The sequence below is a fragment of the Dasypus novemcinctus genome, chromosome 4 (assembly GCF_030445035.2).
Source record: "Dasypus novemcinctus isolate mDasNov1 chromosome 4, mDasNov1.1.hap2, whole genome shotgun sequence".
NCBI classification, from domain to species: domain Eukaryota; kingdom Metazoa; phylum Chordata; class Mammalia; order Cingulata; family Dasypodidae; genus Dasypus; species Dasypus novemcinctus.
Genome location: NC_080676.1, coordinates 108,710,132 through 108,782,220, shown reverse-complemented (window position 1 = coordinate 108,782,220; position 72,089 = coordinate 108,710,132). Strand labels below are relative to the sequence as shown.

The window sequence follows — 72,089 nt, the reverse complement described above, 5'->3', positions numbered from 1 at the left end:
GCTACAGTTTCTTCCATTACTAGTCACAGTAGTTCTATAGTAGAATACCAGTAAGTCCATTCTAATCCATGTTTTATTCCTTCATCCTGTGGACCCTGGGATGGTGATGTCCACTCTACCACTATATCGAGAAGGGGCTTAGGTCCCATATGGTTGATGGATGTGATTCTCCTGTTTGCAGTTGTAGGCACTGTCAGTTCCTTGGCGTAGTGGTTGACCATCTTCACCTCACTGGGGAGTATCTGGCACATGAGCAGGTGACTAGGGAGTGTGTGAGTGCTCATCTTGTCATAGTGTGTTATATCATTGGGTGGAGACCCATACAATGAGTGAGAAGTTGTACCCTCATCTTGGGGAATTCTGATATTCTCAAGCATAGGGAATTGTGTCTCTTGAGAGAACCGGTGGCTCCCTATGGGGGGAGGATAGTCTAGTGTGTCAGGTCCATTTTTTGATCATCTAATAATCTAGTTCCTCCAGTGATCTAGACCCTGTGATTTACATGTGTCTATAGGCATCACCTTATTAGAAATGAAGACCCTTGGTCCTTATCTCAGACCTACTCAATCCAATCTTAAATTTAACAGGACTGCCAGGAGATTCATAGGCATTCAAGCTTGGGAAGCACTAATGTAGACCACCTTCTGCTGATGTCCTTTGCCTTCATTTTTCTTTTTGCTCTTCTTCCTTACCTTTGCCTAATTGATTTCTACGCATTCTTCAGATTTCAGCTCAAAGTGGGAAGCTTAGTAATTTGAGCTGCAGTTTGCAATGAGGAGAAAAACTTGAGGTTGATTCATAATGTGAACCTAGTACTTTAGTCTCATTTAAATCATATTTTTTACAACTCATACAAGACCATTGTAATCAACGTACTCAGGGAAACAAAGTTTATATATAAATTGAACTTTGCATAAACATGTCAGAAGTTTCATCTGTGGTGGAAAATGGTCATATAAAGTGTAATTTTAACTGTTATAACTAGACGTGTCTGCAAAGAACTGAGTTTTATGATTTCAGATTCTGTAATGCCCTGTGGAATAACCTGGAATTCTCATAAGTGTCCAGTCCACAAAGCCCAGTTGAACAGCTTTGTCCTAAAGGGAATCCTTGGATGCCCTTATGGGAATTTTTCTTGTATACTTTGAGGAGTAGTTTCCCTTGTTTTCAAAAAAAGTTTATATAGGTAACATTTTTCTTAGTTTGGGAAAAGATACCTTCAAATGAATCAGTGTGTGAAGAAGCATTACTTATGCTATTGTTATTCTTGTGCACATATTGTTTCTACTTTGAAAGCTTAACAACTTTAAGGAGTCTCCACAATTTGCTACAATACATGGGTAAGAGAGAAATGACCTCTTTAATATTCATCATTTCCTACATAAAAAGTTAAAAATCCTGCTTAATTTATAATTAATTTAGGTTGGATTATAAAATGTCAAAAAAAAAAAAACCTGGTGAAGCATGAAAAAAGAATTAGTGAATTAACTGTATTTTATTTGAGAAATTCTAAATTCACGATAAGAAAAATAACTGTAGGATTGAATTCTCCCCCTTATCAATATATTATTATCTTTTTTAACATAACTATACTGACTTTTTAAGATAGGTTTTTGTGAGCTAGAACATTAAATAATTTAAAACCATATTTAAAGGTTCTGTTCATTGTGGTTATTATGTAAGTAAGTTATTCAAATGATTCTGATAAAAATAGTCATTCTGTTTAATCTCTTATTAAAATTCCTCTTCTCTTATTAAAATTCTTTTAAGGTAATTCACTTAACTATTAACTTCTTTAATCCTTCAGCCATATCTGAAAATACTTTTAGATATATCTAGAAAGACAGAAAGATAAATTATGAAATATGCACAAAATATCTACTTCCATTGCCCTTGCTGGTATATATGTACCCACAACACAAATTGAACCTGACAGTTTTCAATTAACTTGATTTGGAGTTACTCAGAAGGGCATTTCAAGTAAAAATCCACATAAGAACAAGAATTATTGGTTTGGGTTATTTATACAGCCTGTATTCAAGATCTAGTCTTTGGCTCAATTTTATTCTGCTAAGCAAACTGATGGAGAAGAATGTGTTCTCTAGAAAAACCAGTAGGATTATTAAAGAAAATCAGTTATAATCATTCTGATAGCAAAGATAAAGCAGGCAACAGAGTGAACATGGAAAAAATTCAGGTTGTCCTAGTGTATTTATGAACACCTCAAAGTTTGTAAAATTAAATTGAAAATCAAAGTCTTTTCTTCATACACAAATTCTATTGGAAAATAAACTCTGAATTTTGACCAAAATATAAAGCTTCCATGACTGACAGAACTTTTAATGAACTTCAGGGTTATGATGCACATTTACCTCCAAATTGCTAATTCCCTCGACCCCCTTTTTTTCATCTTTAGCCTTTCTCTGATAATTCCTTTCTTCCTCTATTTTGATTTACTTTCCTACACTTATCCTTCCATGTCTGTTATTGTTCCCCAAATTTCCTCTTCACTCTTCTTGTTCTGTTTTGTTTTTTCCACTCACCTTACTTTCAACTTCTCCTTTCCTCCTCTTCTCAAATATTCCAGAGGAAAATAATTCTACATTTGTCTAAAAACAGTAGACACATTTCCTGGAGCACCGTGGAGTACTCTGTCATTCTCCTCACGTGAGCACCACTTGTGTCCCATTCACTTATTATTCTCTGGCTGCCATTCTATCACAAACTTGAAAATGAAACCGCTTTCACTGAAGCCACTAACAGTCTCATAATTCCCATACTCAATGATCTCTGCTCACTCCTTAGCCTTCCAGAGTATTTAGTTTTGGCCTTTGGCACTGACTTCACTTTGTCTTTCTTTAGTATCTTTCCTATCTTCATTTCCACAAAATACTTCCAGTTTTCCTCTTGCTCTATTGGATGCTCTACATAGTACATTTTCCAGTTCCCTCTTGGCTGTATTTTGTATCAGCAAAAGGCCTTGATTTCAAGTGACAGAAACTAGCTTTGTTGATTTAAACAGTAGATGAGTTATTGAATGGAAATTGAGTCTAGCATAGAATTGGAGGGATCAGCTAGAATATTTTCTAGAAGGAGAAGAAAGGCAGCCAGTCAACAGTCAAAATCATACCACAACACTAGTTTAGTGAGGGCTGCAGTCACAGCTGCTGACCTTCAGATGGCACAGCTCATACTGCCAATGCCATTGTCATGGATGCAGAATGCATTTGCTGGAATACTACCTTGTATGTCTATGCTACCCAAATTCTCCTCTATTCTTTTGTTTCCCTCTCCTCACATCCCAAATCCTGGTGAATTGGTTTTAGTTGCCCAGGTTAGGTCTAGTCCCTTTACTTTAGGTGCAGGTGGAATGGGAAAGTAAGGGTCCGGTTCTTTTGGCTTCTAGAATGTATTGTAGCCTCTGAACACATCAGACTCATGTGATGGGAAAGGGGATTAGAAGTTGGACATAACAATAAATAACATAGACTCATTACTCTTTTTAATATCACTGCCTCAAGATTCTTTCCTCATCCTTATATTTTCTTTTGCCACTCTTGAATGGATTCATAACCATCCCTTCATCTATCCCAGTGATTCTCATGTCATTGTTTCTATTTAGCTCCAGTGAACTCAATTTATTAGCTCATCTCACTGGAATATTCAGAGGATGTTTCTCTCCATAAATTTACCAGTTTATCAGTGTTGTCAATTTCAATTTTTGATTACAAAGTACTTAATAATTAAATAATTCCTCTTTCATTTCTTATCGTCTTCACATATCACTGAGTCCTAGTGACTATATTCTGAATCTTTTTAATGTATCTTTTTGTTTTCCTCATCACTCCCAATGTCATAATAAATGGATTAGATACTTCATGTGCATTTCAGGCACATGGGAAGCATTTTAAAAATGTTCATTCCTGGACCTCATTCTTTATCTACTGAATCAATTTCTACAATAATATTTCACAATCACTATTTTGGACAAAAAGCTCTCCAGGTGATTCTGATATGTAATCTAGTTTGGGAATCATTGGACCATTGTTAAGAGCTTCCTGACTAGATTCCAGTTCCCCTTCCTTATAGCCTATTTTCTACACTACCAAATAATTATTTTAAAAATATCTCACAATGGCATTTCCTGTCTTAAAAATATTCAGTACATGCCTAAAACTTAAGGGATCAAGTTCAAGATCACTCACATAGCATTCAATTAATTTTCTAATTCAAACCCTTCAAACCTTTCCCTTTGACCTTATGTCCACTCAACAGGACATTCATTAGTGTTCCTATATATTTAACACACATTTAAAATATTTTTCCTTTTCTTCTAAACATGATAATTCTTATGCATTTTGGAACTGAAATAATTGCATTCATTATTATTTCTTCAGTTCTTGAAAATAGTTCTTACCTACCACAGCAGTATCAAATAAAATCGAAATGTCTTTCTGATAAGGGTGTGGTTTTCTTACAAATCTCTTCCCCGATTTTCTCCTTACATATCCTTAGTGAATGTTCTTTTTACATTTGCTCCATCTCATTTCAGATGACATCCAGTGAGGACATGGAAAAGGAAAATACAACATTACTGACAGAGTTTACTCTCACAGGACTTACAGATCGACCAAAGTGGAAAATCCCCCTGTTCTTGATGTTCTTCGTAGTATATCTCATCACCATGATGGGGAACCTAGGGCTGATTTCTCTCATCTGGAATAACTCTCAATTTCACACACCCATGTACTTATTCCTTGGGAGTTTAGCTTTTGTGGATGCTTGGCTATCATCCACAGTGACCCCAAAGATGCTGGTCATTTTCCTAGCCAAGAGAAAAATGATATCACTTTCTGAATGCATGATACAATTTTTTTCCGTTGGATTCAGTGGAACCACAGAATGTTTTCTCCTGACTATAATGGCATATGATCGCTACCTAGCTATATGCAACCCTTTACTTTATCCAGCGATTATGACCAATAAACTATGCACTCAGCTGTCAGTCTGTTCATTTATAGGTGGCTTTCTTCATGCCTTAATTCATGAAGGTTTTTTATTCAGATTAACATTCTGTAACTCCAACACAATACATCATTTCTACTGTGACATCATACCATTGCTTAAGATTTCTTGTACTGATGCATCTATAAATTTTCTGATGCTTTTTATTTTCTCTGGTTCAATTCAGGTATTCACCATTTTGACTGTTCTTTTCTCTTATACATCTGTTCTCTTTACAGTCTTAAAAAGTAAGTCTGTAAAAGGCATAAGGAAAGCCTTCTCTACCTGTGGATCCCATCTCTTTTCTGTCTCTTTATACTACGGTCCTCTTCTCTTCATGTATGTGCACCCTCAATCACCTCAAGCAAATGATCAAGATATGATGGATTCTCTGTTTTATACTGTCATTATTCCCTTTTTAAATCCAATTATCTACAGTCTGAGAAATAAAAAAGTCTTAGATTCTGTGGCTAAAATGTTAAAAGGGAAGTGTTAAAGTGAAATTCTCATACTAGTATGTTTCTTTAAAGAAAAAGCAGTTATAAATTTGTACAGTTAGATGTGGCCATGATTTTGTTGGTATATAAAGCTTTCTGTAATTATAATTGTCCTTATATTATTAATAGTGTGTTATTGCTATTATTCCTATTTTAACTAGAGAACACTTCATAACATATTCTATGGGTTACCATTACTCTGATAACAAAGCCAGATAGACACATCACAATCATGAAAACTACAGACTAATTTTCTTTATGAATACAGATGCAAAAATCCTCAAGAAAATACTAGAAAATTGAATCCAACACCAAGTTATTTTTATTATACACCATACTCCAGTGTTTTAATGACTTGAGCTGTTAGTGCTAATAAGCCCCGTATATGAAGTATATTATACAAATCATACAATAATTTTAATCTTGCTATCATGCCATTTACAACATCACTTAAAGCAGAAAACAAATGTAAACTTTTTTTTTTTTTTTAGGAGGTACCAGGGATTGAATCTAGGACCTCATATGTGGGAAGTTGGCACTCAACCACTGAGCCACATCATCTCCCCTGAGTTTTTTCGTTTGTTTGCTTGTTGTTTTTTTGTTTTTAGGGGGCACCAGGAACGAAACTTAGGATCTTCCATGTGGGAATCAGGTGCTCAACTGCTTGAGTCACATTTGCTCCCAAACATAAACATTTTAAATGCTTATATGTTGTTCAATGTCGTCTTGTAAGTATATTACTTGCTGACATACTGTAGTTTCTCTGAAATGGACTTGAGTAGGATGTCTTTGATTTTTAAAACACTGTATATCCTGGAGACTCCATTGTATTGAATTCTCTAGTAGTGGACACAAGTGTTTCCAGCAATTCTGCTAGTCATGAAAAGGTTTTTCATTCTTTTTCATTGGGAAATGTTGAATTTCACCTTTTGCATGGATTCACTTCATATACCATGTGGAGAAATAAGAAGAAATGAGAACCCATTCAAAATAAAAATTCTGAATAAGACTGAAGGCACTGTTAAATTCTAAGAGGCTGTTCTCTTCTCAATGTACATGTATGAGAAATGAGAAATGGTTGAGTCTCACTGTAAATATACCTTCTAAGGCCTTTTTCAGTTGTTTTTTTTTATTTTTTTAATTCATCTTTTAAAAATACCACATTCAAAAAATATGAGGTCCCCATGTACCCCCCACCCCCCTCACCCCACTACTCCCCCCATAGCAACATTCTCCTCCATCATCATGACACATTCATTGCATTTGGTGAATGCATCTCTGAGCATCACTGCACGTCATGGTCAATGGTCCACATCATAGCCCACACTCTCCCATGTTCCATCCAGTGGGCCATGGGAGAACTTACAATGTCTGGTAATTGTCCCTGCAGCACCACCCAGGACAACTCCAAGTCCTGAAAACACCTCCACATGTCATCTCTTCCTCCCATTCCCCACACCCAGCAGCCACCATGGCCACTTTGTCCACACCAATGCCACATTTTCTTCAATTAATAACCACAATAGTTCATGAATAGAATATCAGTTGTATTTGCATGTTATTGATATGTCTGAAAATCATGCATAATTCAAATAATCACATATTAGACAAAAGAATTAGAATTAAGTTGAGGCATGGGATAGATCAAAAACGAGAAATGGCAGAAGAGCAATTTTCCCATAATAAAAGAAAAGTTAGCAAGATATATAAATCAATAACATTTAAATATTGTTGGAATGTGTTGTAGAAATCAAAGTGTTTGTTTCAAATTACCAAAATTCAAATAATATTAAGATAATATGATGCTCCAGTGTCTTGGGGATGAAGATATGAAAATGAGCAAGAACTTGGATGTTTTGTGCCAGAAAAGTCCTTGAGAGTTAGCATTTCTCCCACCCTTACTCTTTAAGGATAATGAGTGATTCATCTTCAGGTTTACCCCCCTTTTTTTCCCACTCTGAACACAAAAATCACACACAAATTCCTACATATACCTCTGAAGTCCCAACGCAAAAAACTACTCATCTCTGTTTTGCAAAACTCACATCTATCCTATACTGTCTTTCTCACTTTCCACACACTACTGTCTGAATATTCTTCCTAAGGACTACTCTAAAACATTTCTCTCTTCAGTAGCTTTTAATGGATTTTGTTGTTAACAAATTATATGTATACACAGCATAAATAAATGATAGGTATTTATATATAGAGAGATAGAGCTGTATATTTACACTTGACTATGTTTATGTTTTCATGTTGTCCTTCCATGCAATCTCACCTTTTATGCCTTCTAGAAATTCACCAAAATCTCTAGTCAATTGATGTGATCTCATTTTCACCTATGTTACATACTTACTCCTTTTTGTACATCATTTGTGTCATTTCAGTGTGAATTGGAAGAGAGTTAAAAGATATACCTGCAAATTCCATAGTTCAGACAAGATATTCTGCTGATTCCATTTAAAAAACTATAAATACATATGAATTTTAGTGGGTATTTAAATGTCAAAGAGATGAAATATATCTAAGTTCACCCAGTTGTCTGAAACACTGACATTAATGGAGGTGCTATCACTGGATTAGGAGGTAAAATGAAAGATGCGGGAATTGATTGGCTAAGATAAAGTGACTTGGCCTGGTAAGCTGATATTTGTAAACAGTGTGGGAGCTCCTCTCAAAGCATGCTAAGGGCTCCAACCCATCATCTATTGCCACTTAAAAATTGTGTGATATTTCAATAAAGTTTAACAAGACAGTAGGATAAATGGAGGAAGGGGCAAAAGCTGAGAAAGCTCTGGTAGGAGAATGTGAAATATTGAAAGTTGCAAGGGATTATGCACTGCAGGGATCTTGCACAGAGGCTTATGTTCCTCAGTTCCCTTGGGGGAAAAGGGTAGGGAAATCTCAGTGATGTGAGGGAGCAAGAGCTCCAACATGGTGGAGATGATGCAGAAGAACCTCATGCACTGTGGCCTTGAGCTGCAGTAAATCAATTTGTCTCCTTCTTGTCAACAAAAGTCTAAATCCTCATAGTTATTATAGGAAATACTGGAGAGGTACTTTCCAGCTGCCGCTTTTCATAGGTGGTCACTTCCTTTTCCATGCTATCCATACCAGCTACAGAGGGGTCAAATATTCAGTTGTAGGACAACTGAATAATGTTGATCCTTAATCTTGTTACTGGAGCCCTTTATAAGGAGAAGAAATTCAGACATAGAGGGAGAAAGTCACAGGAAGGAGTTTGAAGCAGAATGTCAATAGAATCCAGAAAAGATGGGGGATGACATGGCAATGTGACAGGAAAACCAAGCCACACAAAGTTATTAAAGCTGGTTTTCAGCCTTTAGGACAAATTTCAGTAGCGTGAGCCTGGGACAAGTTTCCTACTTCAGTCTTTCTGAGTTCTTCTTAACAGATTTACATTGAAATACAGGCACTCCAATATACTCCCTCTGGAAAAGAGCCTGGCACCACAAGGAGAGCACAGATGGGCTCTACTATGGACGGGAGAAGGGTGAGTAAGGGAAGCGTAAGATCACCAGAAGCTCCTCCTATGAGTTTTGGAGCTGATTTTTCCTAATTCAACACTCAACTAGTTGCTGCACCCCTTTATTTTCTGTAGCTTAGATGCAGGTAACTTTTTAGATTTCCTCATCTGCTTTCATCTGGGAGAGGTTAAAACGATGGCACCCTCAGAGCAGCCCCCAGCCATTTGAAGTATCTGACTCAAAGCAGTGATTAGCAATCAGACTACACACCTCTGACTCTGGAGGATTTCTTCTTTATGTCACACTCTGGTATCAACAAGCTGCACCATGAATGCCAGCTATATTTCCCACTGCTGCATGCCACAAGGCTGGGGGATGGGGGTTGTAGCCACTGCAGGGAGGATGAAATTCACTTGTACCACAATTCACCATCCTCTTTCATCTGCTCTTCCTCAGATGCTGCATAGTGTCCCACTAGACTGTGGAGTATCAAAATCATGGATTCAAATAGTTCCTGCCAGATCATGGATTTTTGGGTGAAAGGACTGATCCCAAAGCATCCTACCCACCATTTTCCCACTATTTTCATATGCCATTAATGGTAATGAGTGAAATTACACCTCCTTCATCATATTTGTTTTCTTTATCATACTGAGGGAGAACAGAACTCAACTAAGAAATTGAGAGGGATTTAAGACCAAACACCACTCTATTTGTGGTGGTGCAACTTTCTCAAAGATTTGAGGCTAATCCACCAAAGGTAATCAGATATTGGTATACCCTATAGCTTTAGGTATAGTTTACTTATGTTTAGCATGAGCCATTATATTACTAGCCAATCCCTTAGACCTTAATATAACCATGGAAACCAGAACAACCACACCCACTGATGTGCATGGACCAAAATGAGACTTACACTGAATGAAGTTGAAATGCCAGGATTTCCTTCGTATAATGAATATGATATACAAGGCTTAGGGATATTTGGAGGTGGTGGTGAAGAAGATTTATCATGTAAATCATCCTCATCTACCCCCATGTGTGTCCAGTAGTCTCACATTTAATGAAAACTGTGAGAAATTGTGAAGAGAACTTCAACATCCTTGAAGATCTCGGTGGTTTCCTTCCTCTCTGAGTCAGGAATTACATCAAAAACTATTGCCACTGAACTGGGATCCTTAAAGAAAATGTGAATAATTGGGTCCCAGGATAGAATGGGCCAAGCTGTGGTATTTTATTTCCAAAGACAAGGGCTTGGATCCCATATAAGATAGCAGAGTCAAAGCTGTAATCTGAATGCTCTTACTTACAGAGACCCATGGCATTGACTAGTTGATCATAATGTCCTTAGAAAATAAATAAATGTCGATTTATTAATTTTTACTTGATCTCTTTAAGCAAAGGAATTCTAGGCAAAATAAACAGATTTGATCTGAACCATTAAACCAAGAGTCATGGGCCCTCAATCAAATCCAACAGAACAATAGAAAATGCAACACTTTTCTGCTGGCATTTTTTTATGTTTCTCTTTTTGTGTTCTTTGGTTTGGTAGATCCCTGAAGGACTAGTGTAGTTTGTTTTGGCCCATTCATCAATGACTTTTGGCCTCCTACCAGTATCTATGAAGGTGTAAAGAACCAGTGCATTTTATGGTTATTTTTCCTTTCTTTATTGTGTGTGTATATGTGTGTGTGTGTGTGCTTCATGGTCTGCAACATCTGTGAGGGACTGGTATGGATGCTAGACTCAGTGTCAGCCTTGGTGGGTACAACAGCAGCTTTTGACTTCCCATCAGCATCTACTGAGAGATATAGAGAGGCAGTGAACCTGTGTTATGTGTTTTGTTTGCTTATTACAATTTTTCCTTGTTTGCTTTTTGCTTTGTTTCTTCCTTTCCTTCCTTTTTTCTTACTTTTCTCCCTTTTTCTTATCCTGAAAGACTGGTAAGCAGGGACCTATATATCCAGAATGATGGCTGTATGATACTCAAAATGTCCATTTCTCAACAAAAACATTACAAAATATATAAGGAGACAAAAATATAGGGCCCATATACATCAAAACAAAGAGGATTAAACAGAATCTTTCTTAGAGGATGCCCAGTCACTGGAACTATTAATCAAAGATTTTAGATCAACTTTCTTAAGTACAATCAATGAACTAAAGGACAAAATGGAAAATAAACTAAAAGAATCAGGAAGACAATATATCTGCAAAATGAAAATTTCAATAATGAGATAGAGAGAGCAAATAGCATTTCCATAGTTGAAAGATACAATAAAGGAAATGAAAAATTTAATAGAGGGGGAATAATAACCAATTGGAACAGGCAAAACAATGAATCACTGAGCATGAAGATATGACTATTGGAAATATCCAGTCTAAGAGGCAGAAAAAGAAATTGAGAAAAAAGAACAAAGCCAGAGGAAACTGGGATAACATCACATACATCAACATGTGCATCAAAGGATTCCCAGGAGGAGAAGAGAGATAGAGAGGAGGATCAGAAAAATAATGAAGAAATAATGGTGGAAATTTCCCCAAATTTGATAAAATATATAAACATACAAACCCAAGAAGCTCAGCAAACTCCAAGTGGGGTATACTCAAAGAGATCCACATGAAGACATATTATAGTGAAAGTGTCAAAATCCAAGCAGAATTTATAAACAGTAAGAGAAAAGTGGCACATCACATACAAAGAATCCTAAATAAAAATAACATTTGATTTCTCATAAGAAACATTGGAGGTCAGAAGGCTGTGAGAGGACATATTTGAAGTGCAGAAAGAATAAAACAATGTTAAATAAGAATAAAAAATTCACCAAAATTTCCTTCAAAAATGAGAGAAATTAAAATATTTCTGGATAAACAAAATCTGAAGAATTTCATTATTATTAGAAATTGCCTTAAAAGAAAGCTAAAAGTCATTCATGTTAAAAAGGACACTAGACTATAACTCGACAATGTATAAAGAAATAAAATCTCCTGCATAGATAACTATATGTGTAAATATAAATATCTAACTTGCACTGAAATGACTGACTAGTTCCATGTTCATTTAAATCCTCACTTGGGGCATTGTTCTCTGAGAGCTCACTTTCTGGAATTTCCCAAACCATCAGTTTTTGCTCATGAGTTCATCTGTCAGCTTATCTCTTTCCTCTCACATTTTGCTATAAGCTGCAAGAAGTCAAGCTGATTGAAATCTCAGCTAAATATTCAGGCTCATCACTTTCAAATTCTGCTTTCCACTATCACTTTCTATTTTAGTTTGCAAAAGTTTGCCAAGGCAATATACTAGGAATGGGTTGGCCTTTGCATTGGGGATTTATTAGCTTAATAACTGACAGTTCCAAGACTGAGGAAAATGTGCAAATCAAGGCATCAGGTGAACTTGTTTCCCTGCAGATGATTGCAGGTGATTGCATATTGCCCATACATGGAGGTATCAGTTGGTCTCTGCCTTCTCTTCCAGGCTCCATTGCTTTCAGCTTCTGGTGGCTTTGTCTGTGGCTTTCTTTCTCAGCATCTGTACATTCTTCTCTGTGGCTTTTTTCCCCCTTCTATCTTCATCCCATTTATAAAGGACTCTAGTGAGAGAATTAAGACCCAGCCTGGATCACATCTTACTGAAGAACTCTAATCAAAGGCCCTTACCAGAAGTAACCTAATCCAAAGGTCCTGCCTATAATAGGTTCATAACCACAGGAATGGATTAACTCCAAAGACATGATCTTTTCTTGGGTACATAAGTCTCAAAATATCACAGCATCCATTGGCCAGGTATTTTAACTAATACCTCTTTGAAGAGACCATTATATTTCTGCATAGGTACTACCACCTGGGGGTCACAGGACAAGAAAAAATTTAAAATGGTTTATTGTTTGAGCCCCATTCATCGAGTAATATAGGAAGTGAATTGGGTTCCCTGGTCTGAGTCAATTATGTGAAGAGACCCAAAAAGAAGATGGATAGATTTGGTGGACTGTGAATTGTGCCTTTCATAGTTGCATGTTGCAAAAGGAGGCCAACATGAGGTCAGTAAAAGAGTCAATCATAGTCAAGGAACACAGAGTGGCTCCAGCCGTAATAGGAATTTATCCTATGTAATTGAGAAACCAGCAGGAGAAGTGTTTAACTTCTTGCCACCCCAGGAATCAAGAACCAATCTATAGGCTATCAGTGTTTTGTTTAGGAGTAAAAATAATCAAGTCTGGTCAATGACAGGTTTAAAAACTATTCCTTTAATGATTCCACTCCACCATGGCAGAAGAACCTCTAATTCCTGAGGTATTGAGTCCAGACCACTATTTGGTAGGGGGAATTTTGGGATGCCTGACTGGGCAGTGTCCAAACTGAATAGGCTATGCAGAAATAAATTATTTTAGATAATGTATTGTCAGTGTATTTGAAGAGTGACTACAGTGTGGTCAGCCACATTGAAAATATGTATGACATATAGAGGGATAGGTAGTCTGCAATCTGTTACTAAATTTGTAGCCCCCAAAATAGCTTTCTTATATGAGAAAAGTGTCCCATTTCCATTAGCCTGACCACTGTAAACCCTTTGACCTGGCCTGGAATCAGTAATGTTTCATAGATTGGGCAACTGGCAGCTTAAAGGCCTAAATTGACCACTTTCACTTCTTCCAGCTATTAAATCCCCAAGAAACCATCTAAGGTAGAGAAAGTGTCTGACATCAGGTGGTTTGCGATGTCCCTCAGTGAGCTGTGTTCTCTATAATAAAATTGGTGCTTTGGGAATTTCTGAGCTCAGTGAGTCTCCAAAGAATACTGCCCCATATGAGAATTATCTGAACAAGGAACTAGTCAGCCATTTCAGTGAAAATAAGGATTGGAAATGCAGTTATCCAGAAAAGATTTGTTAAAAGTTGTCATGTCTGATGTTTGGGAACCATGTGAAATGCATGCAAAACTTACAAGCTTTTGAAATCTTTATGAATGGAACCATTGCCAACCTGGACTAAAAGGGATGTCAAAGGAAGGCAGAACTATGGAAGCTGATGTCTAGACTGAAGAAATCTACTCAGGCCAGGAGAGCAGATCCACACTTATGTGTAGAAAGGGTGAGTATGTCTGGCATTTGAAGAAGATGGGCCTTCAGCCTCAATATTCATGGAGAGTACTACAGTCACAGGATTCAGAAAGGTGGAGTACATTCCCTGCGGTTGGGGAGAGTTGGACTACCACTCTCCCTGTTCTGAGGGGGTGAAGTCTGTGCCCTAGAGATTGGGGAGATTCTGACTGTCATTCCAGTGTGAAGCCTAGATTTTGCCCACCATCCAGAGGCTAGATGAGAATGGAGCCTTGAACCTCTCTGGTATTAAAGCCTTTGGAAAGGGTAGGGCTGCCACTCCATCAAGTCCCAAGTAGAAGAAACCATGGTTCTACAGATGACTCTCAAATTGTAAAATTTAATAGAATATGCCCTGCAGGTTTTTAAAAAATATTTGGGACACATGACCCTGTGTTCCTTCCAATTTCTCCTTATAGCAATGAGAATGTTTATTCTATGACTGTCTCTTCTTTATTTATGTGAAGCAGATAACTTGTTTTAAGCTTCACAGGCCTGCAGCCAGAGTGGAATTTTGTCCCAGGACAGAACATGCCTATAACCGATTTTGATGGGACTTGCACTTAATACTGTTACTGAAATGATTTAGGACAAATATAGTGATGGATTGAATGTATTTACATATGGAAGGAACATTAAAAGAATTATACAACAAGATCAAATGGGATTTATCCCAGGTATTCAAGAATGGCTCGAAAGAAGAAAATATAATGATGAAATATACCACAAAGAACAAAGGAAAGAAACACATGATTATCTCACTTAGTGGAGAAAGACATAATAAAATTCAACATTGCTTTCTGATAAAACACTTATAAAACTGGAAATTGAAGGAAATTTCCTCAACATCTGAAAAGGCATATATGAAAACCCACAACTAACATCATACTCAATAGGGAAAAGATGAAAGCGTTCACGTGAAGATCAGGACAAATACAAGGATACCAACGTAACCACTAAAAGAAATAAAATGCATCGAAACTGGGAGGAAGAAAGAAATCAAGGAAGACCTATGTTGCAGTTTGTTATTGTTATGAATTCCAAAAATAGATATTAGATTGTTTGTAAACTGGCCCATTCCTCTGGGCATATTAGATTGTACTAAATTCTTTTAACTTGGTGTGTGGGGACTAACAGAGAAAACAACATGGCAAAGGACAGAGCTTGAGTTTTGATCCTGGAGCCCCAGGAAGTGAATACACAGAGGAAGAGAGACAGCTCATTAGACATGGCCCTGGGAAGAGAGAAGAGCCCGATAGTCTACAGCTGACCTTGTGGAGAGAACAGAAATGCTGAACCTGGAAAAAATATGAGCCCCAGGGAGAGTGACAAGTCTTATGCCTGCCAACTGAGATGAGAAGAAGCTGGGATAATGGAGCCTTAAGAGGAAGGAGGAAGATTGAACCCTCACAGATATCACTCACCATCTTGTGTCAACATATAGCAAAAGACTTTGAGTGAGAAGGTACGACTTATAATACCTTGAGTTGGACTCTTTAGGGCCTGGAACTGTAAGCTTCTATCCCAAATAAATAATCTTTTATTAAAGCCAACAGATTTCTGGTATTTCACATTAGCACCATTTGGCTGACTAATACAACTAAATAAATGGAAGGACATTCCATGTTCATGGGTTAGAAGACTAAATATTGTTAAGATATAAATTCTACCCAAAGCAAGATACAGATTCAACAGAATAACAATCAAAATCACACCTTCCTGCTTAGCAGAAATGGAAAGACAATCATCAAATTTATAAATGAGGTAAGGATCCACAAGACCCTTGAAAAAGCCATCTTGAAAAAGAAGATCAATGTTGGAGAACGCAAACTTCTAGTTCTTAAAACTTATTACAATGACACAGTAATCAAAACAGCATGGTACTGGTACATGGAACAACAAATAGATGCATGGCATTTTATTGAAAAACAAACCCTCATGTCTATGGTCAATTGATTTTGACAAGTGTACCAAGTTCACTCAGTTGGGAAAGAATAGTCTTTTCAGCAAATCATGCTGAGAAAGCTGGTGCTGTGTACATATAATGAAGCTGAATCCCTTCCTTACACCATATACAAAAATCCACTCAAAATATATTGAAAGGCCTAAATATAAGAATTGGAACTATTCAACTCCTAGAAGAAAACTTCAGGAGCTTGTGTTAGGCAATGATTTCTTAGAGTTTATACCCAAAGTATGAGCAACAAAAGAAAAAATAGATAAATGGAACCTCATCAAAATTAAAAATTCTTAATATCAAAGGACTCTATCATGAATATAAAAAGATAATCTATGGAATGGGAAAAATATTTGGCAATCATATATACAATAGGTGTCGCTTATACAGAATATATAAAAAACACCCACCTTGGGTCATGCCTTACTGATGCAATCCAGCCAAAGCCCCCCCCCCAACCCCACAACTGAATCCAGTCCAATCATAGGGTTCTACACCCCCAAGAATGAATTAGCTTCAAGGCGTTGAGATTTTCTGGAATTTACAAAGAACTTCAAACTGTCAACTGATTTTTGATAAAGTGTTAGGTCCACTCACCTGGGAAAGAATAGTTTTTAACAAATGGTGATGGGAAAGCTTGTATTATATACAAAAGAATGATGGTAGATTGATACTCCATACAGTATACAAAAGTCCACTCAAATGGATGAAATAGCAATATAAATAGCCATAAATATACAACTCCTAGAAGAAAACATGGAGAAGCATCTTTAGGACTTTTGTTAGACAATTGTTTCTGAGAGTTTACACCTAAAGCATGAGCAATAAAAGAAAAAATAGATAAATGGGATCTTATCAAAATTAAAAAAAGAACTTTTGTGCATCAAAGACATTATTGTGAATGTTAAAAGATAACCTACAGAATGGGAAAATATTTGGAAACCACATATCCAATAAATTTTAAATATTCAGAATATGTAAGTAAAACCTCCTACAACTCAAGAACAAAGAGACAACCCAATTTAAAATGAAGTAAAAGATTGAACAGACATTTCTCTAAAGAAGATATACAAATGTCCAAAAAGCACATGAAAATATGTTACAATCCTTAGTCATTAAGTAAATGAAATTCAAAACCAAAAGGATATACCATTTCATATCAACTAGAATGAGAAATATTAAAAAATGGAAAGTAAGAATTGGAGAGGATGTGGAGAAATAGGAACACTCATTAATTTTTGGTGGGAATATAAAATGGTGCAGCCATTGTGGAATCCATTTTGAAGTTCCTCAAATGTTGAGTATAGAATTATCATATAACCCAGCAATTCTTTTAGGTATATAAATAAAGGATTTGAAGGCAGGGTCTTGAACAGATATCCACATAACGATCTTCATGGTAGCATTAGTCATAATGCTAAAAGATGTAAGCAACTCAAGTGTCCATCAACCCATGGATGGATTAATGAAATGTGGTATACACATACTATGGAATATTATTCAGTCATAACAAAGGAATGAAGTTCTTAGACATCAACAAAATGGATGAACCCTTAAGATAACATGTTGAGTGAAATCAGTCAGATGCAAAAAGGGCAGATATATTGTATGATCTCACTGATATGAAATAATTAGTATAAGTGAATTCATAAAGTCAGAATCTAGAATTTAGGTTACCAGGTTGGCTGCAGAGAATGGGGAATTAATGATTAATTGGTAGAGTTTCTATTTGGGGTGGTGGAAATATTTTGGCAATGAGTAGTGTTAATGGTAGCACAACATTGTAAACATATTTAACAGCACTGAACTATATATTTGATTAAAAGGTGAAATTTTTTATTGTATATATGTTGCTAGAATAAAAATTAAAAATCCATTGGACTCTACATCATGAACAGTGAATGCTAACATATATCATGGTCTATAGTTACTGTACAATTATAATTGCCAGAGGTTCCCACTCACTAGGATTGCAATAATTAACAGCTGTGACTCAGTTCCCCCAATATACATTGAGGAAAGATAAGCCCCTTCCCCATAAGTCTACATGTTTGAAAGGTTAAACAAAGAAACCATGTGGAAATAGGAGTAAAGGAGATAGAGATCTTTACTCCCTGCAGTTCAAAGGAACACCTGATCTTCCAGCATTCAAAGAAAACATAACTCCCTAACTCACTACCTCTAGCCATAAAAGGAAAAATTTTCACCTCTAGGGCTTCCTATTGGCTCCTGCACCCCAGTTGGAACCTCAAAATCCTCTAACTATCATTTCCCCACCTAGGAAAGTTCTGTATAAATTCAAATCCCCCCTTCCAGAAGTGGGCTGAAGTCTATTCTTCAGACCCCCTCCATTGGGAGAGCTTCTTAATAAATTTCCTTCCTGTTGTCATATCAGTCTCTGTGTCTCAGTGAGTACCATTTTTTCCCCAACATGTAGTGCTGAAACCCAGGCCTGGGGTCATGTTAGACTGATGAGGATATCTTTCTGTTGTCACTGCTGAATGCCCATCCAACACGAGACATCAAATCTCAGCTGGGTGAATTAAGGATTTCTCCACTGGAGGATCCTGCTGTCTCTCTCTCTTTCCTTCTCCATTGTCCAGGACAATCCACTGGGAAAACCTAGTGCTAGTCAGGATTCTCACCATTCCCTGAGGGCCATGGAGTGCAGTATGCCTGCATCCTCATGGAAAGAATCCCCTTGGCTCCAGAGACATCTGGCTCCAAGCGTAGTCTCCTGTTTGTTTCCTTGGAGATATCCGACTTTTTTGGAGATGCCTGTCTCACTCATAACCTCTCCTGTCCGAGATGCTTAGTCTCACCCACACAACCTAAAATGGGGAATTCAATTTCAGCCCCACCCAAAATCATGTCTCTGGTCTGACTCCTTCACTGTCCAAAAGGAGACATCGGACCCATTTCTATTCGACCTTTGTGAGGTCGCAATACCAGTTGGACAATGAAACTCACTGGCAAGAAAACGCTCTTTAAATTTTCAAGTTCACCAAGACTTAAAGAAATTTATCCAGAACAGTGGTAGGCATATGAGATTCTCTATGCTCAGGTCTTCTCTCATCTTTGTATCTGGCCCTCCCTCTGTCAATCATGTTCTTCTTTTACACCAAAAATCTCCTCAAAAGCTTTCTTCTTCCTCCTTTCTGACCCCAAATCCCCCCAAAACCTCAACTTTGCTCCTACTGATCAGACTTCCCATATTCTTCCTCCATATACTCCTTGGACATCATGTCCATCCACACCCTTCTCATTCTCTGACTCCCCATTCTCCACCTCTGTTTGTCACTGCCTTCCACCCCAACTTTCTCCCCTCCTCATAGTGAAAGAAGTAAAAAATTTGTAGGACTGAAATTTGCTGCCTGAAATTTGACAAGAATTTGACTTAAGGAGGTGTGTTTTGTCATAGGATGGGCTGCATGATTCCATAAAATCAGAATGGAAGTATGTAGAGCAAAATTTGAATGCATATGGCAAGTTGTAGAAGGTATTGTGGTAGCATTGAGTAAGGGAATGTGTTCTGCAAAGGCAGGATTTGTCTTGAAATGAAGTAATGATACTCTCTATGAGGTTATGAATAGCTATAAGAAGTTTGTAGAAGCATTGCTTAAAATGAAATATTAAAATGGCTAATTACAGGAAGTCATTATTAAACAGAAACTGAATTGATGATTAACTTCATAACAGGAAAACTTGCCAGAGGCCACCTTAATCTGCATATTAAAATGGTGATAAAGAGAAGATAATTTTGATTCCATTGAGAATCTTAGATTTTCATAAAATAATGGGGAAGGTAGTTTTTCCCACACTACTAAAATAAAATACCTGTTAATTAATGTAATCATGATGATTGTATGTTAAAAAGAAATTTTCGTAGTTAAAGTTGAGTAAAATTTATTAGGTCTATCTATAAAATTTTACAAGCTATAATATCAAATATTATTCTAGTGGTCTGTTTTAGGAAAAGTTTTCAAAAAGTTTTTCTTCTCACTAATCAATATACAAAAGAAAAACTCTTTTGCTCAAAAATTTTCTTATACTTTAACCTTATCATTTCCTTGGCTGTTTAGAAAAAAAAAATCTTATCACCTTTCAAAGAACATAATGTCTTGACAGGTTTGAAGCATGAAAAATTTCCTGAAAAAATTCTTTCACCTTGGAAAAAAGTGAAATAATAGAAAAGTTGAGTTCATTTGATATATTATAAGTTGAATGAAAAGTGTTTAAAGTGTTATAAAATTAAAAGGGATCATTTAACCCTCTGTTAAGCAAAGTAATATCAGTACAATATTCATATGAATACTTAAAAGAGTACATGAAATTCCTGAAAACTTGAAAAAGGTTTTGGCATAATATTAGATAAAGTATAATGTCATTAATCATGGTTTATGTGTCACAGAAACAACCTCTCCCCCTAGAAATCAAGAGACAAATGCTTTAGCTTGTGCTCAAATGATTTACCCCACCTCCACTAGAGAAGCAGCTCTATGGCTGCAGAAAAAGAGTGATCATTGAGAGCTGCCAGAGGTGGTGCATAACAGTAGATTATCATGAATTAAAGTAAGACCACTCCTGTCTGCAGAAATCCTAAATAGTACAAGTGTGTTACAAAAATTAATATCCAGTTATGTCACTATTACTGTGTTTTAAAACTTAACAAAGCTTTCTTTAGCATTTCCTTAGGCAAATCAACCCAGTCTGTATTCACTTTCATGTAAAAAGGCCAACGGTGGATTTTGCAGTGCTTCCCCAAGGCTGTGTGCATAGCCCAACCATCTGTCCTGGCAAAAAAATATAGCTGTGTGAAGAAAAAAAAACAACACAAACCTGTGTCTATAACCCTATTGGTGATATTATGTTATTCAGTAATATCAGTAATCCTTTTTTTTCAGAATTAAAAGAAGCATCAAAAACAATAGTTTACATATATTTAATTGTACTACACTTTATTTTATTTTTAATTATCTTTTTTAATGTTAATAGATTACACAAAATATTACATTAAAAAACATAAGTTTCCCATAGACCCTACTCCCCACCCCCACCCCCATCAATTTTTAATTTTATTTTTTGAAGATACATAGATCACAAAAAAGTTACATTCAAAAACCATAACAGGTTCCCATATACCTCCCACCCCCCTCACCCAACTCCTACATCAACAACCTCTTTCATCATTGTGGCACATTCACTGCATTTGGTGAATACATTTTGGAGCACAGCTGCACCACATGGATAATAGTTTACATTGTAGATTACACCCTCCCCCAGTACATTCAGTGGGTTATGGTAGGATATATAATGTCCAGCATCTGTCCCTGCAATATCATTTAGAAAAACAATAGTATCTTGTCCTAAGAGCCTGAGATAGGGAAACAATTAGAAAAAGCTAGAAAGTCCTGACTATCGAATTCGTAAATGGTGTTTAGTTGAATAAAACAAAAAACTGTACCCTCTGTTGTAACTGATGAAGCGCAATGTTTTCTTATATTAATAAGGTTATGTGTTAATCAGAAAAGTTGTACATGACAATAAGAACTCCCCAGCAGGCTGCTTTTTAAAGTAATAACAGACTCAAGCAGTAAGAGAGGTGGAACTTAACTTACCCTGTGAATTGGATGTAGCCAGTACCAATATTGGCTTTGGGTGGAGTTTGTGGCAAAAGCAATTTTCTAAACAAATACCACTTAAGATTTAGTCACAATTGTGAGAAGAAGCCAAAATGCAAGACAGAAACAATGAACTGGTATGGAATACCCTCTGTGGGGAGGAGGAATCTTTGGAAGAACATCTGGGATGCCTGCCAGAAGTAACAGATAATTGTCTATCATGTCCCTGCCCCCTCCTCTAACATCTCTTTTGGGACTGTTTAGGCAAATGTCCTAACAAAGATCCAGAGCCATACTAGTCAGACCCAAAAAGCAGCACCAAAAAGGCAAATATCATGGATATCAGACCTTGTGGCACCAAGTCCAACAGTTCCAATTGTCTGTCACTCACCAGTAGCTTATGAATATCACCCACGAGTGTCCATCATGCTCACACCAATGACTGTGGCAATTACTCAGTAGATGAGACAGACTGTCCTAGCAAAGACTCCAGTAACACATGGCAAGTGAATTACATCCGTCCCTTCCCTCTCTAAGAAGGGGCAATGTATGCTTTCAGTGCTGCAGACACAGACACAGCAACTGAAACTCTTGTAATCAAATTCTTATAACAATGAAGTAAGTCTAAATTACAAGTTAAAGTGCCAGCTGCCCCAAATCCAAAAGGAGAAGTAATAATAACTTGTTGTTGCCTATGCTTCAAACTATATAATATGAGAAAAAATGTGGTCATTTTGATCACCATACTGGTCTATGAGGCTCTGATGGTTGGGAATCTTAAATCCATGAAAAACCACTCAAAAACTGTTATGAAACCACAGTTAAAAATTGAAAGTCTCCTATTCCAGCTCAAAGTTTATGTGTATAAGCCCACCAAATCATGTAATTTCACTGTCAAACATTAATGCCAATAATTTTCAATGTTGAATGTATAATCTGATTATTCCTTCTCCTCAGACTCCTGGAGGTGATAACCTCACAGTCCACCTTAAATTTCATGATTAACTCCTATCCTTACCTTAATTATAACTCTCATTCTCCTCCTATCAGCAGGTCCACACATCTTCCATGCAATAACTCAGTTTATCCAGACAGCTGTCCAAGATATCACCCACGATCAAGTACGTGATCTTCTCCTGCTATAAAAATACAGTGCCAGCTACTGAGCTAGAGCCAAAATATTTCAACACTGAAAGAGGAAAAATAACTGAATCCCACAACACCTTCCTGCTGTCCTTCTCCACACAACCATATCAAAAAGAATTGAGAATTTTATGTGTCCCCTGTCCCAATAATGAATAACAGATGACCTCTGTCCCTAACCCAACAGAATGTACTAGCCATCTGTGAAATTTTAAACAAAACTTATAATTTTTACATTAATAGAACTGGTCAAGTAGAAGAGAATCTTAATGCCATGAAAGAAAACATAAAAATCATTCAAAGAGCCCAAGATAATCACTATGGGAATCATAGTTCTTTCTGCTGCATGAGCAAAAATATCAACCTCTGCAGAACCTGAAACCACACCCCAGAATGGAAGAGAACTTCTTTTCTCCACCCTTTGACAGCAGGAAGTAGCCAGATTGAGCTGATGCCCCAAATCTCCTCACCCTCCCATCCTGCCCTGTACCCCAACACCCAGATCCCCCTCTATCAATCTATCTACCTACCTACCTACCTACCTACCTATCTATCTATCTATCTATCTATCTATCTATCTATCTATCTAGTAAACAAAGAGTTAGGAATGTTAGAAGTTCCCTCTCACTAGGTTTGCAATAGTTAACAAGCTGTGACTCAGTTCCCTTGATAGATAAGCTCCTTCCCCAAAAGCCTACATGTCTGAAAGCTCAGCACTTTCCCAAAGGTTAAACAAAGAAACCATGTGGAAATGGGAGTAAAGGGAGAGAGACCTTTACTCCCTGCAGATCAAAGGAACACCCACTCCTCCAGTATTCCAAGAAAACATAACTCCCTAACCCACTACCCTCTAGCCATATAAGGAAAAATTTTCATCTCTAGGGCTTCCTATTGGCTCCTGCACCTCACTTGGATCCTCAACCCCCTCCCACTGACTATCTACCTAGGAAAGTTTTGTATAAATTCAAATCCCCCTTTCCAGAAGTGGCCTGAAGTCTATTCTTCAGACTCTCTCCATTGGGAGAGCTTCTCAATAAATCTCCTTCCTGTAGTCACATCAGTCTCTATGTCCCAGGGCATGCCATTTTTCTCCAACAATAATATTCTTTCATCAGTTGTAAAAAATTCACTTCATTAATGCAATGTATTAATAATATGGAAGATATATGGAAACTCTGTATTTTCTGCATGATTTTCTTTGAAACTCCTGATTCTCTAATTTAAAGAAAAATAAAAGGAAAGGCAACTGTCCTTTAAAAATATGGGTTAAAAATGCCCAATCTTATAATAAGAGAAATGCAAATTAAAACGACATTTAGATTTTAAAAGGGGGAATTAGGTTTAAATATTTTATTAAGATAATTAAAAAATACAAGAGATTTTACAACAGAAAAAGTAATCTCTAATGTAAACTATGGATATCTTTTATAATCTCACTATAATAATAATTTCACCTCAATTGTTATGAAGGTACAATACCAAAGCAAGGTATCAATAATAGTGCTTGGGATATGGAAATTCTTTATTTTCTTCTTTATTTTTTTTTGTAAATTTATATGTACTAAAAATATATAAAATAAATTAAAAATGTAAAAGAATGAAAAAAATAGGCTATCACACACAATATAAGAAAGATGGAGTGACTATATTAACATATCAAATGAATACATTTTATGACAGAGTATTAGCAGAGATAAAAGTGGGCATTTCACTGTGATACAGGGGTCAATTCATCAAGAAAAAATATCAAATTTAAATACGTATATCACTAAAAGCATAGATTCCAAATATTGGAATAAGTTGACATAATTAGAGGTTTAAATTTTTCCTTTATCTTCAGGAAGGATAGAAGAACTAGAAAAATTTTGAATTAGAAACTGAAGAACACTTTTGACCATTTTAAACTAACTGACATTTAAAGAACTATACAATGAACAGCAGAAGGAAGTATATTTGCTAACTGCACATGGCTATTCACCAAGGTAGACCACATAAATGGCATAACACATATCTTCATTAATTTAAAGGAAATAAAATCGCTCAAGATATATTCTTTAGGTATGATGGATTTAAATTTGAAGTCAATAATGATAAGATATCTTGAAAAATTTCAAACACTTGTAAATTAAAAGACATTTCTAAATAATCCATGGATCATAAAAGAATTCACATGAGAAACTAGAAGAAAATTTGAAGTAAGCCATAACAAAAAACAATGTATCATAAAAATAAAAAAGAAAAAAGAAAGAAACAATGTATCAAACTTGTGGGATGCACTTAAATGAACACTATGATAGAATTATATAGCTCTAAATGATTATATTAAGAAATAACAGCCTAAATGAATGATATAAACTTTTACTTTAAAAAAAACTAAAGAGGATAAAACACACAAAGTAAATAGAAGGAAAAAATGGAAAACCAAAAATCAATAAGCCATAAAACGTTAAAACAGTAATGAAAATTGATAAAACAAAAAATTGGTTCACTGAAAATGTCCAGAAAATTGATAAGGCTTAAATGATAATTAAATATATGATGAGTGAAGATAAATCACCAGCATAAGGAATGAAAGAGATATTGCTATTGCACTGTCCGCAGTATTACAATAGTAGGAAAGAATATGAACAACTTTATGTTTAAAAAATTTGACTGCTTAAATAAAATAGATATTCTTTGAAAAGAAAAAATGTCCCCAAATTAACAGAATAAGAAAAAGAAAATCTGTATAACTCTAAATCTAGTATCTAGGTTGAATTAATATTTTTTTCACTTTTTTCATTATTTTTAAAGGAGCTTTAGATTTACATAAATGTTACATTGAAAATATAGGTGATTCCTATACACCCCATCCCCATCCACTCCCCCACATTCCCCCATTAACAACATCTTCCATTAGTGTGATACATTTCTTACAAGTGATGAACACATATTGAAGCATTGTTATTAAGCATGGTCTATAGTTTACAAATTACAGTTTACACTTTGCACTGCATAATTTTACAGGTTTTGGCAAAATGTTTAATGATGTGTATCTGCCATTGCAATATCATGCAGAACAAGTCTAATGTCCCCCAAATTTCCCATGTTACACCAACTCTTCCTTCTCCCACCCCTTAGAACCTCTGGTGATCACTGTCTTTATATCAATGTCACAACTTCATACATCTTCCCAGTAAGATTCATTTATAATTTTCCTACGTATTGTTTTTCTGCCCCATTTATCTGAACCTATAATTATCAGTATACCCATTAAATATATGTCACAGTGAATTAAATCTTCCAGCTCTTCCAGTTGAGCCCCAAATCTCAGCAGAGTTGCAGCCAACACCTACTCTCCATTTCACTGTACTCACCCAGGACAACTAACAAAAGGATGACAGCAGACAACACCCTTTCTAAAAAAACAAAGAGAATCTACAACTACAAGCAAGACAGTTCCACCCATCTCCCCCCATGGGATCTAATCCCTCTATCAGTTGGAAGCAGAGTGAGCATTACCATGCCCAAATCCTTAAGATTGAGAAATGAACAAACAATGGAGGAATGCGACTATGGACTAAAGTAGATTTATTATTATTCTAGTAAAGAATTAGTAGTAAAATCTTTCACACAAAGAAAATTCAAGGCTCAGATGAAACCATCTGAAACCACCACCAATTTAATCAAACATTTAGGGAATAAATAGTACCAATCTTTCACAAATATTTTCAGTAAAGGGAGGATGAGGGAAATCTTCCCAACTCATTTTGGGAGGGCAACATAACTTTGACACCAAAACTGAACAAAGATATATTTTTTTATCGTGCAGGACAATATCCCTCCTGAACTTAGAGGCAAAAATGCTTAACAAATTATTAGGAAATTCATGTTCAAAAATATATAAAACAAGATAACATATGCTGACTATGGTGATTTTATCCTTGAAGAGCAAGTTTGGCTTAATAATAAAACATAAACAATTGTAGTTCACAATATTAACAAAATAAAGTATATAAAAACAAATGATCATTTCAATAGGTACAAAAAAGTATCAGTAAAATTTAGCATTCAATCCTCATAAAACAAACAAAAATTATCAGCAATCTAGGAATATGAGAGAATTTCCTCAGCTTGAAAAGGACACCTACATAAAACCTTCAGCTAACTTTATATTTAGAGGTGAAATAGTGAACCATTTTTTACTAAATCAGGAACAAGGCAAGAGTGCCCACTATAATGATACTTATTCATTTTACTGAATGTCCAAGTCTTTGCAATAAGGCAAAGAAAATAAATAAAAGGCAGAAAGATGAGAAATAGAGAAGCCAAAGTATGTAAAATATATAAAAGCCTACAACAGTAATAAAAAGACAAGCATCTCAATGAGAAATAAACAAAATGTTTGAGAAGACAATTCTCAAAGATATAAGAATGGCCAAAAAGTACTTGAAGAAGTACTCTAATTATTAGTTGACAGAAAAGCAGAAATGTAGCTTAAAACTGCAATTAGATTCCACTACAGACAAACCAAAATATTTAAAATTAAAATGATTGACAAAATAAAATATTGGTGAGAATGTGGCACAAGCAGAACTCTCATATTTTTGGTGAGAATTTAAAAATCATACAATCACTATGGGAATATGTTGGGAACTATTTCATGATATTCACCATGTACCCACTCTATGCCCCTGCAATTCCATCCCTACACATTTATTGAAGAGAAGTAAAAGAATATATCTATGAAAATGTTCACAACAGCTTTATTTATTATAGCTAAGTGCTGGAAGCCAATCAAAAATCCATCAACAGGAAAATGCCAGAACAAACTGTGGCTTCAGATTAGCTTGTCTTAACACTATGATTCTGGAACATGAAAGACAACTTCATGTATTCTTCAGTGAATTTTTACTGACTATATACCAGGCACTGTGTTTAGCAGTAAAAATATAGTAGTAGTCAAAACACCACTCAAATGCATCTTACATTTTCTTGGGGGATGGGACACAATAAATAAAACAAGTAAAACACATAGTATGGTTGAATTTAACATAGATTGAATTCATAGGAGGAAAAGAGTGAGCCATGTGGATTAAAACTGAGGCAAGAGTTTTCCAGGCAGCAGGAACAGCCAATGCAAAGGTCTTTCAGAGAAAACATGCCAAGCATACTCAAAGGACAAGAAAGAGGCAGTATTAGTCAACCAAAGAGTTGCAGATGCAAAATACCAGAAACTGATTGGTTTCTATAAAGGTTATTTATTTGGGGTAGGAGCTTACAGATACCAGGCCATAAGCATAAATTACTTCCTTTACCAAAGTCTATTTTCATGTATGTGAGCAAGATGGCTGCCAGCATCTGTGATGGTTCAGTCTTCCTGTATCCTCCCTTCCACGGTCTTGCTTCTCTCTGGGCTCAGGGCCTCTGTTTTCTCCACAAGGTCAGCTGTAGACTAGGGGTCTCTCTAGGCTTTGCCTCTCTCCACAAGGTCAGCTTTAGTCTATAAGGCAAACGGCTTCCTCCTTCCCCAGGGCTCCAGGTTAAGACCTCAACATCAAACTCCAACATCAAAACTCCAACATTAAGAACCCTCAACTCTGTTCTTTGCCATGCCTTTTATCTGTAAATCCCCACCCACCAAGTGGCAGGGACTCAATGACTTAAGAATGTGGCCCAATCAAAGCCCTAATCATAATTCAATCACACACAGGTACAGACCAGATTACAAACATAACCCAATATATATTTTTGGAATTCATAACCATAACAAATTGCTACATTACACCCTCTGAATTAAAAAAAAACATTACAATATTTGAAAAAACCTTAAATCAGTAACAATGCAAGTGCTAGATTATATCACAATCAAGTATCAATTAAAAGCAATGCAGGTTGTCTTGGGGCAAAATCCTGTATGCTACAGACCTCTGAAACTTACAAAACAATTTATCTGTTTCCAATACACAAGTGGACAAAGAATAAACATTTTCATTATATTAAGGAGAAATTGGGAGGGAAACATGCATTTCCCTCATGTTCAGTAAACCTGCAGGGAATCCTCCATTCGATTTCAATCTGAGAGTTATTCTTAAGGTGTTCAATCTAAGAGTTATTCTTAAGGTGATGGTTTCATTTCCTTGCTGTCTTATGGGAACCTACCCTTTCCACAGGCTTGCCCAATGGCCATTTTCTTGGTTCCACCCTCATCAAGCATCTAGATGTTGACCAAGCTCCAGACCCCTCCCTCCAGGAGTGTTGGGGTGATTGCCACACTTTACACAATGTTTGGGTTAAGTCTTAAACCCCCTAATACAGTTATGTGAAGATAACATTTCCTCTGAGCAAACCACTGAGCACACAAGCTCAATTCACTCAATGAGTGATCAATGAGTTTACCACCTGGCATTCCCCAAATTTTGGCATACAGGCTCAACCCTCTCAGAGCAAAAAATTGATCATCTGGCCTTCCTTAAACTTTGGCGTGCAGGCTCAACCCTCTCAGAGCAATGAGTTGACCGCCTGACCTTCCCTAATCCATGGGGGATAGGACCACCCCTCTTAGACCTGTGGACTGCTGACCTGACCTGAACCATCATAATCCTTGGGAAATGTGTTCCACCCTTTCTATACCCTGGGGCAGCAAAACTGTCCCAGAACATTGGGTGGGAACATCCACCCTCTTTGACTGCTCGTGCAAATTCACTCTCTCTGTACACATGGGTGGGGTTCTTCTCTTGGCCCAAGGAGATGTCTTAATTCCAGATCTCAGCTTCCATGGTTTTCCTCTTTTCTTCTTCAGTATATCCTTTCCATGTCATTTTTAGTCCAGGTTGACAGTGATTTTGTTCAAACAGCTCTCTCAAAAAGTCTGTTGATTTAGCACACAAGAAGCTGGGGTCTAAGCCAGAAGTCCTTCCTAGGTAACTGCATCTTCAAACTTGATTTAAAAGTTCCAAGCTTAGATAAGTCCTCAAATGGTGTACTTTCATCTGGGAGCTTGATTTCCAGAGATTCAAAATTTCCAGAATAAGTTTCTGTTTTCTTTGTGCCCAACAGCTCAGTCCTCAGTGTCTCTCCCATCTAGCATTTTGCTATAAGCTGCAAGCAGAAACCAAGCTGCATTCTCCAGGTTTACTTTGGAAAGTTCTTCAACTAAATGCCCAGGCTTGCCATTTTCAAATTCTGCCTTCCATACAACACCAGGAGTTAGTCTTGCTAAGTTCTCTGTGACTTCAAAACATGGATCACTTTTCCTCCAGTTTCCAATAATAGTTTTCATCATTACTTCTAAGGCATCATAAAAAATCTCTTTAGCATCCATATTGCTATCAACAATGTCTTCAAATTGATCTAGGCCTTTTCCACCAAGCTTCTCACAATTCCTCCAAAAATATCCCTTACCCATTTATAAAACCTTTCCAACATTTTGGTAATTGCAAAAGCACTTCCCCACTCCTGGGTACCAAATTCTGTATTAGTCAGTCAAAGTGGTGTTGATGCAAAATACCAGAAACTGGTTGGTTTTTATAAAGGATATTTATTTGGGGTAGTAGGTTACAGATACCAGGCCATAAAGCATAAGTTACTTTCCTCACCAAAGTCTATTTTCACATGTTGGCACAAGATGGCTGCCAATGTCTGCAAGTGTTCAGGCTTCCTGTGTTCCTCCCTTCCAGCATCTTGCTCCTCTCTGGGCTCAGAGCCTCTCTTTTCTTCACCAGGCCAGCTGTAGACTATCAGGCAATCAACTCTGTCTCTTTACCCAGGGCTCCAGGTTAAGACTTCACCATCAAACTCCAACATCAAAACCCTAACGTTAAGAACCCTAACTCTGTTCTTTGCCATGTCTTTTATCTGTGAGTCCCCACCCACCGAGGGGTCAGGAATCAATGCCCTAATGACATGGCCCAATAAAAACCCTAATCATAACTCAATCATGCCCAGGTACAGACTAGATTACAAACATAATCCAATATCTATTTTTGAAATTCATAACCATATCAAACTTCTACAGAGGCCAAGTGATGAAAGTCAAGTAAGAAAGAGAAAGAAGAGCAGGAAATGAAATGAGAGAGGTAAGAGAGTGACCAGTCATGCAGGGCTTTGTAAACCATTGGAAGGACTTGGGCTTTTATGCTAAGTGAAATGGGATTCACTGAAGTGTTTTGAGATAGAGGAGTGACATGACCCGACTTATAATTCTAACTGTTCTGTTGAGGCAAGGCTGTAATAGAGACAGAGGAGTGACGTGACATGACATAATTCTGACTGTTCTGTTGAAACAAGGCTATAGGATACATGGGTGGAAGGATATAAATAGATGAAAGAAAGTGGTTTGATACAGATGATAGAAGTGGTTGGATTTTGAATATGTTCTGAATGACTAGAATTTCTTGCTGAGTAAATGGAAAATGGAGTCACCATTTCCTGAAAGAGAAAAGACACAACAGAAATATATATATATATTTTGGAGGGTGGTGAAGTTAATGTTGGGACTTGGTAAATTGAGGTACCTTTTAGACATTAATATCAAGTAGGCATCTGGATATATTAACCAATGTGGTGAAGTTGCCAAGTTTTAACTTGAAAGCAATCTTCAGTTTCCCTTTCCAAGGACTTGTGATGAAGAACAAAAGGAAAAGTAAGTTTCCTACTTCTCTTATTGAAATCAAAGCATTCTCCATTTGGAGATGCAAACTCCCAGTAAACTCAGAACAGCTAGTTGTCTCTCCCTGAGTTAAAAAGCAAACAAACAAAATAACTAAACCAACATATCCCACAATATGAAGATTGAAGGGGTTGAGTAAAATACTAGAATGGAAACTAAACCTTTCCTAGATCCATGGGCACACTTAGACAACAGTCAGTAGGAAAAAAGACAGTCATAGGAGCTCAGAGAAACAATTATTAAAAAGATGAAGGTGAGATATAGAGAAGATGGGGAAAAGAAAAAAACTATTTAGGTGAGAAGTGATAAAGAAAGAGGTAGAAATTGAGAAAGGCAAGAGAAAGGATTTAAAAGGTAAGAAAAGAGATGTGGATACCATTCCATAAATTTTCTCCATTAAAATTTCTATTCCAGAGTATGGATTCGAGTGAACTTACTGGTACTCTACTATGGAATTATTGTGATTAGTAATGGAAGAAACTGTAGCAATGATGTGGAGAAAGTGGCCATGGTAACTGCTGAGGGTAGGTAGAGAAAAGAAGAGAAATGATGTGGGAGCATGTTCAGGACTTGGTGTTGTCCTGGATGGTGCTGCAGGGACAGATGCTGGACACTATATGTACTGCCATGGCCCACTGGGTGGACTGGGGGAGAGTGTAAGCTACAATGTAAACCATTATGTGGTGCAGCAGTGCTCCAAAATGTATTCACCAAATGCAATGAATGTGCCACGATGATGAAAGAGGTTGTTGATGTGGGAGGAGTGTGATAAGGGGGGTGGGGGCTATGTAGGGACCTCTTATATTTATATATTTTAATGTAACATTTAAAAAATAGAGAAAATATAAATTGAAAAAAATTCTCTATTCCAATAAAATTAGAAAGAAATTATGACTTTCCAAAACATTGTAAATCTTTGTTTCTTCCCCTGTATTCATTATTTCTATTTTTACTGTTAGACTAGCCATCAACATATAATATAGATTTTTAAATGTTAAATATTGAAATAGCTTCAACAAATCTGATGTATAAATCTAGAGACTCATCTCTAATTTTAATATGAAATTAAGGGAGATTCTTAACTTTATTTCTCAGAACAGATATAACAAAATATTTCCATTTTGAAGGCTATCATTAGTGTTTGAAGAATCCATCAACTGAACATTATTTAACAGACAGTATTCTGGCTAATTCTCTTGTTCACTTGGTAATTGGGGACTTTCATAGAACTTAACATTCTCTGTTGAAAATACAATAATGAATCTGAGAGTTTTCACTAGGGACTTGATTAAAAGTTTGATGTTTAGAGACTGGGAATTGGGAAACTTCTGTAATTGTAAATACATATCTGTAATTTACATGCAATGCTCAGTGGATATTATTAGGGAACCAATGGGGACTTCTTAGGAAAGGTAATATTGATGCCATCCAATGAGAATGGTATTTACATAATATAGATGAACCCTCTGTGTCACAGTCAAATTTGGCTTGAAGAGCAGAGGGTTTTTTCTCTGCTTTGACTCTAAGCCAAGGTGACAGCACACCCTTCTACTACCATCTTTTTTCAAGCTGTGTTTGGCTCATTAGAAAAAGCTGTGAGTGTTAACTAATATTCCCTGAAATTTCTTATAACCATTTTCTCTGGACATTCATTCTGATTTTCATCAACATTTATTATTTATTCCTCAATAACTAACTCCATATTCCATACTCCTGCTGAGGTTTGTCCAGAATTGGTAGTCCCGAGTCAAAGGTATATTTCCTAATCTGAATTCAAAGCTGACCATAGATACTTTAACAAAAATTTGTATCAGGATTTCATTCGTACTTCAACCCTTACCCTTACCGTGCAATCTCCCTGAACTAATCACATACAAGAAATGGGAGATTGGCCTGATCCAGGGTAGCAATGTCTTCAATAAATAATGATGGCAAAATCAAGTAGTGGTGAGGTGCCTGACTTCTAGAGATAGACCCTTGAAATTTAAAGTCTGGCTCTACCACTCACTAGGTATACAATCCTGGACAAGTTACACTATCTATGCTCTGATTCCTCATTTATACATGAGATGAGAATAATACCATTGATGGTCAAGATTTGTTGTGAGATTTACAAGAGTAGTCATTGTAAAGTATTTATCACAGAGCCTGGCACATAGAAAGAATCCATAAATGGTAGATAAAATACAATAATAATAGCAGTAGTAAAAATAATATTTTATAATTGTTATTATCATTTAATTTGACAAAACTGAAATTGTCATGTACAAACACCTAGTCCAGGTCAAAGATGATAGTGGTAGATGTACTTGGACATGTGGAATCTTTCGATTCATTAAGGTATTGAATGTTTTGGTTAATTTTCAACTGTGAATGAACAGATACTTTCATAACGTTTTAAAATATCAGGGCATTATTTTTTTACATGAATGACATTTGATTCATCTTCTATAATCATTCTCAAATAAGCTCTACTTTCAGGCTATCATAGATGGTCTATAGCAGACCATTTACCTGTCAATCTCACTAAACAGAATTTAATTTCTATTATAATATTAATCTAAAAATTGTGATATATGATGCATTAAAATGCATAAGCAAAAAATGTACGAGTAAATGAATTATAGACAGTGAAAACCAATGAAATGATCAAGATGGATACATAGAACATTGAGAGCAGTTGAGAAGCATCCTATTATATTCCTCACCCCTAAATGTAGCTGTGCCATGACATTCATGGTAATGACTTCTTTGTTTTCTTTTTTTTTCTTAGATTTGTAGCTTTGTAGTTTTATCACTTCAATTTTCATCTATAAACTCTCATTATTTTTTCCTGTTTCCTGTTTCTTTGGCTTAATACTTTTTTCCATGTAGTTTTTAAAAAAATTTCTCTCCTCAGAGGGGATCTCTTTTCACAAGACTTGCATGCTACTTTAATGGAATTGTAGTTGGTGCTGGGGTTTTAGATATATTTAGGGGATTTGAATCTCTGGACTGATAATATGACACTCACGCCCAGAGCCTCAACAGACTTCAGCTCCTACACTTTGATTTATTGGACTTACCCCACTCAGCTAACATCGAGTTGAAGAAGGTCAACCACCACACCATGGAGCATAGAGTGTCTACAACTGAAAGCAGGAGTGCATCCAGTATCCATGTGGACTCTAAGCCCCCACTTGACATAGATGTGCAATGGACACAACCAATCCAATGTCCACAGAGAAAATGTGGAATGGGTGTGGGAAGGGTAGCCATGGTGGCTGCTGGGTTTGGGGAATGGGAGGAAGAGATGAGATGTGGAGGCATTTTCGGGACGAGGAGATGTCCTGGGTGGTGCTTCATGGACAATTACGGGACATTGTAGATCCCCCCAGGGCCCACTGGATGGAACGTGGGAGAGTGTGGGCTATGATGTGGACCATTGACTATGGGGTGCAGTGATGCTCAGAGATGTACTTACCAGGTGCAATGGATGTGTCACGATGATGGGAGAGAGTGTTGCTGTGGGGGGAGTGGGGGGTGGGGGCGGTGGGGGTGAATGGAACCTCATATTTTTTTAATGTAATTTTTAAAAATAAATAAATAATTTAAAAAAAATTCTCTCCCCCCCTTCTCCCCAGTTGTCTGTTCTCTGTGTCCATTTGCTGTGTGTTCTCCTTTGTCCGCTTCTATTGTTGTCAGTGGCATGGGAATCTGTGTTTCTTTTTGTTGCATCATCTAGCTACATCAGCTCTCCATGTGTGTGGTGCCATTCTTGGGCAGGCTGAACTTTCTTTCGTGATGGGCGGCTCTCCTTACAGGGAGCACTCCTTGCGTGTGGGGCTCCCCTATGTGGGGGCATCCCTGCATGGCACAGCACTCCTTGTGCACATCAGCACTGCACATGGGCCAGCTCCACACAGGTCAAGGAGGCCCGGGGTTTGAAGTGCAGACCTCCCAAGTGGTAGATGGACACCCTATCCACTGGGCCAAGTCTGCTTCCCTCTTTCCATGTAATTTTAATTCAGCTATTTTTATTGCTGTAATGGCACACATATGCCTCAATTTATTTATTCATTCTCCCTTTAGATTGTTTCCAGTTTGGAGTTGCAAAGAAAAGTGATGGTATGAACATTTTCATATATCTCTTGGTACATTTAAGAGACCAGAGAATTTCAGTGTTCCAGAAGGAGAAGAAAATGGAAAAAGGGCAGAAAGGTTATTTGAGGAAATAATGACTGAAATCTTCTCAACCTTTATGAAAGACAAATATCAAAATCTAAGATGAACAACACACCCCAAACAGAATAAATCTGAATAGAACTACCCTGAGACACCTACTATTCAGAGTAACAAATATTAGAGATAAACAGAAGATTCTGCAAGCAGCAAGGAAAGAACATAAGCATCACATAGAAGAGAATCTCAATAAGATTGAGTGCCAACTTCTCATCAGAAACCATGGAGGAAAGAAGAAAGTGATATGATGTATTTGAGGTACTGAAAATGAAAACCTACCAGCCAAGAATTCTGTATCTGGCAATGCAGTCTGTCAAAACTGGTTCAAAGTCTCCACAGAAAAACAAAAACTTATAGAATATGTTACCAAAAAGCCATAATTATAAGATATACTAAAGGGAGTGCTGCAGCCTGAAAGAATAAAAACAAGGGCAAAAGATTCAGAGAAGGGTGAAGATTATTAGAAAGGGTAAATTAAAGGGTAAAATGATAGACAATTGTAGAATATGAAAACAGAAAGCCAAGGTCAAAATGAATGAAGTAATTAATACCTTTACAGTAGTAACATTGAATGTTAATGGCTAAAACTTCCCAATCAAAAGGCATAGACTGATAGAATGCATAAAAATAATATGAGGGAAGCAGCTGTGGCTCAGTCAGTTGGGCTACTCTCTACCATATAGGAAGCCTTGGGTTTGGGTCCCTGGGCATTCTTGTGAAGGCAGGCTCTCCCACACACTGCAGAGAGCCACCAGCCCAGGTGTCACAGAGAGCCATCCAGCCCGCAAGTGCCATGAAGGGCCATCAGTGCATATGAGCCTTAGAAAGCTGATTCAGCAAGGTGACACAACAATAACAACAAAAAAGGGAGACATGCAACAACACAGAAGAGCATGCGGTGAATGAACACAGAGAGCAGAAAGCAAAAATAAGCTGCAAGGGGGGGAATAAATTAAAAAATATACAGTTATAGAACAATGCACAGTGAATGGACACAGAGAGCAGATAGCACACAAAAGCTGCAAGGAGGGGATAAAAACATATGAGCCATCTATATGTTTTCTACAAGAGGCCAACTCAGACATAAAGACACAATCAGGTTTAATGATGAAAGGATGGAAAAAGATATTCCCTGCAAAAGGTAACCAAAAAAGAACTGAAGAACTGATTTTATTTCATTTTTTATGTTTTCTTTTAATTGTCTTTTTTTAAAATGTTACATTAAAAAAATATGAGGTCCCCATATACCCCTAACCCCCAACCCCCACCTCCCCCCATAACAGCAACCTCCTCCATCATCATGAGATAGTCATTGCACTTGGTGAATACATCTCTGAGCACCACTGCACCTCATGGTCAATGGTCCACACTATAGCCCACACTCTCCCACAGTCCACCCACTGGGCCATGGGAGGACATACAATATCTGGTAACTGTCCCTGCAGCACCACCCAGGACAACTCCAAGTCCCAAAAACACCCCCACATCACATCTCTTCCTCCCACTCCCTACTCCCTGCAGCCACGATGGATGGCCACTTTCTCCACACCAATGCCACATTTTCTTTGATTACTAATCACAATAGTTCATGAAGAGAAAATCAGTAAGTCCACTCTAATCCATACTCTATTCCTCCATCCTGTGGACCCTGGAATGGTTGTGTCCACTCCACATCTATATCAAGAGGGGGCTTAGATTCCACATGGATGCTGGATGCAATGCTCCTGCTTTCATTTGTAGGCACTCTTGGCTCCCTGGTGTGGTGGTTGACCTTCTTCACCTCCATGTTAGCCGAGTGGGGTAACTCCAATAAACCAGAGTGTAGGAGTTGCAAGTCTGTTGAGGTTCAGGGCCTGGCTATCACATGGTCAGTCCAGAGATTCAGGTCCCCTGGGCATACATTAAACCCCAGCACCAACTACAGTTCCGGTAAAAGTAACAGGAGGCACTTGTGGACAAAGATCACATCTGAGTCCAGCTCCATCACACAGAAACACAAAATCCAAAGTAGGGCCACCTGACATGGCACTGAACTCCATCTGCCATGACCATAGAACCTGTGGGTCTCTGTAGCCCTCAGAAGAACCAATACCTGGGGTTGTATCTACTTCATCTGTCTCTGGGACTCTGCTCAGGTGTGCATAAGGGCAACCCCTCTGATAACCTCCTGGCTCTTTTTGGATACTCATAGCCATATAAACTCATTTGTCCTTTCCATTTCCCCCTTTTATTCAGATCAAAAAGCATTTTTAACTCCTGGTATTATATGTAGACTGAGATATTCTGCTGGTCCGAGTTGAACCTTTTATTCAAGGTCATTTTCTAGTTATGTCATCAGCTGGTACTTGGTAGTAATCCCTCGGAGCCAGGGAGGCTCATCCCTGGGAGTCATGCCCCACACTGTGGGGAAGGCAACACATTTACATGCTGAGTTTGGCTTCGAGACTGGCCACATTTGAGCAACGCAGAGGCTCTCGGGAGGTAACTGTCAGGCACCCTGCGGCTCTAGGCCTTGTTATTATTTCAGGTGCACAGGCTCACAAGCATAGTCATTAGTGTCAAGGGCTCATTGTTGGACCTTCCTTCTTTTTTGGTCTTTGCTTTTGCACTTGGGGGGATTTTTGCTCTTCCTTTAGGGACTGTGATAGAGCTCCCCTGGCTAGGAACTCAGCACTCCCTCAGTTGTTGTTTTTAATTGTAACCACTATGAAAATATCCAAACATTTTTATGTACCCTGGATATATGCCCTGCAGAACTCCCTGCCAACCATGTGTCCGCTGTCAATAACACCCCATACCAGTATTCCTCCTCTGCCATTGTTGAACCTCTCTGTCATCCAAAACTTCTTCAAAAACGAAGCCCAATATATTGGTTCCATTAATAGTAAAATGGAATATAGTGATAGTTTAAAGATTAGATATAGAATACATATTAATTTAGAAAAAATAAGGTAAAAACAAATTGGGGTATCAAAAAATTTTTTAAATTAAAAAATGCAAAAGCTTTGTTTTTGATGTTTTGCCTTCCATCACTGCAATAAGTGTTGCCCTGTATGCAAATTGGCAAGGCAACTACTTCTGTCTTTTCCTCAGTGTTTATGTCCTTTCTTTTTCTATTTTTTAAATTGGATAGTTTGCCTTCTCTTGTTGAGTTGTATGATCTCCTTATGTATCATAAATATCAAACCCTTATCAGATATGTTATTGTCTAGTATTTTCTCCCATTGACTTAGCTGCCTTTTCACCCTTTTGGCAAAGTCCTCTGAGGTGGAGAAGTGTTGAATTTTGAGGAGGTCCCATTTATCTACTGTTTCTTTTGTTGCTCATGCTTTGGGTGTAAAGTTTAAGAAACTACTGCCTACCACAAGATCTTGAAGATGTTTTCCTACATTTTCTTCCAGGAGTTACGGTTGTTGTTTTTATATTTAGGTCCTTGGTCAATTTTGAGTTAATTTTTGCAAAAGTGTGAGATAGGCTTCTTCTTTCTTTTTTTTTTTTTTTTCTTTGATAGGGATATCAAGTCCTCCAAGAACCATTTGTTAAACAGACTGTTCTGACCAAGCTGGGAGAGCTTAAAGCTTTGTAAAAAGAAAAAAAAAAAAAACCACTTGACTTTAGATATGTCAACTTTTTTTGAAATTTAAAATTTTTTTTGGATATTTAGATTGCATAAATGTTACATTAAAAATATGGGAGATTCCCATATACCCTGCTCCCCACACCATCCACAATTACCCCCATTGATAACACCCTTCATTAGTGTGGTACATGGATTGTAATTGATGAACACGTTTTGGAGCATTGCCACTAAGCATGGATTATAGTTTACATTTTAGTTTACACTCTCTCCCACACAATTCTGTAGGTTGTGGCAGATATATAATGGCCTGTATCTGTTGTTGCAGTGTCATTCAGGACAATTCCCAACTCCCAAAAATGCCCCTGTATTACACCAGTTTTCCCTCTCCTTGACATCAGAACCTCCAGTGGCCACTGCCTCCACATCAATGATCGAAGTTCTTCCATTGCTAGAATCACAATAAGTCTATAGTAGAATAAATGTAAGTCCATTCTAGTCCATATTTCATTCCCCAATCCTGAGGATTCTGGGATTGTGATGCTCATTCCAGGGTTATGGGATCGTGATGCTCATTCCATCTCTAATTGAGAGGGGACTTTTGTCCCATACAGCCAATGAATAGGACTCTCTTGCTTGCAGTTGTAGACTCTCTCAGTTCCTGTGAGGGTCAATATTTAAGTTCTCAATTCAGTTCCATAGGTCAACCTGTCAGTTCTTATGCCAGTACCATGCTATTGTTACCACTGTAGCTAAGTAACATGCTTTAAAGTTAACAAGTGAAAGTCCCTCAACTTTGTTCTTCTTTTTAAAGACATTTTTTGCTATTTGTTGCCCCTACCCTTCTACATAAATTTGATTGTAGGCTTTTTGATTTCTGTCAAAAAGGCTGTTGAAAAATTTTTTTGAATTATGTTGAATCTGTAAATCACTTTGGTTGAATTTACATCTTAAAGATATGTAGTCTTCCTATCCATGAACACAGAATATCCTTCCATTTAAGTCTTTTTCAGTTTCTTTTACAAACGTTTTATAGTTTTCTGAATACAGTTCCTTCATGTCCTTGGTAAAGTTTATTCCTAAATATTTGATTCTTTTATTTGCTATTATAAATGGAAAATTTTTTCAAACTTCCTCCTCAGATTGCATATTAATAGTGTATAGAAATGGTATTAATTTTTGCATATTGATCTTGTATCCCACCACTTTGATGAACTCATCCATTATTTCTAGTAGATTTCTTATGGATTTTTCAGGATTTTCTAGGTATAGGATCATGTCATCACGAATTGTAAAAGTTTTACTTCTTCCTATCCTATTTGGGTGCCCTTTATTTCTTTATCTAGCCTAATTACTCTAGCTAGAACTTCTAGTACAATATTGAATAACAATTGTGACAGTGGACATCCTTGTCTTATTCCTGATCTCAGCAGAGAAGCTTTCTGTCTTTCACCATTCAGTACAATGGCTAACTGGAGATTTTTCATATATGCACTTTATCATATCGAGAAAGATTTCCTCTATTCCTATCTTTTGTAGTGTTGTTTGTTTGTTTGTTTTAATCAAGAAATGGTGCTGTATTTTGCCAAATGCTTTTTCTGCAACAATAGAGAGGATCATATAATTTTTCTTCTTCAATTTATTAATGTGGTTTATTACAGTAATTGATTTCTTTTTTTGAACCGTCCTTGCATGGTTCAAATCATGCAAGTGGGATAAAATCCACTTGATTGGGGTGTTTAATTTCTTTAATGTGCTTTTAGATTCAGTTTGAAAGTATCTTTTTGAGGATTTTTGCATCTATATTCATTAGAAATATTGATCTGTAATTTTCTTTTGTAGTATCATTAACTGCTTTTGGTATTAGTGTGATGTTGTCCTGATAGAATGAGTTTAGTAGCAGTCTTTCCTGTTCAATTTTTTGGAAAAGCTTGAACCAGATTGGTATTACATCATCTTTGAAATGATTGGTAGAATTCACCTGTGACGCCATCTGGCACAGGCTTTTTATCTTTGGGAGGTATTTGATGACTGTTTCAATTTCTTCTTTTATGACTGATTTGTTAAGGTCTCTTTCTTCTAGGTTCAGTTTAGGTGGTTCATGTGTTTCTAGGAATTAGTACATCTAGTCTGCATTTTCTAGTTTTTTTTTTTTGCATACAGTTTTTCATAGTATCTGTATTAGTCAGCCAAAGGGGTGCTGATGCAAAATACCAGAAATCTCTTGGCTTTTATAAAGGGTCTTTATTTGGGGTAGGAGCTTACAGTTACTAGGCCTTAAAGCATAAGTTACTTCCCTTAACAAAGATTTTGCCATGTATTGTAGCAAGATGAGTGCCAATGTTCAGCCTTCTCCTTCCTCTTAGGCTCCATTGTCCCAATTTCTTCCAATATCAGCTGTAGGCTGGATTAAGTCTCATCTCTCTCATGTGACTCATTTCTCTCTAAGCGCAACTGCTCTGTTTTCTCCACAAGGTCAGCTGTAGACTATGAGGCTCTCTAGGCTTTGTCTCTTTCCCCAGGGCTCAATTCTGTCTAGACTCAGCTGCTTTGCTCCCTCTACAAGGCCAGCTGTGAAATATCAGGTGAATGGCTCTCTTTTCCTAGCACCTCTGCCATGTCTAAGGAGCAGTCTCTATTCCTCTGTGTTCTTCTACTGTGTGTTCACTTCCCAGGCTCCACCTCAAAAACTCCCAACTTTGTCCTTTGTCATGTCTTTTATCTGTGAGTACCCACCCAAAAAAGGGAGGGACTAAATGCCCTATTGATATGGCCCAATCAAAGCCCTAATCATAATTTAATCAAGTAAAAGTGAAACCTCATATACACCAGTCTACAAACATAATCTGATATCTATTTTTGGAACTCATAAACAATATTAAACTCCTACAATATTCTTTTATGATCTCTCTTATTTCTACAGGGTCATTGGTAATGCCCCGCTCTCATTTGTGTTCTTATTTGTCTTCTCTCTTCTTTTCTTTGTCAGTCTAGCAAAGGGTTTGAAGATTTTGCTGATCTTCTCAAAGAACCAAATTTTGGTTTTGTTCATTCTGTCTACTGTTGTTTTGTTCTTAATTTTATTTATTTTGGCTCTAAATTTTACCATTTTTTTCCTTAGGTTTGATTTGGGGTCAGTTTGCTGTTTTTTTTTCCAAGTTCTTCCAGGAATGCATTTAATACTTCAATTTTAGCTCTTTATTCTTTTTGGCACTGAGGAAAAGAGACAGAAGTAGTTCTGCAGGGCATATATCCAGGGTACATAAAAATGTTTGGATATTTTCATAGTGGTTACAATTAAAAACAACAACTGAGGGAGTGCTGAGTTCCTAGCCAGGGGAGCTCTATCACAGTCCCTAAAGGAAGAGCAAAAATCCCCCCAAGTGCAAAAGCAAAGACCAAAAAAGAAGGAAGGTCCAACAATGAGCCCTTGACACTAATGACTATGCTTGTGAGCCTGTGCACCTGAAATAATAACAAGGCCTAGAGCCGCAGGGTGCCTGACAGTTACCTCCCGAGAGCCTCTGCGTTGCTCAAATGTGGCCAGTCTCGAAGCCAAACTCAGCATGTAAATGTGTTGCCTTCCCCACAGTGTGGGGCATGACTCCCAGGGATGAGCCTCCCTGGCTCCGAGGGATTACTACCAAGTACCAGCTGATGACATAACTAGAAAATGACCTTGAATAAAAGGTTCAACTCGGACCAGCAGAATATCTCAGTCTACATATAATACCAGGAGTTAAAAATGCTTTTTGATCTGAATAAAAGGGGGAAATGGAAAGGACAAATGAGTTTATATGGCTATGAGTATCCAAAAAGAGCCAGGAGGTTATCAGAGGGGTTGCCCTTATGCACACCTGAGCAGAGTCCCAGAGACAGATGAAGTAGATACAACCCCAGGTATTGGTTCTTCTGAGGGCTACAGAGACCCACAGGTTCTATGGTCATGGCAGATGGAGTTCAGTGCCATGTCAGGTGGCCCTACTTTGGATTTTGTGTTTCTGTGTGATGGAGCTGGACTCAGATGTGATCTTTGTCCACAAGTGCCTCCTGTTACTTTTACCGGAACTGTAGTTGGTGCTGGGGTTTAATGTATGCCCAGGGGACCTGAATCTCTGGACTGACCATGTGATAGCCAGGCCCTGAACCTCAACAGACTTGCAACTCCTACACTCTGGTTTATTGGAGTTACCCCACTCGGCTAACATGGAGGTGAAGAAGGTCAACCACCACACCAGGGAGCCAAGAGTGCCTACAAATGAAAGCAGGAGCATTGCATCCAGCATCCATGTGGAATCTAAGCCCCCTCTTGATATAGATGTGGAGTGGACACAACCATTCCAGGGTCCACAGGATGGAGGAATAGAGTATGGATTAGAGTGGACTTACTGATTTTCTCTTCATGAACTATTGTGATTAGTAATCAAAGAAAATGTGGCATTGGTGTGGAGAAAGTGGCCATCCATCGTGGCTGCAGGGAGTAGGGAGTGGGAGGAAGAGATGTGATGTGGGGGTGTTTTTGGGACTTGGAGTTGTCCTGGGTGGTGCTGCAGGGACAGTTACCAGATATTGTATGTCCTCCCATGGCCCAGTGGGTGGACTGTGGGAGAGTGTGGGCTATAGTGTGGACCATTGACCATGAGGTGCAGTGGTGCTCAGAGATGTATTCACCAAGTGCAATGACTATCTCATGATGATGGAGGAGGTTGCTGTTATGGGGGGAGGTGGGGAGTGGGGGCTATATAGGGACCTCATATTTTTTAAATGTAACATAAAAAAAAAAGACAATAAAAAGTCAAAAAAAAGCTAAAATTAATCATTCACTAAATTAAAAAAAAAAAAGGACAAAATACTTGAGGACAACTGTCCAAAGAAATAATACAAATGGTGAAGAAACACACGAAAATAAATTTCAACAACACTAGTGATTAGGGAAATGCAAATCATCTACAATGAGATATCATTTTACATCTATTAAGTTGGCTACTATTAAAAAGTAAAAAAAGTAAAAGTTGGAGAGGATGTGGAGAGATATGCTTATTCAGTGTTGGTGGGAAAGTAAGTTACAGCCAATGTGGAGGAATGCTTGGCAGTTCCTAAGGAAGTTGAATATAGACTTTCCATGGGTCTTGGCAATAACATTTCTAGGTATATAACCAGAAGAACTGAGAGAAGTGACAAAATATTCACTGCACACAGATGTTTATGGCAGCATTATTCATGATAGGCAAAAGTTAGAAACAACCCAGGTGTCCATCAACTGATAAGTGGATAAACAAACTGTGGTATATACTCATGATGGAATATTATTCAGTTGTAAGAAGAAATGAAGTTGTGAAGTAGATGACAACTTGGATCAACCTGGAAGACGTTATCTTGAGTGAAGCAAGCCAGGCACAAAAGAAACATATTGTAGGACTCACTGTTATGAACCTAATATAATGAGCAAAGTCATGGAATTAATAGCTAGAATATAAGTCATCAGAGAATAGAATGTGTTTGGAGAATGGAAAGCTGAGGTTTAATCTGTGTAGAATTGGTAAAAAGGTGTTAGTACATGTTTGGAAATGAATGGAAATGGTGACAGCTCATCATAATTTGTAATTATGGCTATTATAGTGTTTTTTTGTTTTTTCTTTTTTGTATCATGAAAGTGTTCTTATATTCATTGAAGTGATAAATGCACAACTCTGTGATTATACCAAATGCCATCAATTGTGCACTTTAGATAAATTATATGGTTTATAAATAAGACTAAGAGTAGTGTGGTTTGAGGAATGATGGACCAAGTATAAGATATGGACTCTAGTTGTAGCAATCCTCTGAGAATGCTCTTTCATAATTTGTTACAAATGTTTCACAGCGATGCAGAGAGTTGGTGGTGGGGTGAGGTTTGGAGCCCTGTATGTTGTTACACATGTTGTTTTATAACTTCACATCTTTTACTATACACTTATTATGTTCATTTATGAAAGCTATAGTTCAAAAAACAAACATTTTTAATTAAAGAAAGAAAAAAAAAGATAAAATGCCAGTTTATTATTTCTGGTTGACCAAACTCATCCACGAGACCATTTTCTTGGCTAAGCCTAGCCTAGGTAAAAATTGCATTCAAAATGTCTCTTATAATAGTTATCATTGTTCTCATACTACTTGCTTTCCCATATAATAGTTTTGATTTTTCTCAAACTAGTTTCTTCCTGAAATGTGTACTGTCCACGTGCTTAACATGTTAGTTCATGAGCTAATGCCCAATTGATGGTGATGCACTCAAATGACAGTGAAGCCCTCCTTGTGAACTTACATCTTTTGTAGCTGAGAGTGACCAAAAGGAGGAAATTATAATGAGGAAAATGGTACATTATATTTAACTACATGAGGAATGGCAGCACAAACCACCAGTAACTGAGTGATGTGTGTACCCTATGTTAATTGTTTGGCTATAATAAAAAGATTTTTCAAAAAAAGGAAAAAAATCCTGATTGTGTCAGAGAACAGTTTTCTCTCCCTCTGAAGTATCTATTTAACTAGCTTGCTGGTTGCTCTTTTTGCTAATTGTGATATAAATATAATTGGGGAAAGGCTTTTTATTCATTACTGAGTAAAAATATATACCCTACTTTGAAAAATGGTGGAAATAATACAGAAAACAATATGGCCAAAAAAAAAAAAGAGGGAAAATAAATGTGTTCCTTTACCATTAAGAACTGTTTCACAGTAAATAGAACAAGTAGAGAAATGATCTCATGTAAAATGAATATTTTCAACATCCACTGGCAAGTTACTGCACCAAAAAAACTGCATCCAAACATGGACAAATAATACACATTCTTAATCAATTTAATTTTATACACATTTTATTTAAAATATTAGAATCTTTATGACAGCTTATGAGTAACTGAGTGGCCATGTATAGTATTGAGGTTTACTGAATATCATATGAAAATTTGAAAGAGTTTGTGAGCTTTATTTTTCTTTTAATGAAACATTAATGAAACCTATTAGTCCACAGTATACTTATAAGTATTTTCATTTGATTTTCCAGTAGGTGTTGCTAAAATAATGATTACAAAGTTATCTTTTAATATTTTGCAAAGTTTTTAAAGTATTATAATTCTGAAGGATTTGTAGAGTGTTAGAAACCTAAAGCCTAAAGAAAAATATATTTTATTCCTTTGAATACAAGCCTCTAGTGATAGAGCTCCCCAAAACTTTATCATGGTAGTAATGAAAATATAGGGTTTGAGATTCAGTGTAGGCAAAGATAAGATACAGAAAAAACTCATCAAAGTATATTTTCATACTGATGTATCTACTTGAAATATGCCTAGATTTTGTGGAGATCCCAAATCATAAAGTTGAAAATATCTAAAGAGCATTTTCCAAAATGATACAGTATGAAGTACTTAAAACTAGTTTTTATTTTATGGAGAAAATCACTATTAAAACATTAATCTTTTAATTTCTGAAATGCCAAATTATGTACATTGACCATGAATTTTGACATTTGCTTTTGATAATTCAAGCTTCCATCCTGAACATTCTCAGGCATTTCCAGGCAATGCTTACATAAATCTGTAATACATTCCTTTCCCATTACCTGACAAACCTTGAATATGTTAGTTTTCAGGCATCAGTATAAGATGAATTAAGAAGATGTTCTTTCCTTTCATACCTAGGGTAATTAGAAGGGAGAATTAAACACGCTCTAATTTAAATCTCATTTCCCTACAATTTCTGTCTGGAAGAATACGGGAAAGGCTAATGAAAATCATTCGCTGAGAGCTGAGTTTATCCTCACAGTATTTATGAATCACCCAGAGCTGAAGTCATTTCTGTTTGTGGTATTCTTTACCATTTATATTGTCACCACGGTGGGAAATCTTGGCTTAGTGGCATTGATCTATTTGGATCGTCGACTTCACACACCAATGTATATTTTCCTGTGTATCCTGGCTCTAATGGATTCCTGCTGTTCCTGTGCTATTACCCCCAAGATGTTAGAGAACTTCTTTTCTGAGGACAGAATTATTTCCCTTTATGAATGTATGGTACAATTTTATTTTCTCTGTTTTACTGAAACTACGGACTGTTTTCTTGCGGCAATGGCGTGTGACTGGTATGTGGCAATATGCAGCCCATTGCAGTATCACACAAGGATGTCGAAGAAACTCTGTTCAGATGACCATAGGGGCCTTCATAGCTAGTAAACTCCCTTGCATAATTCATGTGATGCTTCTACAAAGGTTAACTTTCTGTGGATCTAATAAATTTGACCACTTTTTTTTGTGATATTTTTCCGGTGTATAGACTCTCTTGTACTGATCCTTTCACCAACGAACTAATGATATATATTTTATCAATGCCAATTCAAAGCTTCACCATTGCCACTGTCTTGATCTCTTATCTCTACATTCTTTTCACAATTTTGAGAATGAAATCGAAAGAGGGGAGAGGTAAAGCCTTTTCTACCTGTGCATCCCACTTCTCTCTGTGTCTATATTCTGTATTTGTCTTCTCATGTATATACGGCCATTTGAAGGAGATAAAGATATCCTGTTAGCAATTTTTATACAATAATGATCCCTTTATTAAACCCTTTTATTTATAGCCTGAGAAATAAGGAGGTGATAAAAGTTCTGAAAAAAATTATGAAGAATTACAATATTCTTAAACAGAGTTCATTTTCTATGGGTAATTGATTTAATTTATTAAAATGCTTTCATAGATAAGGGACATAAAAATATGTTATATAAGATAGTAAATAATCTCTAAATCATGAGCCTCTGATTGTTCCTTTGAATTTTTTTATTGACTTTGTAATAATATTACATTAAAAATATATATATGAGGTCCCATTCAACCCCACCACCCCCACCCCACCTCTCCCCCCCCAGCAACACTCATTCCCATCATCATCACACATCCATTGCATTTGGTAAGTACATCTTTGGGCACCTGTGCACCTCATGGTCAATGGTCCATATCATGGCCCATACTATCCCCCATTCCATCCAGTGGGCCCTGTGAGGATTTACAATGTCCGGTGATTGCCCCTGAAGCACCATCTAGGGCAGCTCCATGTCCCAAAGACACCTCCACCTCTCATCTCTTCCTGCCTTTCCCCATACCCATCAGCCACTCCTTTGAATTTTAATCAAAATTCATAATTATAAGATCAAATTAGGAGAAAATGAAATGCTAAATATCCATGTGCTAGAGAGTACTTTTTTTATAAGCATCAATAAATCAACACATAAAATTTTTAAAAAATATTTATATATGTTCAAAAGTATGTTTTGATTAATGTTGTCTAGGTAGTGGAAGACGTTACATATTACTTCATGTAGAGTGTTTGAAACATTTGAGATTTCATGGAAAAATATTGAAACATTAATTTTGTTTGAGAAAACCAAGCAGATAAATATGTGGAAATCACTGTGGAGGGAGAGAGACCAGAAGCAAACTATAAGCTATATTTGAAGTAATGAAGCTTAGTTTGGATGAGACACGAATAAAGGAAAGAAAGGGAATGAGAAAGAGCACACATAAATACCCATACACACATTTTGTAGAAAATTTAATAAAGTATAACAACTTGAAAATGCTACGTTAAAGTCTCTTTTAACCTGAATTATGGTTATCAACCATGTTTAAATTAATTAGTATACAAAGGAAGTAATCATGGAAATGTGTAGAGATTTAGCTATAGAGATCTCTTAATATTGTTTTATTTAACAGAAGAGTGTAAATCAAAATGGCCTGTCCAATAATATAACATTGAAGTAAATTGTGGTGCATCCATAAAATGGAATTCTATAGAGCCATCAGAAAAAAGTTGTGGAATATTCAGCACCATAAGATGTTCAGTACAGTAAAAGAAAAGAGCTTATAAAATAGCACAGGATATTTAAAATTTTTGTTAAAAATATATGTATTAACATCTACATGTACAGAAAAATTCATGGAGGATATACTTACTTCAGTCTTTGCCCAGCCTCCCCTTTTCTCAACACAGAAGCCAGAGTAATCCTACTGAAAACCCAAGTTAACATTCAAATATTCCAAGAACTGGGGCAGGGAAGGAGTGATAAAACCAGTATAGCAAAATGGAAGTGACTACGAAAGTTGGTAGAATAAGGGGTACAGGGGGGGTTGTTGTATTCTCTACTTTTGCATGGTGTGGAAGATTTCATAATGAAGAGTTTTAAAAGAAAAAATAATGGATATAGAATAGCATCTAATGCATAGTATACAATTAATAAACATTTTACACATGTCAGTGAAACAGTATTGTTTTACTTTATATAGCTTTGAGTAATAGTGAAGTTTTTACCAATTTTAGCACGTTTAATGGCCATTTTTATTTCATGTCCTCATTTTTCTTTTAAGACTTAAATTTTTTTACTCTTTATTTGTATCATGTTTTTTCCCTAATTATTATTTTTATTCATGAAGAAGCTTTAGATTACATAAATATTACATAAAAAATATGAGATTCCCATATGCACCACTCCCTCCCCCTCCCACACTTTCCCACATTAACAACATCATCAATAATGTGGTACATTTATTACGATTAACAAACCCATATTGAGGCATTGCTACTAACCACGGACTACAGTTTACATTATTCTTTACATTCTGTCCCGCACAATTTTGTAAGTTATGATCAAATATACAATGGCCTGTATCTGTCACTGCAATGTCATGCAGGAAATCCAAGGTCCCCAAAATGCCCTCATATTACACCTACTTCTCCCATCCCTCACAGCCTCTGGTGGCCACTGCCTTTACAGAGTTCTTCCATTGCTAGAATAAAAAGTCTATAATGGAATAATAATAATAAGTCCACTTTCGTCCTTTGTTCATTCCACAATCTTGAGGATTTGGGGATGGTAAAGCCGCTCTGCTTCTAATTGAGAGGAGGTTTAGATCCCATGGGCAGATGAATGGAGCTATCTTGCTTGCTGTTGCAGACTCTTTCTCTTCTTTGGGATGGGTATTGTCCATCATCATGTCCATCATGATGGTTTTCCTGGGTGAGTCCTGTGAACTGGAGAGTAGGTGTTGCAACTCGGCTGAAATTCAGGACTCAACTGGCACATGGAGGAACCAAAAATTTAAGTCTCTGGGACACATATTTATCAAGAATAGTGCTAATTCTGGGTTTAAATAAAAGAGGCAGAAGAGCCATGAGTGGAGAACCTATAAATGAGTCTAACTCTGTTTCACTGGGGATCATTAATTCCAAAGTAAGGCCTACAGACAGGGTGCCAAATTCCTGAGCTGTCTGCCCTGCTTATGATTTCTGGATGTTTCTAGAGTCCCCAGGAACTCCACTATTTGAGGCATTGCTTACTGTGGCAGTCAATGAGATCCTGCTGAGACTTGCATAAGCATAATCTATGGAATGACCTCCTAGCTCACTTTGAAATCTCTTAAGTCATAAAAACTCATTTATATTTACCATTTTCCTGTTTTGGTCAAGGTCTTTTTCCATTGCTAGATGGTGCTTGGTAACCCCTGGGTGCCAAGGAGTATTTGTTTCACTGTTTACAAAAAAAATAAATAAATAAATTCTATTTACTATGAGTGGTAACTAATTTCTATGTGTTGTGATATCTTTTAATATTTTGATATTTATAAGTGATAAAATTTGAAATTAAAATACTCATTGACTTTTTTAATGTGATTTATTTCATGCTTGTTTAGAATTTCTTTCCTTAATCCAAGGTCTGATATTTAGTAATATTTATTTTTCTCTTTTTCTTTTTTATCTATTCTTTATCTTCTTTGTCCTCAGCCTTCATCTTGTTTGTGCTAGTTTAAAATTTTTTTCACTTGTCTTTTTGTTCTACATGGAATTGATTTACTACCTATCATGAGATTATATTGTAATTTTACTTTGTCCTCTTTCCCCCAAAATAATTGACAGATTAACTTAATTTGGAGGAACTTGGAAAATACTCATTTTTTTCAAAATTCTAGATTTTTCCAGAAAAAAATAAAAATCATTAAAAAAGAAACTTTGTATATTATATATTAAAGTATATGATGAAGTTCCAACAATTAACAGTTGGTTTTCAATGAAGAATCAATAGGTAGGTTAATGGAACAGATCAGATTATTGAAAAGTTAGCCCTCATATTAAATAAGGTGATCATCACAAATAATTGAAGAAAGGTTTTTTTAATGAATGGTCCTGGGTCACTTGGTTAATTATTTATCTCTTTCATTTATGTTAAAACTTACAGATTCCCCCCTTATTCAGAAATTATTGCATTAACTTAATTTTCCTTTTTATATAGCTTGACATCTTATTCATAGCACTTTAACTCAATTGGAATTTATTCTAGAATGTTCTGAAGTGAGAATTAAAATTCACTTTTTATGGCTAACCTGCAGTTCAACAGACAATTATTAATTAATTTTTCCCTTACTCACTGATATCCCTTTTTTCATGCACTCTCATTCTCTCAAGTTGGCATGCACACAGAGAGGTTATATCTAGCTTATCTTAGTCTATACTATATAAAACAAGATAATCACAGTCCCTATACTTATATTCTGAAAGGGCAGAGAGACATTTAAATACTAGAGTGATAAGTATTATGACTGGGGAAAACTCTTCTGCCTCTAACCAAAGTCTAAATATTAGGATATGTAAGGTTTAGACATAAAACAACTATTCTCTCTATTCTTTCTATATGACTCCATCAATGTTCATGTAAAGATGATCTGCAAAGTATATTTTCACTCTGATATCTTTTAACACAAAAGTTAAAATATATTTGCACTTGATATCTTGTTATTTTTCCATTTGCTTTATTTTTCCATTTGCTTTACTTTTCAATTTAACTTGGAATTTACTCCATACCAATACGTAGTAATAGTCCTATTTTTTAACAGCATTGCATATTTATTCAACTGGTCCCATCTGAAAAGGTATGTAGATTGTTCCCAATCTATTTTATCTGGTAAATCTATACACCTGACTTTATTTTTAGTTTTCAACTATATCTCTTGCAGAAAGTATACAGCTTGTTTGTTGATTTTTCTTTTAAGTGGATCTGAAATTCTTTTGTTCTTTTTGTAATAATTGAGTTAATTACAAAATTACAGTCACTTTAAGACTGGAGCTTTAAAATTCAGTCAAATTATTCATGTCATATTTGCAACTGTATTTTATTATATTTACTCTTTGTTTACTTATATGGCATGTTTTATTTGCTTTTAGAAATATTTTTCTTGGTATAGCTAATGGTTTGTATTTTTGTTTTAGTTGCTAGCCCTACTTAAAGCAATACCATTATTAGCTATTCAGTCCCCTTTTGCTGTATTTATGATGCTAATTTGGTTTGTTTGCTTTAAGTGGTATTTTTTGATTACCATAATTATGTGGTGCTAAATGGCTTCACTCTGCTTTAGCTCTATTTTTTCTCGCCTTTATAATTTTTCTTCTTATTAGGTTTTATTGTGTAATTAATTATTTTAGATTTACACAGCAGATAAAATGACAGTACAGAAAGTTTCTATGTTATCTCTTCTGGTTCACCTAATGTTAATGTCTTACATAATCATGCCTCACTTAACAAAACTAAGATGGTTTTATTAATGTTCTTTTTATGTTCCGGAATCACATTTGGGGTAGCACACTACATTTTGTTTTCATGTGTCCTTAGTTTCTCAGACTTCACTTGTTTGTTTGTTTGATTTTATTGTTGTTTTTTGTTGTTGTTGTTACAAAAATTGTGGGTTTACAGAGTAATCATGCATAAGATAAAGGATTCCATTTACCACACTATTATTAGCAGGTTGTGTTGATGTGAAACTAAATTATAGAATATCGTTAATAAAAATGTGTTTAAATTGGCTCATTAATTAGAACAAATTTGCCATACTAAAGCAAGATGTTAATAATAAGAGACACTATGTAGATGTAGGGACAGGAAATAAGGAAACTCTCCGAAGTATTTGCTCAACTTTTCTGTAAATGTAAAAGTTTCCTAAAAATAAAGCATTTTGATTACACTCTTTAAAAAACTAAGATGTTAAATTTTCTGAAATGCTATTAACTTAAAAGCTTTATATTGTATTTTATCAGTTTCTCCACAAATGTCTTTTATCTGTTCTAGGATCCAATCCAGAAAAACTATTTTGCATGTAGTTACCGTATCTCCTTAGTTTCTGCCATAAGTTTACTGACCAGATATTTTGTAGAATGTGCCTCAGTTTTGGTTTGTGTGATATTTTCTCAGGATTAGGCTATTGTTTTGAATTTGGGCAGAAGAAATTGACAGAGGTAAAACGCCTTTTCCATTGTATCCTGTTTGGAGTCCGTGATTTCAACATGAGTTATTACTGATGATGCTAATTTTGACAATTGGGTAGCGTGGATCTGCCAGTAGTATCCAATGTAAAGTTACCCTTATTTCCTTTTGATAGTATATTCATTAGAAACAAGTCATTAAATTCTGCCTACATTTAAGACAAAGGGGCAGGGAATTAAGCTCTATCTCCTGGAGGGAGGGGTACTGAAAAACTGATGGAATTATGTTAAATACATCACAGTAATGAATAAAATTGTTGGGGAAATTCTTTGAGATTCTTCAAATGCCCTCTTTCTCCTTAAATTTTTGCCTAGTAATTATTGCTTTGATAATATAATAACTATTTTCCATATTGCTGAATCATCATGTATTTGTTGAACTTTTAGCTTAGCTAGATACAAAATCTTTGGGTCACAATTTATCAGTAAAAATTATCAATATTATTATTATTTTATTATATTATTTTGTGTGTAGATATTGAGAAATCAGATGCCAACCTGATTTCTGTTCTTTGAAAGTGAGGTTGTCTTTCTATGTGGACGAACAAATAATTTTTCTGTATCTTAGAATATAATAGTTTTACTAGGCTGTATCTTAGAGTTAACTTTTTTGGATCAGTTATTATTGCATGTGGTGGTTTGCTCCAATATGGAGTCTTCTGTTACCTCCTGTTATGTTTTGTAGGAAAGAAGTTTTCTCTAAATTTTTCTTGGACTATAATTTTAAAGAAATTCTTTACATTTTTTTTCTCTTAGATGCCAGTTTTATGTGGCGTATTTCATCCTCACTGATCTTATACACTGATCTCTTTCTCTCTGATTTTCTTACCCAAATATCTTTGTTTAATTTTAATTTTCTGGGGCATTTCAGTTCTCTTTTCTATGCCCCTTAAATTTAGTGTAGAATGTATTTTCCCTTGGGTAGTTTATAATTTAGTTTTAGTTTCTGATTTCTAATCTAAAATGAGTTTGTGTTTTCCCTAATTTCTTTTTTGCATTGAATCAATTCTCATTTTATGTTTTTCTTTTTCATCTATTTCTGAGTTTTGAAATTTTGATAAAAATATTCTATCTTATCTGAAAACAATGGCTTAAAGTTGATAAGTTGAGAATGAAATGTTGTGTTAAATATTTCTCTATCCATGATTGCTTTTCTGGGAAGAGTTTTTAGGAGCTGAAATGGTTTGATACTCATTTTCTGTTTTCTTCTATGAGTTTTGTATGGATTTAGTTTGAAATTTTTTCTTTGTTTTGAAATGTCCCGTTTTCTTTGATGAGCAATCATAGATGTTTCTGCTTAGTCAGGGAAGGGAGCATAAAATAGTTTCCTAAGTTATTCATTTGGGAGTAACATAGTATGTTAGCACAGTGATTTTCCATTTCTTTACTAGGTGGTTCATCTTTGAGAAATTAGTTGTGCCTTCAGACCAAGTAATGTTCTTTTATTTTCATAGGGCATTGTTTAGATTAAGATTCTCAGGACATAGACTCTATGAAAAAGATATGAATGCAGGGTGTTTTGGGGGACTATTCTCATGTTTGATACTTATTGAGAGATTGAAGATAGTAAGACTAAGCAGAGTTATAAGTTAAACTTCAATTTAGTCACAACAAAGACTTCAGCCAATCTGGTGTGTAAGTAAGAATCTGATATATATTTTGCCAGCTTTGCCATACCTCAAAGCAAAGAAGCCTGAAAAATTTGTATATCCCATAAAAGAGCTATTGAACACATGGTGTGACTAAGTAAGGTGTGTGACCCTGATGAGGCAGTGCTCTTCAGCAAAGGCCAATTTCTGGAGAAGCACTCACTTGCTACTGTCAGCTACTTCTAGAACATTCTACTTGGAAATAAGTTTGGATCTGGGCTGTGAAGGACAGATCTGATACAGTCAACAGTTGTACTGTTCATTTTTGTTGCTTGTTTCTTATAAGTTCTGGGAACAGATCTCCTTTTATTCTGGTTCTTTTCTTATCCTGGAAACTCTTATCAGATGACAGTTGCTAGGAGTGGTATATTGAATTATGCACCTCAACAAAAGACTTGTTTTTCATCTTTATCTGCATTCCTGTGGGAGTGAACCTGTTTGCAATAGGACCTTTTGCAGATGTATTATCAATTAAGGTATGAGGTCATTTGTTAATAAGATCTTCTAAGATTCTTTATAGGGGTGGCCAAATTGAGTTAGGGTGGACCTTAACCCTTAGTACTAGAGGAAGCCACAGGAAGAGACAAAAATCAATAGAAAAGAAGAAACTTGAAAAGCAGGCACAAGGAAAGAGAGACTGTTATGTGACAGAAGGCAGTGATGCTAGCCAAGGAAACCCAGGGTTATGGCATGTCAGCACCATAACTCTGAAGACATTAGGGAGAGTGTACAGCCTTGCTGATGCCTTGATTTTTGAATTCTGGCTTCTGAAAAAATGAGAAAATAAATTTCTTTTATTAAGGCAACCAATATGTTATTTTATATCATTACATCCCTGGCAAACTAAGACAGTGAGACAACCTACAGCCACCACTGCTGCAGGTGATTTCAAGAAGACTACAATAACATATCTCTTCTCCCTTCTCCTGATTCACCTCAATTTTCTCAAATATCTCTGATGGTTAGGTAGTTTACATGGGGGGGGGTGACATAAAAATCAGATCTCTGAGTTGTCTGAAGTCCTAGCCACCATGTTGGTTTCAGACATGGCTGTTGCACTTGTGTATCTGCTGTCAAATTTGAAAAATGGAGTACTGAAAGATGCAAATGGATCACCTGAATGTTAAAAATATGCATTTGACCCCATTTTATAGTAGCAGCCCTATCCCTTCCAAATGATAAAGGTGAATTCCCCTGCAAACCTTGTCCCTCCTTTCTTAGCCAGTGGTCTTGAAACAAATAATCCAAAAAGAATTGATGACACCTATAGCTTTAGGATAATGGGATTCTCAATGTGTTCTCTGTAAATTTATTTCCCTTCTTCAAACCAAGATCTTTAAATTCATACATCTCAGAGGTGTAGCTGTAAAAAAGTACAAATTTCCCAAGTGGTTCACTTGGGGAGTTCCTGTACCCATGTATTCAACCCACTAAGGACATGGCACCATAAAAATGTTCATTGATTTTTGACATATTCTGCATCATGGAGGATTCAGCACCATCATAAGAGGATATCCACTCCAAGAGGACAAAAAAACTGTATTATCTAAAGGCCACTCCATCAAATTTTTCTAATTTAGCAACTTCTACATAATGTAGAATATGACCAGTCATTAACTGTGCTACATCTCCTCTTCTGTAAAGAAAGTTTATTGGTCTAACACAATATTACACAACACTTTGTGAACCCTCAGATAGTGGCATTCATGAGGCCCAGTAAATAGGAGCAATAACCCATACCTGGATTATGTGTTGATTCCAGTTAAGATGAATTAGCACCCTTTTCAGGGTAGAGGGAGTTTATATTGGACCACTTTCCGCAAACAGGCTATTTGCTCTCCTTAAGGAATGTTGCCATATTGGCAAATATGTAATAGTTTCTGCTACTGACAAATTGGGCAGTTGGCAGCAACAGGAGCTTTGAAAAGTAGGAGCTCATGGTGTTACACACATACATGCCCCCATCCCAGCCATTACAGCCATTTTGTTCATGTGCCCATTAAGCAAACACTGGAGTGACAGAAGAATGAAGTTGTATAACCTCAACTGGTTGAGTTTTCCTGTATACTTTGGTGTTTATTGTCTTTTCCTTGGTAGATGCTCTATGGTGGCATTTTCTGGTAATTTTTGGTGGATCCTGCATTTGGTGATATAAAGATTTTCACACATTGTACCCATTCCAAAAGATCCATCCATCTATGTCTTCCAAAGATCTCCTGGTTTCTGACCTATGTTTATTCTCCTTCAGGCCACTGACAAACATCCAAACCATTTAACTCAACGTGAGTCTAACTATTCTTACCTTGAACCACATTTATTTCTATACAGTTGGAAAGTATGAAAGGACAACTGTTTAAAATTAGGATTGATTTCTGCTTATCGATACCTTCAAGGGACCTTGAATGTAGCTATATTTCAGCAGCACTACATTTTTACTCATACCAACATACCAAGCTGACCATCAAGGAATGATAATGGTCTTTTTACTTCTCCTTCAGCTGATTATAAGGGAATCAATGTGCAGTCTAAAGTAGTATCTGAGGCAGACATGTAAGTGAAGCCAGATGGATGTCATGAAGGGCTGCATCATGTAATTGTGCAGCTTACCATGACTGATTTCTTCATCTTAAATCCTTTAGTCTTAAAATAGATTGCTCCTGGGCCTCAGGACTTACACTTTGTTAGTCTGACTTATTCCAGCATTGAAGAACATTTCTAGTCTTATGGTCATTTGATGTCCAATATACAGGATTCTGTCTCTAGTAGGGTTTAAAGCATATCAAGAGTTACTTCATGCAAAATTTATAATTATCTGTTGTATACAGCAAGGCCTTGTTCCAAACAAAAGACCTACGTTGTGATTCTCCTTTGGGTTTTCCAAAAATGTTCCCTAAACTCCATAGATGCTCTCAGATATTTGTAATAACATAAAATAGATCTGTGAGGGCATATGACCAATAGACAGACTGCTTGCAACACAGCTTAAATCCATGGAGGAACTGTATGCTATTCTGGGAATCATTCAAAACTGGCATTCTTCTCCCAGTTGAACAGATGAATATCTGCATGGTATTTATTTCAACTAAGTTAGGCATGTAATAATACTAGGTTCTAAATTTATACAAGTCTTGAATGCTGTATCATAGTGCTAAACTAAGATTCAGAAATTATAACTAGTATATCAACATATTTCTTTCTGTGAATATATTATACATTACCATTATTATGATTAATATTTGCTTTAGTAAAGGAAAAATGTATTTAAAATCATTAGTACATAAACTAAATTAAATATAATATACTATTTCTTTTCTATAATATGATCCTTTGTAATAACTAGTTTTGTATTTTTTAATATATACTTTTATTTTAGTGGTATATCTACTTAATGTATAGGTATAAATGTCTATATTTGGAACGCACATCAAATTATTTTACTGATATTAATGTATGTAGCAGTTTGATATTATTGATGAATTCCAAAAAGAAATATTGGATTATGTTTATAATCTGATCTGAACCTGGGCATCATGGAGTTATGATTAGGGTGTTAGTTATGATAAAAGGTATGGCAAAGAAGAGAGTTGAGGGTATGCTGATTTTGGAGTTTTGATGTTGAAATTTGATGCTGAAGACTTAAGTTGGAGCCCTGGGAAGTCAGCACACAAAGGAAAGAGAAGCCAGCACCAGGAATGAAGAAATCTTGAACCCAGAGTAAATCAAGCCCCAGGAACTTAGGAACCCAGGAAGAATGAACCCTCTCAGATGTCAGCAGCCATCTTGCTCCAAATACACTTTAGTGAGGGAAGTAACTAATGTTTTATGGCTTGGTATCTGTAAGCTCTTACTCCAAATAAATACCCTTTATAAAAATCAACCAATTTCTGGTATTTTGCATCAGCACCCCTTTGGCTGACTAATACAGAATTTGGTACTGAGAAGTGGGGAAGTGCTTTTGCAAATACCGAAATGCTGGAATAGTTTTATAAATGGGTAAGGGATATTTTTTGTAGGAATTGTGAGATGCTTGATGGAAAAGGCCTAATATGCTTTGAAGAGACTGTTGATAGCGATATGGATGCTTAAGAGACATTTTATGATACCTTAGAAGTAAATGATGAAACTATTATTGGAAACTGGAGGAAAGATAATCCATGTTTTAAAGTTACAGAGAACTTAGCAAGATTAACTTCTGATATTTCATGGAAGGCAGAATTTGAAAATGGCAAGCCTGGGCATTTAGCTGAAGAACTTTCCAAAGTAAATTTCGAGAATACAGCTTGGTTTCTCCTTGCAGCATATAGCAAAATGCTAGGTGAGCAAGATAAGCTGAGAACTGAATTGTTCATTACAAAGAAAACGGACACTGATTCTGAAAATTCCAAGCCTCTGGAAATCAGGCTCACAGATGAAAGTGCCCAATTGGAGGACTTAACTAAACTTGGAACTTGTAAATCAGGAGGGAAGATGCAGTTATGTTGGAAAGACTTGTGGAAGGTTTTATTGTCTGATGGGTTGGACCCCTGCTTCCTGCATGCTAAACCAACAGACTTTTTGAGAGAGCTGTATAAACAAAACCACAGTCAGCCTGGAATAAAAAGGACATGGAAAGGAGAGATTGAAGGAGAAACAACTTCAAGAGGAAAACCATCTAAGCTGAGACCTGGAATTAAGACTTCACCTTGGGCCAAGAGAGGAACCCCACCCATGTATCCAGAGAGGGTGTTTGTCCCAGCATTTGAAGAGGGTGACTGTCCCTGCCTAAAGTTATGGGGGAGTTTTGCCACCCCAGGGTAGAGAATGGGTGAAACACATTCCCCAAGGATTAGAGTGGTTAAGGTCAGCACCCTCATGTTGAAGAGGGGTGGACCTGTCCCCCAAAGGTTAGGGAAGGCCAAGTGATCAATTCATTGCTCTCATAGGATTGAGCCTATATGCCAAAGATTAGAGAGGATGTTGTCTTCACATCACTGTATTATGGGAGTTAAGAGTCTAACCCAGAGATTGGGTAAGGTGTGGCAATCATCCCAACAGCCTTCGAGGGAGATGTCTGGAACTTGGTTGACAACCGGGTGCTTGATGAGGGTGGAACCAATAAAATGGCCATTGGGCAAGCATGTGGAAAGGGTATGTTCACATAAAGCACAAAGGAGAAGAAACCATCTTCTTAAAAATGACTCTCAGACTTTGAAATCGAATGGAAAATGTCCTGTACATTTACTGAACTGTAGAGGACCCGTGACTCATGTTTCCTTCCCAATTTCACCTTATTGTAATGAAAATGTTTATCCTATGTCTGTCCATTTGTGTATTGGAAACAGATAAGTTGCTTTGTAAGTTTCAGAGGTCTACAGCGGACAGGACTTTGCCCCAAGGTAAACTGTATTTCTTTAAATTGATTGTGATATGATTCAGTACTTGCATTGTAACTAATTTAAGGCTTTTGGTGTTTTATTTTTTTTTTAATATTGTAATGTCTTTTTGTAATTCAGAGGGTGGAGTGTAGCAGTTTGATATTATTGATGAATTCCAAAAAGAAATATTGGATTATATTTGTAATCTGATCTGTACCTGGGCATGATTGATTTATGATTAGGGCCTGACATGTCAAAGAAGATAGTTGAGGGTTTTCTGATGTTGGAGTTTTGATGTTGGAGTTTGATGCTGAAGACTTAAGCTGGAGCCCTAGGAAGTCAGCATGCAGGGGAAAGGGAAGCCAGTACCAGGAAGGAAGGAACCTTGAGCCCAGAGAAAAGCAAGCTCCAGGAATGTAGGAAACTAGGAAGTCTGAACCCTCAGCAGCCATCTTGCTCCAAATAAACTTTGTGAGGGAAGTAACTTATGCTTTATGGCCTGATATCTGTAAGCTCCTACACCAAATAAATACTCTTTATAAAAACCAACAAATTTTTGGTATTTTGTGTCAGCATCCTTTTGGCTGACTAATACAATGTACAAACAGCAAAGTTTGAAATCCCTATCCTGTTCAGTCAAATGGATGGATGACAGTTGAAAACACATAGGTGATGAGATAACCCAGGGAAAACTATAGAATGAGTAGGAGTGAGGCCGAAGATAGACTCTATGGGTGCATAAGAATCACTAAAGGAAAAGAGAGAAAAAGAACCCACAATAATATACTGAAACAAGAAAGTCAGGAAGACAGGAGCAGAATATTATCACAAAAGCCACTGATATAGAGAATTACAAAAGTTCCAAACACTACAGCTTTGTTAGGAAAATGATATGACTTGTTCATTTGAGTTTGCATTTGGAGTTTGGTTATGATCTTAATGAGTGGGAAGTTTCAGTGAAAAGGTTGAGGTGGAAAAAAATGAATAGGAGGGAACAAATAGAATAATTTCAGATCAACTTCTACCCTCAACCTTATCTCTTTTAATTATTTCATGGTCTCTTAAGCTTTAGCTATCCAAGTTTACCAGCATTTTATTTAGGCCTTGCTCTTACAAACTTCCACACATTTCTTTACTTATTCAGGTGTTCAAGAATACTACCTTCACACTTTCTCTCCATTTGTAAAATCATATTTATCTTGCAATATTCCTCTGGAAAACACATATTTTTTTTTCTCCTCCTCATTACAATATTCTCAGAAGGTTTACACTACTTTTTAAATACTTATCAAAGTTGAATTGCACTTTCTTTAGAAATGTGTTTTTCTCCAAACTTGAATTCAAGCTCCTTTTCATGAATCATTTCAAATATCTAAGAAAATTAGATGCCCATATTTTTCACATCTTTTGCCCCAGATATCCAACGTCTTCTCCAATCACTGTATATTTGTAAGTACTTGATAAAGAAATTGGAGGGATATACAAGTCCACCTCAGAAAGTAGAAAATGTGTTTTTAAGGCACATTAATCCATGTAGATAAGGAAATGGGAAAATCAGTTTGATCCAAAGGCTTGAGAAAACCCTTAGAGAGGAGGTCAGTTTGTGCTCCAGATGAGTAGGATTGGGATATAAGGAGAGGGAGAAAGGTGTTACAGAGGAGGGAAAACATTCTAATCAAATTGAGTGAAGTCTGAAGCAAAAGGAATAGTGAAGTGATGCATATAGTCAAGTGCCCTGTGAGGAGAAGGAGAAAGCACAGTGATAGGTAAGATATGGTGGATTATCTGGAATATCAACATAACGAAAATGGTTGAAATGTAGTGAAGGATCATTAAGGCTTCTTGAGCAGAGGTTTCTCAAGTAATATTGTCTCATTATGCAAAAAATATTTAATGAGCATAATGAAGTGCCAGAAGGGTCACTCAGTATCCTTGGTAGGATACTGAAAACAAGATCACTTGTTGCAAGTAATGAGAGGGAAGCTCAGCTTTGATCAGTTTTGCCTTTTTCCCTACAGCATTTTTGACAGGTTTTTGATTAGTATTTTTTTGTTAGAGAAGTTTTTGGTTTACTGAAAAATCATTCATAAAATATATAAAACAGTTCTCTTATATCACCCTAATATTAACACCTTGAGTTAAGGGAATACATTTGTTATAATTCATAAAAGAACGTTTTTTTAATAATCGTACCTTAAATATAGTTAATTGTTTACAATGAGGTTCACTGTGTTGTACACTCCTATAATTTCCCTTTTGATTTTCCTCTAGTAATATATATATGACCTAAAATTTCCTCTTTTGAACTATGTCTTATATATAATTGGATTTCTCTAACAGCTAATGACGTTCACCATCATTTCATGTGCTTTTTAGCCATTTCTGTATCCTCTTTGGAAGAACATCTGTTCAGGTGTTTTTTGCCATTTTTAAACTAGGTGTTTTGCCTTTTTGTAGTTTAGTAGCAGGAGTTTCTTATATATTATGAGTAATAAACCCTTATCGGATATGTGGTTTCCAAATATGTTATCCCATTAAGTAGGTTGTCTTTTCACTTTCATTTTAAAGTCCTTTGCTGCTCAGAAGATTTTAATTTTGATGGCATGCCATTTATCTATTTTTTTCTTTTCTTGCTTGTGCTTTGGGTGTAAAGTCTAAGAAACCTTGGCCTAACAAGATTCTGTAGATGTTTATCTAATTTTTCCTGAGGGGCTTTGAAATTTTAGTTCTTTTATTTAGGTCTTTGATCCATTTTGAGTCAATTTTTGTATATGTGAGGTAGGGGTCCTCATTCATTTTTTTGCACATGGAAATCCAGTTCCCCCAAGACCATTTGGTGAAGAGATTATTCTTGTCCAATTGAGTGGTAACTTTGTCACAGACCCATTGGCCTTGGAATTGACATTTTTTTCCTGAACTTTCAGTTTGATTCCATTGGTCTATATATCTATCCGTGTGCTATTATCATACTCTTTTGACCACCATAGCTTTGTAATACGTTTAAAGTGAGGAACTCTGAGTCAACCAACTTTGTTCTTCTTTTTCAAGATGTTTTTCACTATTTGGGCTTCTTATCCTTAAAAATAAATTTGGGCTGGGCAAGATGGTGTGAGAGGAAGATCACCCATAGCATCGCTCCTACAGAAAAAAGGCTGAGTAGGGACAAAATCCTGCCTGAAAGAGTTGTTTTGGAACCTACAAAGCAGGAGGCTGCTGGACATCTATCTGGAGAGATTGTGACAAGAGTGATAGATCAAGGTAAATTCGCAGGTTTCTACCCATCCCCCAAGGCAAGAAGCAGCAGCTTTTCCAGAACCTCATTGATTAGACAGCTGGTAAATAACAACTCTGAGAGCGGGAGGGTTCTGATGAAGGGTGGAGAGGGGTCCTACCTGTGCAGGTTCAATTGTCTGGGTGGCCCCCCTTTTTGAGCTTTGAGGAGTATATCACCTGACTTGAGGAGAAACCCAGAAAAGGGGAGAGGCAAATCTGCTGAAGCAGCACAATTTACCTAACTTTTGTGGTTTATATCTGGGAGAAGGTGGAGCCAGGCAATAAGTCCTGTGGAACACACCTAAGGGAGGGGGACAGTAGGAAGTGCTTGGTAGACTTCCAAGAGCCTACAAAGTGTGGGTGCTTTCTTTCCAAAAGACCAGCATGTTGTGGGTGCTCTCTCTCAAAGAGAGTGAGAGTCATTATTTTCTGTGGTGATTTGGTTCACCAGGGTCCTATTTGAATTTTGGAGGGAAGTTCTCGCCTGGGCTTCCTGTTGCCCTGGGAGAGAGGGAAGTGAGAAAAGAAGAAAGGGGAAAGGGGAGATTCCTAATCAGTTTATTCAATTGCAAAGATACTATCCTGCTTCTAGAAGGGGATTATTTTTTTTCCAAGGAGCAGGTGGACCCTGAAGGAGGATCTGACTCAATGAAGGAGTTTCAGCCTTGAATGTGCAAGATCTCTGGTTCAGTTTCCAGCTCCTCTTAGAGTAGTGACCCACTGGGATATTAGTTGATACTTTGAGACAGGGAAAAAGTAGATAATATCCTTGTATTACCTTTCCTTGGGTCTCATTTTCCCTAAATAAGAGCTTAAGAGGGAAGTTTGTTTTTTTTTTTTTTATTGTTTGTTGACTCTTTGCTTGAGGGCTTGTGTTTATTTTTTTCTTGCTATCTTGTCTTTCCTCTTTATCCACCATCCTCTTTCTTTCTCTCTCTCTCTCTCTCTCTCTCTCTTTCTTTCTTTTATTTTTCCCCCCTTTTCAATTAGGTGCTGAAAGATTGCTTATAGTTTGCTGTGCTTCCTCATCCTCAACATCCTCTTTTCTGTGTGTACTGGTTTTGGCTACAAATGCTATCTCTTTTCCTTCCTACAAATCTCTACATTCCACTTTCTTTTGTTGCTCTTACATTCACTCTCTTTGTTTAGTTGCAATTTTTCTGATTTTTTATTTCGAACACTTCTAATCTGTTCTCTGTCTTTTATTAACTCTTTATCTTATTGTCCTTTCTTTTCTCTTTCCCTCTCTCCTGATCATGCTAGCCTTTTAAATCATACTATATTCTTCTCCATATTCAGTTTCCCATTTCACTGTAGGTACTCCATTTTCTTATTCCTATAACTATACACTGCTTACATGAGTATAATATTTATTCTTCTAGGTCTTATATGGTTCTTCTGCTAACATTTAATACCAATACTACTATTATACTTTTTCCTTTCTTACCTCTTTTTCTTTCCCTGACCCTATTTCTTTTCCTTCAAGGTAACTTAGAGAACAGCAAGGTAATAGAATAAGAAGAACAAAGTGTCAAAGAGAAAAATTAACACATACACACAAAAGCAGCTTAAAAACCCCAAGACTAGAGGGAAAAGCTAATCAATTGAATGAATCAACCAAGATAAAATGATGACTAGACATCAACAAAACAGTACAACCCAAACCAATAATCAGGAAGACATGGCCCAGTCCATTGGATAAATTAAAAACCAGGAAGAGGAGCAGAGCATCAAAAAATGAATCAAAGCTCTCCAATAAAATATCATGGCCCAACTTAGTGAAGTCAAGGAAGAGATTAAGGATATTAAGAAAATTATTAGAGAGCATACTGAAGAAATTGTGAACATATGCAAAAAGATAACAAATATGATGGTGATGAATTGCACCATTCAAGAAATAAAAAATACACTCTCAGCAAATAATAGCAGATTTGAAGAAGCAGAGGAAAGAATTAGTGATGTGGAAGACAGTACACTTGAAATCAAACAGATTGCAGAATTCATAGATAGAAAGATAAAAATAATCCAACAGGGACTTAGGGATTTAAATGACAACACAAAACACACAAACATATTCATTCTTGGCATCCCAGAAGGATAAGAGAAGGGAAAGAGGACAGAAGGGGTGTTGGAGAATTTAATAGCTGAAAAACTTCCCAAACCTATTGAAGGAACTGGAGGCACACGTCCAGGAAGCACAGTATACCCAAAAAGGTATAAATCACAACAGGCTTACCCCAAGTCATATACAAATTATCCAATGCTCAAGCCAAGAAGAAAATACTGAAGGCAGGAAGAGAAAAGGGAAGTTCAATAAGATTAAGTGTTGATTTCTCATTTGAAACCATGGAAGCAAGAATGCAATGGTATGACATAGCCAAGGTACTAAAAGGAAAAAAAAATCCAGCCAAAAATTCTCTATCCAGCAAAACTGGCATTCAAAAATGACAGAGAGTTCAAGATTTTCATAGATAAACAGAAACTAAGAGACTATGCCAATAAGAAACCTGCCCTTCAGGAAATATTAAGGAAGTTTGGCAGGAGTAAAGAAAAAAAGCAGGAGAGAAAGAGTTGGAGGAGAGTGTAAGAACAACCAAAAAGACAAAAAGAGAAATAAAAACAACATATGACATACACAAATCCAACAAAAATATGGCTAATGAAAGTAATTCCTTGAGAATAATAAAACTGAATGTTGATGGGTTAAATTCACCTGTCAAGAGACACAGATTGCAGAATGGATAAGGAAATATGAACCATCTATATATTGTCTACAAGAAACCCACCTTAGACCCAGGGATTCAAGGAGATTGAAAGTGAATGGCTGGAAAATAATTTTACAGGCAAACAATAACCAAAAAAGGGCAGGAGTGGCTATATTATATCAGACAAAATAAAGTTTAAGTGCAAAACTATTTTGAGAGACAAAGATGGACACTATATATTAGTAAAAGGTATAATATTTCAAAAAGAAAGAACAATCATAAACGCTTATGCACCTAATCAGTGTGCCTCAAAATATGTGAAGCAGACACTGGAAAGAATAAATGGAGGAATAGATGTATCTAAAATCATAGTGGGGGACTTAATACACATTACCACCATTAGACAGAACATCTCAAAAGAGAATCAATAAAGAAACAAAAACTTTGAATAATATATTAGAGGATTTGAACCTAACAGATTTATATACAGAATAATACACCTAAATACAGCAGGATGTATATTCTTCTCAAGCACACATGGATCATTCTTCAAGATAGACCACACGCTAGCCCACAGAAAAAGTCTCAGTGAATTCAGAAAGATGAAATCATACAAAATAATTTCTCTGACCACACTGGAATGAAGCTGGAAATCTGCAAGGGTCAGAAACCCAAATTAGTCAACAAGATATGGAAATCAAGCAACATACTTTTAGACAAACAGTGGGTCAAGGAGAAAATCTCAAAAGAAATCAGTAACTATCTTGAAACTAATGAAAATGACAACACAACATATAAAACTTATGGGATGCAGCAAAAGCTGTACTGAGAGGAAAATTCATAACCATAAATTCATACATCAATAAAGAAGAAGCCAAAATCAATGACATAATTGCACACTTGGAGGAATTATTAAAAAAAAAAAAAAACAACCTAACTCCAAAGGAAGAAGAAGAAATAAATAACAAAGATCAGAGCAGAACTAAATGAAATAGAGAATAATAAAGTAATAGAAAAATAAACAAAGCAAAGAGCTGGGTCTTTGAGAAGATCAATAAAATTGACAAATCCTTAGCTAGATTAACAAAGAAAAAAAGAGAAGATACAAATACACAAAATAAGAAACAAGAAGGGGGATATCACCGCTGACCCCACAGAAATAGACTATTATAAAAGGATACTCTGAAAAACTATATGCCAACCAGAAGGACAATTTAGAGGAAGTGGACAAATCCCTGAAACACATAAGCAGTCTGCATTGATGAAAGAAGAAATTGATGACCTCAATGAACCAATCATAAGTAAAGAGATAGAAGCAATCATTAAAAACCTCCCAACTAAAAAGAGCCCCAGGCCAAATGGCTTCACAGGTGAATTCTACCTAACTTTCCAGAAAGAAGTAACACCAGTCTTGCTTAAACTCTTCCAAAAACTTTAAATAGAAAGAACATTGCCTAACTCATTCTATGATGCCAATATTACTCTAATATCAAAGCCAAACAAAGACAACACAAGAAAGGAAAATTACAGACCAATGTATCTAATGAATCTAGAAGCTAAAATCCTCAAAAAAATACCTGCTAATCATATTCAACAACACATTACATGAATTATACACCATGACCAAGTGGTTTCATCCCTAGTATGTAAGGATGGTTCAAAATAAGGACAACAACCAATATAATACACCACATAAACAGACCAAAAGAAAAAAAAATCACATGATCATATTTATAGATGCAGAAAAAGCATTTGACAAAATATAGTACCTTTTCCTGATAAAAACAATGTAAAAGACAGGAATGGAAGGAAATTTTCTGATGATCAAGGGTATATATGAAAAACCCACAGCCTACTTCATTTATAGTGGTGAAATCTTAAAATCATTCCCTCTAAGATCAGGAATGGATTAAGGATGTTCACTGTAGCAATTTTATATGGTTATGAATTCCAAAAATAGATATTGGATTATATTTGTATTCTGATCTGTACTTGGGTGTGATTAAGTTTTAATTGGGCATGATTAAGTTTTAATTAGGACTTTGATTGGGCCACATCATTAGGGCATTGAGTCCCCACCCCTTGGTGGTTGGGGATTCACAGATAAAGAGCATGGTGAAGGACAGAGTTGAAGGTTTTTCATGTTGGAGTTTTGATTTTGGAGCTGCTGCTGAAGTCTTAAGTTGGAGCCCCTGGAAGTAAGCTCCAAGAGGAAACAGAAGCAAACCCCAGGAAGAGAGGAGCCTATGCCCAGGAAGAAGCCAGCCCTGGAAGAGAGGAACCCTGAACCCAGAGAGAAGCAGGACTCTGGAAGAGAGGAACCCAGGAAGCCTGAACCCTCACAAACATAAGCAGCCATCTTGCTCTAACAAGTGAAAATAGACTTTGGTGAGGGAAGTAATTTATGATTATGGCTGGTATCTGTAAGCTCCTACCCCAAATAAATACCCTTTATGAAAACCAGCCAATTTCTGGTATTTTGCATCTGCAACCCTTTGGCTGACTAATACACCCAGTATCACTACTCCTATTTAACATTGTGTTAGTAGTACTTGCTTGACTGCTGAAGCAAGAAACATATGAAAGACATTCAAATTAGAAAGGAAAAAGTCACAATTTCACTATTTGCAGATGACATGATCCTATACATAAAAGCCCTGAGAAATCTATAACAAAGCTTCTAGAACTTAGAAGTTAGTTCTGTAAAGTTGCAGGTTATAAGATTGATGCACAAAAATCAGTAGCATTTCTGTACACCAATAATGAACAATCTGAGGAGGAAGTCGAGAAAAAATAATATTTACAATAGTAAATAAAAAATCAAATAACTAGGAATAAATTTAACTAAATATGTAAAATACTTATACACAGAAAACTACACAACACTGTTAAGAAAGTCAAAGAAGATTTATATAAAAGGGAGAATATTCCCTGTTCATGGATAGGAAGACTAAATATCATTAAGATGTGTATTCTACCAAAACTGATGTACAGAGTTAAGGCAATCCCAATAAAAATCAATACAGCATTTTTCACTGAGCTGGAAAAAACTAACTATGAAATTTATTTGAAAGAGAAAGAGGCCACAAATAGCCAAAGGCACATCAAAAAAGAAAAATGAAATTGGAGGAATCATACTACCAGATTTTAAAACACACTACAATGAACGTCTCGTGATGATGGAGGAGGTTGTTATTATGGGTGGAGGAGTGGGGTGAGGGGGGTGGGGGGTCTACTGTAACCTCATTTTTTTTTAATGTAACATTAAACAAATAAAGACAAATTATTCTCAATAAAAATATATTACAAAACTGAAGAAAAAACACACTACAAATCTATAGTGGTTAAAACAGCATGGTATAGGCACCATGGAACTGAACTGAGGGTTCAGATATAGAGCCTCACATGTGCCATTATCTGATATTCAACAAGGCCCAAAGCTCACTCAACTGGGAGAGAATGGTCTCTTCAACAAATGGTGCTTGGAAAGCTGGATATCCATATGCAAAAATGAGAGAGGATTATCATCTCATTTTGACTAATATAAAATGACTAATACACCCAGTATCACTACTCTTATTTATACAAAACACAAGATAGGTCAAATATCTAAATTTAAGAGCCAAGACCATAAAGACCTTGGAAGACAATGTAGAGAAGAAATCCACAAGACTTGTAATAGGAAATGGCTTCATGAACTTCACACCCAAAGCATGAGCAATGAAAGAAAAAAAAACAAAAAGAAATGGAATCTTCTCAAAATTAAAGCCATTTGTACCTCAAAGGAGTTTATCAAGAAGGTGAAAAAGCCTACACAATGGGAGAAAATATTTGGTAGCCATATATCTGATAGAAGCCTAATATTCAACATATATAAAGAAATCCTACATCTCAAAAATAAAAAGACAAACAACCCATTCAAAAAATGGGTAAGAGATTTGAACAGACACTTCTCCAAAGAAGAAATACAAAGGGCTAAAAAGCACATGAAAAGATGCTCAACATCACTAGCTATTAGGGGAATGCAAATCATAGCTATAATGAGATACCATCTTACACCCATTAGACTGGTGGTTATTAAGAAAAACAAAGGATTACAAGTGTTGGAGAGGAATGTGGAGGAATGGGAACTCTCTTTCATTGCTGGTGGGAATGTAGAAAGATCCAGCCATTCTGGAGGACTGTTTGGCAGTTCCTCAAAAATCTAGCTATAGATTTGCCATATGACCCAGCAATTCCACTGCTGGGTGCATACCAGAAAAACTGAAAACAAGGACATGACCCAATATATGAACACCAATGTTCATAGTGGCATTATTTACTATTGCCAAAAGTTGGAATCAACCCAAATGTCTGTCAACAGATGAATGGATGAACAAAATGTGGTATATACACACAATGAAATACTACTTAACTGTAAGAAGGAATATGGCACTAACACACAGGATAGCATGGATGAATCTTGAAGACCTTATGTTGAGTGAATCAAGCCAGGCATTGAAGGACAAGTACTATATGACCTCTCTGATGCAAATTAAGCAAATCAAGCTGTCTCAGAGAGCTAGAGACTGGATGATAGGCTTACAAGAGGTAAAGGGAAGAGGAAGGTTGTGAGCTGATGCCTACCTCGGCAAAATCTATGATAATGCGTAGGTAAGAAACGGTGCAGTGAAGGGATAAGATGGGGGCATAGGGATATTTGGGGTGGAGTTTTTCAGGCTTGAAGGGGGCTAGGGTTGGCAGAATGGGTCAGACGGTTCATGGAATTGGGAGGGGGGTTTAGGGGAAGTGGGTGAACATGGGAGAGTGTCAGGTATGTGGTTGAAAGTATAATGTTGAGAAAACTCTTAAGAAAATATAATAAGGAAGGGTTACTGGTTTAAGATGTTTGACAGGGGACATCTGGTACAGGGTGCAATTGAGGCAGACTTCTAGGGAATGTGTAAGTGCTCATCTTAACATATTATGGTATATCAGTGAGTGGAGACACATACAATGAGAGGGAAAATGTTGTACCCCCATCCCGGAGAGGACGGAATTTCTCAAACAGAGGAGAGGTTGTCTCTCAAGAGCATGGGTGGCTCCCAATGGGGTTTGACAGACTAGAGTGTCAAGACCTCAGCATTATTGTAAGTATCTATGAATCTTGTCCTTCAAGCAGTGAAGCTTAGTTGTCACTGTGAGCTCTAAGGAGAGGGGGAGAGAGGAATAGAATAGATGGAACGGGGGTAACTGTGGAGCAATAGAAGTGTTCCACAAGATATAAGCTGTGTTAAATTTCACCAAAAATTTATAAAAGTGTATAGTCTAAAAGTTAAACCATAATGTAAACCATAATGTAACCAAAAATCTACAAAAGTCTGCAGTCTAAAATATAAAACATAATGTAAGCCAAAATGGACCATGGTTAGTAGCTGTGTATCTGTACATCAGGTATAGCAAATATAATATCCACATATAAAAAGATCGTTGCTGGGAAAGGAGGAAAAGAGTTTGATGTTGGGTATATGGGAGACCCTG

The 72,089-nt window shown here is 36.4% G+C and overlaps 1 protein-coding gene and 1 pseudogene across 1 annotated transcript; both read left to right on the top strand.

Moving 5' to 3' along the window:
* The first annotated feature begins 4,570 nt into the window (after positions 1-4,570).
* On the top strand, positions 4,571-5,500 carry LOC101438087 (olfactory receptor 5H8-like). Its single transcript, XM_004452849.4, has one exon. It carries the CDS (start codon positions 4,571-4,573, stop codon positions 5,498-5,500), a length of 930 nt encoding a protein of 309 aa, XP_004452906.3.
* Positions 5,501-31,727: 26,227 nt separating this feature from the next.
* LOC131278356 (olfactory receptor 5K4-like) lies at positions 31,728-47,958 on the top strand (annotated as a pseudogene).
* Positions 47,959-72,089: the final 24,131 nt, after the last annotated feature.

What these genes read in the sequence shown, in the direction of transcription:
- LOC101438087 (XM_004452849.4), top strand. Translation starts at nt 4,571, where the DNA reads ATGGAAAAGGAAAATACAACATTACTGACAGAGTTTACTCTCACAGGA.